Raw genomic sequence first — 60,948 nt, 5'->3', positions numbered from 1 at the left:
CTGCAGCGTTAATACTGTTTAGGATAAATTACTTTGGGCGTACAGGAAGTGACGTGTGCGTAAAGACATCTGCGTTTATCCAGTCCTCTTATTTTGTAACCGAGCGCACGTTCCGTCACGCACGCTTTCCCCGCGAGCTTGACGATCCATTTCGGGCACAAGAAGCACTTTGTCTCGGCGGAGGGGGTGTTGACAGGAGACCGCGGTGTAGGTGGAGGGGGCTCGCTTGTGTTGGCCCGGTTCAGCAGCGCGCGCTTCCACCGGGGCTGCAGCAGGCGCAAGGACACCACGGCACCGGCGCGAGGGAACGAACGGAGGCCCGAGGGGTTACCTTCGAGGGGGCATCCAGGTGGCACTCCTACCCGCAGACAGAGCACCGCGCACGGGGGAAGGGGTGCTGGGGGGGGAGATGCAGCAGCGAGAGGACGCCCACTTTTCTGAAATGATGGTGGTGATGAGCGCGTGCCAAAGCGCGAGGAAAAGACGCCAAATAATGTCCTCCTTTTGCGCGAATAACGGATTTCCCGAGCCGATTCGTGGTGGAAGCGCGAGGCTGACATCTCCCTGTCTCCATTCATTGGCTTCGGCTCTCCTCTTGGATGAGATGAGTGGCTGGATCTGACATTCTTTTCGTTGTTTTTGTTTTTTGTTTTTTTGTTTTTTTTGCGGAGTTTCAGCCCGTACCTCGCTGCGCACACGGCTCGTTTTGGACACGGCGCGAACCAAAAAACGGGGTGGAAGATGCTGCTGCGATGCTACCGGGGAAAGCTATCGGTTTGGGCCGCTTTGTGCTTGCTGGTGCTCTGCTGGTTCTACGTCTACCCCGTGTACAGAATGCCGCGCGATAAGGACGTAGCGGAGGAGGTGCTGAGGCAGGGAGACGCGTGGACCAAGAACCAGACGGGCATCGATCTGTTCAGGTTTGTGGCCGGGGAAAGTGCACTGCGGCGGGCTTCAACGATCTCCCCCTGTCCTTTTATGCGTGTCTATGTGGTGGTGGTGGTGGTGGATGGGGGGGCCCCCGCTATGCACCCTTTACACCCAATACCCATGACAAAGAGCTCGGGGGATTAAAAGCATCTCATTGCAACGCGTTTCCCCGAAGATTTACAACTTAAATTAAATTAAACACAGACAGGAACCACACTTACCCCCTCATTCGATACTGTCTGGTTTATTTTATGAGACACTAAGATAAGCTTTAAGGTAAAACAGTCGTGCATACTCTCAAAAATACATCAGTTATCCGGTTTGTAATAGGACATTCATTACTGGGAATAATATGAGATGATCGGATAAGGGGATGCTACTGCTGCACGTTAAATCCAAAAGAGGCTTATGTCAGGCTGTAACATAAGAATTGATAAGATTTAATGACCTATAGGTTCAGATTTCAGGTGGAATGGTGAAAAAAGTGGAGATTTTAATTAGAACTGGCTGATGTGGGAAAAGCTGGATAATCTACAGTCACCTACAGCAGCGGTGGAAGAAGTACTCAGTTTTGTTACTTCAGTAAAAGCGCAAAATTAAAAGTATCACATGCAAAATCGACTGAATTAAAAGTATAAACGTAGCGGCTTAAAAATGTACTTAAAGAGCGACAAGTAAAAGTATTTTGAGCTGATTTTGAGATCTAATAAAGCTTCAAATGTAGAGATTTTGACAAAGATTTGATCTGTATTTTGTTCAACAGAAACAACTGAACTGATAATTATTTTTAGCTGTTTTTTATTTTTTTGTATGTTTTTGTTTGGTCAAACTGCAAATGTGTCAATTTGTTTGTTTCAATCTAGTCCAAAAAGTGTAAAAAAGTAGAAAGTACAGACATCTGCTCTGAAATGTAATGAAGTAAATGTTAAAGTATGCTCTTTACTGCTTTTCTACTTCTTTACTACTTTTACTTTGTTGCAATCCATCACTGATGTATATAGTTAATCGAAAATACTTTTACTTTTCAGTTCAGTTCAAAAACGTAGTGGAGTAGAAAGTACAAACACCTGCTCTCAAATGTAGTGAAGTAAAAGTAGAAAATAGAAAGTATCTTCTTTAAAATGTACTAAAGTGCAGATATAGGAGCAAAAAAAAAAAAAAAAAAGAAAGAAAGAAGTATTACATGCAAAATTGACTGAAATAAAAGTATTATCCTACCTGCTTAAAAATTTACTTCAAGAGTGACAAGTAAAAGTATTTTGAGCTGATTTTGAGATCTAATAAAGCTTTGAATGCAGTGATTTTGACAAAGTTTTGATCTGTATTTTGTTCAACAGAAACAACTTCATCGATTATTATTTTCTAGCTGTTTTTATTTGTATATTTTGTTTGCTCAAAGTATAAATGTGTCAATTCGTTTGTTTCAATCCAGTCCAAAAATGTAAAAAAAAAAAAAATAGAGTAGAGTAGAAAGTACAGACATCTGCTCTGAAATGTAATGAAGTAAAAGTAGAAAGTATCTTCTTTACTACTTTTACTTTGTTGCAATCCATTACTGATCTATATAGTTAATCAAAAATACTTTTACTTTTCAGTCCAGTCCAAAAATGAAGTGGAGTAGAAAGTACAAACACTTAAGTAAAAGCGCAGATACTGGAGCAAAAATGTCCATATCACATGCAAAATCTACTGAAATAAAAGTATTAACGTACCTGCTTAAAAATGTACTTAAAGAGCGACAAGTAAAAGTATTTTAAAGCTTCAAATGTAGAGATTTTGACAAAGTTTTGATCTGTATTTTTTTTTTAAACAGAATTAACTGAATCGATAATTGTTTTTTAGCTGTTTTTATTTTTTGTATATTTTTGTTTGGTCAAACTGCAAATGTGTCAGTTTGTTTCAATCCAGTCCAAAAATGTAAAAAAAAAGTAGAGCAGAAAGCACAAAGTGAGTACATCTGCTCTGAAATGTAATGAAGTAAAAGTAGAAAGTAGAAAGTATCTTCTTTAAAATGTACTTCAATGTACCTAGTGGAGTAAAAAGTACAAACACCTGCTCTCAAATGTACTAAAGTAAAAGTAAACACTAGAAAGTATCTTCTGCTGTTCTGAAATGTAGTGAAGTAAAAGTAGAAAGTATCTTCTTTAAAATGTACATAAGTAAAGCACAGATACCATATTGTTCTTTACTACTTTTACTTCGTTGCAATCCATCACTGATCTATACAGTTAATCGAAAATACTTTTACTTTTCAGTCCAGTTCACAAATAAAGTGGAGTAGAAAGTACAAACACCTGCTCTCAAATGTAGTAAAATAAAAGTAGAAAGTAGAAAGTATCCTCTTTAAAATGTACTTCAGTAAAGCACAGATACCATATCGTTCTTTACTACTTTTACTTCGATAATTAATCAAAAATACTTTTACTTTTCAGTCCAGTTCAAAAATGAAGTGGAGTAGAAAGTACAAACACCTGCTCTCAAATGTAGTGAAGTAAAAGTAGAAAGTAGAAAGTATCGTATACCGTACCGTTCTTTACTACTTTTACTTTGTTGCAATCCATTACTGACCTATATAGTTAGTCAGAAATACTTTTACTTTTCAGTCCAGTTCAAAATGAAGTAGAGTAGAAAGTACAGATACCAGCTCTCAAATGTAATGAAGTAAAAGTAGAAAGTATCTTCTTTAAAATGTACTTAAGTAAAGCACAGATACTGTGCCGTTCTTTAATACTTTTACTTCGTGGCAATCCATTACTGATCTATGTAGTTAATCAGAAATACTTTTAGTTTTTAGTCCAGTTTAAAAATGAAGTAGAGTAGAAAGTACAAACATCTACTCTCAAATGTAATGAAGTAACAGTAGACAGTAAAAAGTATCTTTAAAACGTTCTTATGTAAACCACAGACACTGTATCGTTGTTTACTGCTTTTACTTCGTTGCAGTCCATCACTGACCTGTATGGTTAACTGAAAATACTTTTACTTTTCAGTCCAGTTAAAAAATGAAGTGGAGTAGAAAGTACAGATACCAGCTCTGAAATATAGTGTAGTAAAAGTAGAAAGTATCTTCTTTAAAATGTCCTTAAGTAAAGCACAGATACTGTACTGTTCTTTAATACTTTTACTTCGTTGCAGTCCATCACAGATCTAAATAGTATCGGTGCTTTTCTATGTTATTTGATTTGAATAGTCAAATAAACCTTTTCCTCTGAACTTTGCTCCAAACCACAGGCTTTTACTGACAGAAAAGTGACTGTCGAGCGTCTGATTAAAAAGCCTCAAAATGATCATTGATGATTTGTAATAAGTGCATGTCCATTCAGTTACAATTCTATTCACTGCGTAGCCTCAATTTTAGTTTATTTATGTTTCAAGTTTAGTTCTGATTCTTATTTTAGAGCCACAGTGTTGAAGTCATGAGCCGATATCACAAACAAGACTCGACTGAAACACATCCCATCCATTGTCTTTGCTTTAGGATCATAACAGCATTTCTTTAAATTGACGTCTGTCTTGTTTTATCATCACAAAACCAGACGCAGGAACAGAGCTGGAACAGTGGCTCAAAATGTACTTACTCAAGTGAAGTAAAGGTCTTATTTGGTAAAAGACTGAGGTGGCGTTTTTTCTATTTTCTTTTATAACACAATAACATCATGTAAATATGGACTTTCTAAATGTGCAGTAAATGACAGTTTACAGGTACAGTTTTTAAAAAATGATGGATTGATTTGTTTTTATTTTCAGTTTGTTCCAAGAGAGAAAAAATAATTATATACTGTACAAATCCATGTATGGTTCGTTCATTCGTTTTTCAAAATAAAACCAAAAATATAAAAAAGAAAAAGAAAAAAAACAGCAATTTTCTTCATTATTTGTCTCCAAAACGAAAATGAAAAAACAGTTAACAATTTGTTTTTTCAGTTTTCGATTTTGTGTTTAAATAAATAATGGAAAAAAACGGATAACGACCGTTTCCCTTTTTTATGTGACTTCCATGACTGCGATGCCGGACTGAACCAGGACTGAACCAGGACCAAACCAGGTCCGGGACCAGACCGGGACTGAGACCAAGACTTAGACCGGGACCGGGACCAGGACTGAGACCAGAACTGAGACCAGGATTGAGACCGGGACCAGAACAGGACCAGACTGTGATTGAAACCAGAACAAGAGCGGGACCAGACCAGAACTGAGACCAGTGTCCTGAGACCGGGATCAGACCAGGATTGAGACCGAGACCAGACCAGGACTGAAGCCGGGACCAGAGCAAGACTGAGGCTGGGACCAGACCAGGACTGAGGCCGGGACCAGACCAGGACTGAGGCCGGGACCAGACCAGGACTGAGGCCGGGACCAGACCAGGACTGAGGCCGGGACCAGACCAGGACTCAGGCCGAGACCAGACCAGGACTCAGGCCGAGACCAGACCAGGACTGAGGCCGGGACCAGACCAGGACTCAGGCCGAGACCAGACCAGGACTGAGGCCGGGACTAGACCAGGACTGAGGCTGGGACCAAACCAGGACTGAGGCCGGGAACAGACCAGAACCAGACTGTGATTGAAACCGGAACAAGACCGGGACCAGACCAGAACTGAGACCAGTATCCTGACACCGGGATCAGACCAGGACTGAGGCCGGGACCAGACCAGGACTGAGGTCGGGACCAGACCAGAACCAGAACCAGACCTTGATTGAAAGTGGAATGAGAAAGGGACCAGACCAGAACTGAGACCAGGACTGAGACTGGGACTAAACCAGGACTGAAAATGGTTCAGTCCTGGTTCAGTCCTGGTTCAGTCCTGGTTTAGTCCTGGTTCAGTCCTGGTTCAGTCCGACATCACAGTTTAAGTCACGTAAACGGGAAACGGCTGTTATCTGTTTTTTTTTTTTTTTTTTTCCCATTATTCATTTAAACACAAAATTGCAAACTGAAAAAACTAATCCTTATCCGTTTTTTCATTTTGGTTTTGGGGACAAATAATGAAGAAAATAGTTGTTTTTTTGTTTTCTAACTTTTGGTTTTATATTGAAAAACATATGAACGAATGACACACAGATTTGTACGTACTTCATAAATATAGTAAACAACAGAAAAGCACATTCAGCCCATAGTTTCAAAGATGATGTGGTTGCTTCTGTAAACTGATCACGAGACTTAACAAATATTTATATAAAACAAAATTACACACTATACATGCTAAATGTGTTATAGATATACACATTTTAACCCATTTACTGCTGTTTTTTGTATTGTATTATATTATGTTTTTGTTTGATTTAGATCATTCGCTGCTGTCTCTCGCCCTCATACCAGCAAAGAAAAACCTCTTTACAAAATCTGTGAATGTTTGGGCTCTGCAAAATGAACCACAGATGAACCTGGGGCCATCGAGGGCACATGTTTTTTTTTTTTTTTTCATTCTCAGTTTTTTGGACAGTCCATGCCTCATATAAAAGCTCAGAACTGCTGCACTAGGACCGACTCATGATTGGCTCTAGATTAAACTCATCTATTTCAAGAAAGGCTACATTACAGGTCAGATCTGTGGAGAATAACTGTATTTTTGAGTTGTTTCTGTTGAACAAAATACAAATCAAATCTTTGTCAAAATCACTACATTTGAAGCTATATTAGATCTCAAAATCAGCTCAAAATACTTTTAATTGTCACTCTTTAAGTACATTTTTAAGCAGGTACATTAATACTTTTATTTCACTAGATTTTGCATGTGATACTTTTAATTTTACTTTTTTTTTTGGCTCCAATATCTGTACTTCTTACCACCACTGCTGTAGGTTATTGTAGATTATCCAGGTTTATGGACAGTCTTCATGTGAAAGCTCAGAACCTCCAGAAGTCCTTCACTGAGCTGCAGAGGCTGCACTAGCGCTGACACACGACTGGCCATAGATTAAACCCATTACAGGTCAGATCTGTGGCGAGGCAAGCCTATTCACACACAGAATAATTGTATTTTGAGTTGTTTCTGTTGAACAAAATACTGATCAAACCTTTCTCAAAGTCTCTACATTTGAAGCTTTATTAGATCAGATTTCCGGTTTTAAATTGCTGGAATTGTGGAAAAAAAGTGGAGATTTTAATTAAAACTGGCTGATGTGGGAAAAGATGGATAATCTACAGTCACCTACAGCTGCGGTGGAAGAAGTACTCAGTTTTGTTACTCCAGTAAAAGCGCAAAATTAAAAGTATCACATGCAAAATCGACTGAATTAAAAGTATTAACGTACCTGCTTAAAAATGTACTTAAAGAGCGACAAGTAAAAGTATTTTGAGCTGATTTTGAGATCTAATAAAGCTTCAAATGTAGAGATTTTGACAAAGATTTGATCTGTATTTTGTTCAACAGAAACAACTGAATTGACTTTTTTTTTTTCTTGCTGTTTTTATTTGTATATTTTGTTTGCTGAAACTATGAATGTGTCAGTTTGTTTGTTTCAATCCAGTCCAAAAATATATTTTAAAAAAAGTAGAACAGAAAGTGCTCTGGGGCCATCGAGGGCACATGTTATTTTTTGTCATTCTCAGTTTTTTGGACAGTCCATGCCTCATATAAAAGCTCAGAACTGCTGCACTAGGACTGACTCATGATTGGCTCTAGATTAAACTCATCTATTTCAAGGAAGGCTACATTACAGGTCAGATCTATGGAGAGGCAACCCTATTCACAGACAGTATAATTGTATTTTTGAGTTGTTTCTTTTGTATAGATCAAATCTTTGTCAAAATCTTTACATTTGAAGCTTTATTAGATCTCAAAATCAGCTCAAAATACTTTTACTTGTCACTCTTTAAGTACATTTTTAAGCAGGTACGTTAATACTTTTACTTCAATAGATTTTGCAATGTGATACTTTTATTTTTACTTCTTTTTTTTTTGCTCCAGTATCTGTACTTTTACTTAAGTAACAAAACTGGGATCTCCAACCTGTAGCTTGGGAGCCACCAGTAGCTCTCCAACCCCTTCCAAATAGCTCGCCAAGAGATTTAACAAATTTTTGGTGAATTAAATGGCCATTGTAAATGTATCATTTTGATGCCAAACTTTGTGCAGTAATAATTTATGTTTTATAGGCATTTACCTGTACCCATCTAAGGCCATAACTCTTTTATACACTCAGTTTCTTGTGACCGCTAAAATGAGCAGCTCTCTGTTATTTTTGTTTTGTAAAAGTATCTCACTGGAGGAAAAAGGTTGGAGACTCCTGCTGTAGATTATCCAGCTTTATGGACAGTCTTCATGTGAAAACTCAGAACCTCCATTATTCCTTCACTGAGCTGCAGACGCTGCACTAGCACTGGCTCATGATTGAGTGCGTATACATGCACATCAATAACCCGGTTATTAGCCATATCCCGGTTATGTCAGTATTCGGGTTACTGCGTATACATGCGCACTGAGAAACCGGGATACTCATATCCGCGTATACATGCTGATGCGATCAGTTTCTTTTGGACTAAATGACACGACTCTGTGGATTATGTGTGTTATTTCTGTGACAGAAGAGGCGCTAATGATGATAAGTGTGTTTCGTGCGTATAGAGTATAGGAGATAGTTCATGTTTTAGCTTTTCAGCGTCACACGAGTGCAGGTCGTACGAGTGCAGATTGTACGTGTGCAGGTTTAGCGCAGCTCTTAATTTTACAGTAATTTCACTCGTTTGTCACTTTATTTATGGTCAATAACCCGATCATAACCGGGTGATGCTGCATGTATACGCACTCATTGTCTGCAGGTTCTGGAGGATTTAGAGTCCTATTGGGTTTATTTCCAACTGCATTTAGACTTTGGAATTGGCATCCCAAATGAGGGCGTCATGTGAGACTCATTCTGTTTTCTAATTCAGCAGAATGCTTTCTAAAAACAGCTACTTGACCATCATGTCCAATCTTTTGCACGGTAATTAGGGATAAATCAACATCACAAGTGTTATTAGTAAAAGATATATTTAAACATGTCTCTACCTCATATCTGGGAGCACAAGTAGGTCATGTTTATCTAATTTGAATAAAAAAAAAATTGGTAACACTTAACTATAATAACTACACCTTACTTAGCCTTAATAAAGCATGAACAAAGACTTAATTAATAATGAACAAAGATTTTATTAATAATGATTCACACTTAGTAAATGTTTACTAAAGCATAATTCGTCTTCACTTTAGAAAAGCTCTCAAAAAGACTTAACAGATAAACGCTGCCTGAATTATCATTGCATTGCATTATTAGTAAATCATTCTCTCGTAGTTTACTAATGAGTAATAAATGCTCAAATGGTTAGTCCATGAGTAATTAAGTATGAAATAATTATGAGTAACTATTTACAGCACAGGCAAATGAAGTGCAAGTGCTAATTAAGGTAGTAATTAAGTAGTTACTAAGCGTGAGTCATTATTAATTAAGTCTTTTTTCATTATTAATTAAGCCTTTGTTCATGCTTTATTAAGGCTAAATAAGGTGTAGTTATTATAAAGTGTTACCAAAAAATCGTATTAGATTAGATTAGATTTAGCTTTATTGTCAGTGTACGAAATACAACAAACCTTCGTCAAAGCAAATCTGTAGCAGTAAAAATGAATAAATACAGACACATTCTCACATTCATACTAATAAAAACATAAAATAAATAAATAGATTATAGCTCTGAGTCCCTTCTGGCCTTTTATTTGTGCTTATAACCACACTTTAAAGGTGTATTAATGTTATTACTTTGTTTAGAATGTTCCGCAGTGTAGATTAAACCCATCTGTCTCAAGGGAGGCTACATTACAGGTCAGATCTGTGGAGAGGCAACCCTATTCACAGACAGAATATTTGTATTTTTGAGCAATAAACTCACGTATAATGAATAAATGCTAGCGAGATGTGTTTCATGTCATGCTGTGGGACATTCCAGGCAAATCAATAACATCTCCATGGAGACAAGCACGTGACAGACCTTCCGCCAGAAAAGTTACGCAGTGCAGCTTTAAAATGTAAACTTCGAAACACAAAAATTCAAAATACAACAGAGCAAAAGCACAGAGGTATGATTTTAGACTTGCCATGTCAGATTCTGGCAACGAGATGTATAATTTTTATTCCATATTCCGTAAACATGACCTACTTGTGTTGCCAGATATGAGGTAGACAAGCTCAAATATATCTTTTACTTATAACAATTATGATTTTGACATGTTGTGATATTCTCAATTACAAAAACATTCTTATAAAATCAAATTATTTGCCATTTCAGTGCAAAATACACACAAATTCCTGCACTCAAAATGACTTGGTAACCAGCCCCGAAGCAGAAAAGATCCTACAGTATTGTCTTTTGTGGCTGACCTCACAATGTCCAGATGTCTCGAGACTCACTTCCTCTCCCGGTTGGTCCTAACAGGAAGTGGCTGTCCGAATGCTGTGATCCCGGCAGAATGTTCGCGGTAACCAAGGAGAACTCCCCGATGGGCAAAGTCCTGTGGTACGACGGAGAATTCTACCACTCCCACACCGTCAACAACGAGACGTACCAGCTGTTTGTGAAGGTAAGAACAGACCATCACTAACAATAACCGAAATATCATGATATCGTATCGTCAGAAGTCTCACAATATATCGAATTACCAGCCTGTTTGATTAAATTAATTGTTATGATGCAGCGATAATTAAAAAACAGAGGGAACTACATAGACCATGATCCTTTGCTCCATCTCAGTGCCGACTTGACATGATAAAATAACTATTAGAAGCAGTTTTAAATCTTAATTCTTTGGATTATGATGAATATTGGCTCATGCGCCGCCCTGGCTTGAAAGTCCCAGCTCGAGCGTCTCATTCTCTTGGTGGGAACGTCCCCCTCCTCCCTCAGGACGCCCCCTTTTTTTGGGCGGCACACGGGTGACTGCTGTGCCCGGGAGAGGGGGGATGTTCTCGCCGGCCTTTAGTGTGTGATGTATTGAGTTAGAAAATCAGCTTCTATATCATAATAAAATTAAATGTGAGTGTAGCGAGACCAAATGTCGGGCCTTGTTTATGTCATTTTACTGCTCTTCTCAAAGCGCCACACATTTTTTCAATCTGTAATATCAATATAATTCTTATTTGCTCACAAAAATTTACTATGATACTATTTTAAATAATTTGCTCTTGTTCACCATGTCCTATAACATCTGTAGTTGTTGATTTGGGTAGAAATATGAATTATTTCCTAACTTGCCATGAACATAATTTGTAAGCAGCGCAACACAACAAACCTAAAAAGCTGCAAAATTTGTTCAAAAATCATTAAGAATCACTTTTTGGAAGGTCTTAACTATGTATTTTATTGAAATATGTTTATAAAATCCTGAAATAGTTGTGGCACTCACTCCGAAATGTTTTTATATGCATATCTATTAACTAACTTTCATAAAGAGTACAATTCAGGGGGACTTTCCAGCTGATTTCCATTATAACAGAAACAACAGACGGTCAAGGCAGTTTTAAAATGGACTGGAGCATATTCACAATTTTGTAATAAATGTAAATTGTAATGTAAATAATCGCAATAAATATCGTACCGTAAGAAGCATATCGTGAAAATATCGTGTCGAGATTTGGAAATGTTTACATCCCTATAATGCACTGGCCAGTTATCACGGTAAGAATACTTGTAAATGAAAGCTGCAAAAAGCAATATCTAGGTTCGTTAAAATGTCGTAAATTAAGAAGCATCCCAAAGGGGAACCATAGTCTGTATATATAAATGGACATAACTAACCTTCTACCCGCTGCGTTAAAAATAGGAAGTGTCCTTGCGGATGCTTCCTGCTCCTCCTGACCCTGGCTCTAATTAACTTCCTCTAGATATTGTCTCTTTCTGTAACTGCTCCTGTGAGTCTCGTCATTTTGGTCTTAAAATGTTCGTATTAACCCGCTCTACATGATCCTGGGGTTTTATTTAGCTCCAAATTCGTCTCTATAACCTCAAGCATCGACAGCTTCATTTGAATGGAGCTAAATACTACGGGTGACTTCACACTCCCTTCGTCCACTTCTAATGCAAACAAAATGAAACAAAATGCAGCTCCAGGTCTGTTTGTGATGAGGAAACAACATTATAACTGAGATCAGAAGATAGAGGAATATAGGCCCCTTAATCTACTGCAGGGGTCTCCAAACTTTTTCCTCTGGTGAGCTTCCTTTACAAAACAAAAATGCTGTTTAGTTTAGATTAGTTTATTGTACTTATTTAGTGTCATGCACCATTTAATTGGTGCCCAGCCCGCATGGACTTATAAGACACATAAAACAATAAGCAGACAGATCACACATCAAACATAAAGTGTCCTTTTACGGAGGTCCCAGGCTTTCAGCACAAACTGCACAAACATTACATTTAAACAGATACTTTGGTCTCTCCTCATCAGACACAGCAAACCAACAGTAAGAGACACATTAGACAACAACTGACAGCACAGGTCATGATACAGAGGACAGTAAAACAGAAAATTTTCAATGTCCTTTAAGTCGCACAGAGCACAAGTGCGCACTTCCTCTGGGACTGAGTGGAAGTTCATGCTATAGATCGAGCCTTTGTGTAGAGTGAGACGCCTATAAAACATAAACCATTGTCCATTTATGAGTGCACAAATTTGGGCTTCAAAAGCATACATTTACAACAGTAATGGGCATGTAATTAACCAAATTTTTGTTGGTGGTGGTATAATTCCGAAATCCCTTGGAAGGGGGTGGAGAGCTACCGGTATCGCCCGAGCCACAGGTTGAAGACCCCTGATCTACTGTATATCAGATCTAGAATATGAGACCACATGGTACTGTTAAAGAAACAACAACTTCTTATGTTGAAAATGGCTTTATATTCTCTTCGTTCCAATATCAGCGTGTTGGAATGAGTATCAAGCCTCAGCCTCTTGATTTTAACATTGTGATAACACTAGCTGCTACATACTAGTATCTGTTTTCAGTTCTTTTGTTAATACCCGTCATAATATTTGAACATGTCTACCAGGGATGGGCATGATTAGTCGATTAATTGATAATTTATCATTAAGAATTTCGTCGATTATGTTCATTTATAATCAACAAACCGAATGTTGGTTGCTGTGCGTAGCGTAGGGTGACCAAACGTCCGTTTTTCCCCTGACATGTCCGTTTTCCACGTCCGGTCCTGGCCGTCTGGGTTATTTTTTATTTTTTTTATAAAGTGATGCAAATGTTCAGGTTTTCATTATCTTTCATTAGGTCATTAAACTGAGCGTCTCTCGTAGCTCTCTGTGACTCAGAAGGAGCGAGCAGACACAAACAGTCGGTCAGTCTGCAACGCGCCGAAGCACAAATGCGCATTTAACGATGAATTGTACAAGAAATTTGCCGCTTTCCGTCAGGGTCGAGACAAGTGGGAGGCCATGTGCACAGTGCACAAAGCAGCACATATGTTTCGGTGTCCAATGGCGGTGCCGGGAACCTCAAAGCACTAGGACATCGAAAAACATTAAAAAGTTTTGCCAGGTGAGAGTAGCTCAATGTCGATGACGAGGCCCCACCTCCCACCCCCCGTACGATGTCCTGGTTTTGACAAACACAAATATAGTCACACTAACCTGTATTCCACTGAGTCGTGTCCTTTAGTCTGACAGAAGTTGACCGCATCAGCGCACAAGAACAGTTTTTTTCTTTGCTTAGTTTATGCAAATTAGCCATGCAGTTTTAAGTTTTAAGACTTGCGCAAAGCTGCATTAAACACTTTATAATCCTAAACGGGCTGATGTGGCTCTACGGTTTATATGTCGTAAAGTTGAATTTATTTATGCAGATTAGTAGTGTAGATAGTAATAATAATGGTGATAATTTTAATATAAAAATGTTAATCGATTAAGAAAATTTAATCGAATGCCCATCCCTATTGTCTACCTCATGTCTGGGAACACAAGAGGCTCTATTCACGTTTACAGCACAAACCAGGAAGACGTTTGGAAACATGCGATGAGCTCTGGTGTAGTTCCAGATACTGGGCTCGCCGACCAACTGTGATTAAACCCGCTGAAGTAAATATGATCAGCACTAAAATGAAGACTGTGCTGTTTGGAATCATCTTGAATTTGGCGCCTCGTCTCTTCTAATCACATGAACCCAGTGCACTCGAAGTTGTGTGTCAGTGGGGAAATGATGAAAAGTGAAATCTGGTTGTAACGGTTGATTAGTCGAACATAACAGAACTCTTCAATGACATGTAGATGAAGAAAACTGGGTCATTTTCTCATTTTTCCTAGATTTTGTCAGACTTACTACCGTGAACAGAGCCCGCCGGAAGTTGTCATCGCATGTTTCCGAACGTCTTCCTGGTTTGTGACGTTAAAAATTACACAAACCAAACTTTTAAAGGGATAGTTCAGGATTTTTGACATAACTCTGTGTGGCATCCCCGTGAGCAGTGTCGTGCATCAACACTGACTTACCCCCGACAGCGTCCGGTGAGCCAAGATACTGGCCGTTTTCGGTGCTGACGAAAGTAGGCTGGCAAGTTGGCTGGGGACAGTACAATAAAGCGTGTTTCTTCTCAAAACAATGTCTGTTCAAAAGAGTGATACATTTGCATCACAAAACCATCGTCGTGTAAAAAGTCAAACCTCATATTCGCTCGGCGCTATTTTCTCTCCGTTCGTATCACTGCGTGCTGCCGCCAGGTGACAGCCGCGTCTGGTTCACTTTGTTTACTGCTCGGAATGTTAGCGACAACATGTCTGATTACGATACCGACAATAAAGACTTTGCCTTTACCACAAAGCCAAGGGGAGATCTTTATGAACCCGAATATACTGATGCCGAATTTTGCCAGATGGAGTTAGAACAGGCAGAGAGAGAAGAGAGACAGAGAAGTGGTACAAGTTGGAAACTGGAGCCACAGATGGAGCTGTGAGAGACCGAGTGAGCGACAATCACCATCACGTCATTTAGAAACTCGCATACAGCGAACATAGAGCCTACACTGTGACTGGAAGCATGGACGACTAATAGAAACATGGAATCATCCACACGTCCACGTAGCTGCTGCCAATAGTGTACGCGGCATTTACAATAGTAATAACAGTCGACTTATAAAGTTATGTTTTGTAGAAGTATCTCGGCTCACCGGACGCTGTCGGGGGTAAGTCGGTGTTGATGCACGACACTGCTCACGGGGATGCCATACAGATTCATGTCAAAAATCCCAAACTATCCCTTTAAGATGTAAAAAGCAAAACAGAGCAAGCTCTATTGTTAATATCCACTGTACACAGACTGGCCCAGTAAAACGGCTCACGTATACCCGCAGACAGCTGTGCCTGCATTAGCACTAACCAGGTCCAGATGAAGGAAATGATTTTGCTTCCCTCAGCACAATATGATACTCTCAGGATTTAAAGGCTTTCTGGATAGATCTTACAGAGCAGATGGGACAGTAGGATCCTGTAGTGAAGAAACGTCAATACTCAAACAGATGGGGACGTGGTTTCATGTAGCTCACGGTAATGCCACACCAGGGAACCTCCACTCACTCAGAGCAAGGCAGTCTAGATGCTTTCTGGATAATGGTGTCTTTTAGTTAAACACTAAAACGCTGAATCACTTTATCGTGAAGAGTCTTTGTGTTACCGTGAAAAGCTCTGTTATTATTATTAAATCTGAGTTCAGGGAAGTCATAAAACTAGTCAGGCTGGCTCCACTTAGTGCCTCCTCTCGATTTCATTTCTCTCCAGCAACTAGGTCAGGAATCGGAATACACTAGACGGTTTGCAAGAACCTTGGAAGTGCGAGTCCGGGCACCAGCCAATCAGCAAAGAGCCATTCTGTGTTGGCAACGATTCCCGAGATTGAGGATTTAAAGCCGGAACAAAGAGAATGTTTGATGAATTTTATCAAGGGGAAAGACGTTATTGCCCTTCTTTCTATGGGATTTGACGCATTACATACGTCACGACCAAATAACAGCGATTGGTTAAATTTAAAAAAGTACCCGCCGACCGTCAAGTGAATGAATCCTAATGCTGTGAGGTCAGACGGTTTCTACAAAATGAAACCGGCGAATGAATCAGTCTCATCATAAAACTGTCACCACACTGAATTTGAATTTATTTGTTTGGAGGAGAAGCCCCTTGAGATGTCTCGCCATCTCGTTTTCATACTTACAACAACAAAAGACAGATACAGTAGGGCAGACAGTCGGCTACACAAACTCAAATAAACAACAAAATGAACACAACCACACACACACTCACTCACACTTGACTGTTAGACACATAATAAATCAAATCTGAAAAAAAAACTAAGACAGAGTTCAAATATATGAACAACAAAATTCAACAAAATGATCAAAAACAATTAGGCAAGGGCAAGGCAAGTTTATTTGTATAGCACAATTCGTACACAAAGTAATTCAAAGTGCTTTACAGAATAAGAAATATATTAAAATCATAATAAAAACAAATCAAAACATAAATAATCATGAAGATTAAAATTAAAAAGAGAGACATAAATTAGAGAGAAGAGTGCGGAATGAAAACCTTTCAGTTATATGCACAGTTAAACAGAAATGTTTTGAGTCTGGATTTAAACAGCGTCACAGAAGAGTCTGTCTCACATGTTCAGGAAGACTGTTCCAGGTTTTAGCTGCATGAACCTGAAACGCTGACTCCCCTTGTTTAGTTCTGACTCTGGGCACCAGCAGGAGGCCGGTCCCTGAGCTCCTCAGAGTGCGAGATGGTTCATATGACACTAACATGTCACAGATGTACTTTGGTGCTCGGCCATGGAGAGACTTGTACACAAGCAGAGCTGCTTTAAAGTCTATTCTCTGAGGCACAGGAAGCCAGTGCAGAGACCTGAGCACAGGACTTATGTGCTCGTACTTCCTAGTTCGAGTAAGGACCCGAGCTGCAGCGTTCTGGATGTTCTGTTCTGGATGTTCTGCAGCGTCTCACAGCTCGTTTGGAGAGACCAGTGAGCAGACCATTACAGTAGTCTAACCTACTGGAGACAAACGCATGGATAAGTTTCTCCAAGTCTGCTTTAGACAGTAAACCTTTGATTTTTGCTATGTTTTTTAGATGGTAAAAGGCTGCAGATGTTATTGATTTGATGTGGCTGTTAAAGTTCAAGTCTGAGTCCATTATTACCCCTAGATTTCTTGCCTGATTTGAAGGTTTTAGAGAGAGAGACTGGAGGTGACTGCTGACACTGTCCCTTTGTTTCTGTGGACCAAACACTATGACTTCAGTCTTGTCAGAGTTTAGCTGGAGAAAGTTGTTTTGCATCCACACACTGATCTGTTGGATGCAATGACCAAGTGACTCCACTGGTCCATAGTCTCCTGCTGCCAGAGAGACGTAGATCTGAGTGTCATCTGCATAATTGTGGTAGGACACGTTATTGCTGCTTATTAACTGGCCTAATGGCAGCATGTAGAGATTGAACAACATGGGGCCCAGGATTGACCCCTGAGGCACCCCACAGGTCAGGGCCATGTGATCTGAGACACAGTTTCCAATTTCAACAAAATACTTCCTGTCTTCTAGATAGGACTTGAACCAGTTTAGTACAGTACCAGAGATGCCCACCCAGTCCTCTAGTCTCTGTAAGAGGATCCCATGATCGACAGTGTCAAAAGCAGCACTCAGATCTAACAGGATCAAGACTGAGACTTTGCCTGCATCAGTGTTCAGGCGGATGTCATTTGTCACCTTGATAAGAGCAGTCTCAGTGCTGTGGTGGCTCTAAAACCTGACTGGAAAACATCAAAGGAGTTGTTCATTTGGAGAAAGTTCGTAAGCTGTTGGTAAACAGCTTTTTCAAGGACTTTGCCAAAAAACGGCAGATTTGAGATGGGTCGGAAATTGTTCAGTACTGTGGCATCAAGACTGCTCTTCTTTAGGAGAGGCTTAATGACCGCAGTTTTCAATGCATTTGGGAATGTTCCAGATTGAAGTGACATGTTAACTATGTGAGTGAGTGGTGAAAGTAAACTGTTGAGGATGGACTTTAGAAATCTAGTGGGTAACATGTCCAGGCAGCAAGTAGATGAACTCAGACTGGTAACGATCTCTAAAACAGTTTTGTCAGTTACAGGTGCAAAGTGATTCAGCTCTAAGTGTCTCTGTGGCTGCATGCTTGTTATTTGTGTTGTGGAATTGATGGCATTTTTGATACCCTGAACTTTGTCATTAAAGAAAACTGCAAACTCATTACATTTAGATGTGGAAATTAGTTCTAGTGGCAGTGGAGCTGGAGGGTTTGTTAATCTGTTCACTGTTGCAAACAGGACACGAGAGTTGTTACTGCAATTACCAATAATGTCCGAAAAATACTTCTCTCTTGTTTTACTGAAAGTGTAGTTGTACATATGCATTGTTCCTCTGTAAATCTCATAATGAACCTGGAGGTTTGACTTGCGCCAGTTCCGCTCAGCCTTCCGGCACTTCCTTTTCTGTGCTCTGACTGAGTCATCATTCCTCCACGGAGCTTTTTGCCTATCTTTAACCATTTTAACCTTTATCGGAGCGATGGCATCCAGAACATTCAAAACACTCAAAGTCACAGAGTTCAACACATCATCAACATTAGAACATGAGGCAATTTCAAAATGTATCATTTCCATGAACAGTGCACCTGTGTTATCATTTATGTGTCTCCTTCGAACAACTGTAGGAGCAGCCGGTGGTTTGGGAATAACAGACAGGTCAAAGAAGACACAGAAATGATCAGACAGAGCAACATCAACCACATTGACATTTGAAATATTTACACCCTTTGTAATGAGCAGGTCCAGAGTGTGCCCTCTGTTGTGAGTGGGCTCACTGACATGCTGAGTCAGACCAAAAGTTTCAAGGACAACACTAAGCTCTTTGGCACTTTTGTCACACACATTATCCACATGTACATTAAAATCACCTGTAATGACTAAACCATCAAAGTCTGTGCAAACAACTGAAAGCATCTCAGTAAAATCATCAATAAAACTTTGACAGTGCTGAGGAGGTTTGTATATGACTATGTAGAGTCTGGACGGTGATTGTTTTAGCTCCATTTTGAAGGAAACATACTCAAATGATGAAAACACCCCAAATGACAACCTGTGTGTAACCAAATGATCTCTAAAAAATGCACACACTCCTCCACCCTTTTTATTTGCTCGTGTTTCAGATTCAAATTTGAAGTTAGGAGGGGTTGATTCCACTAGCACTGCATGACCTGTGTTTTTGTCAAGCCATGTTTCAGTTAAAAACATAAAGTCAAGAAAGAAGAAATAAAATCATGAATTAGAAATGATTTGTTACATAAAGATCTGACATTGAGCACAGCAAGTTTCTGATTAGTTTCAGTAGGACTGGATGTTATCTTCTTACAGGGAATGTGAACTAAATTTCTCTGATTAGACAGTCTAACTGTCCTTCTTTTAATCCTGTCTACGTGTTGTAACTGGAGCTATAGCTCCATCGCAGGGCCCCAGCCTGATATTACCTTTATCATGACTGTATGTCCTGGGACAGCAGAGGCCCTGTGCGTCCTAGCTCTTGGTGATAACAGCTCTGGGGAAAGGCGGGGGAGGGCGAGCAGGGGAGAGTTTGGGTGAGGGCCGAGGAGGTGGCCGAGGAGGTGGAATACAGGAAGGTTTGGGTGAGGGGCAAGGTAAGGACCGAGTAGGTGGAGTAGGGGGAGGTTTGGGTGAGGGGAGAGCTGAGAGAGTCTCTGGTGGTGAAACAGGCACAGTTTTGTATGGGGGAGAGTTCAGCATAGTTGATGTCAGAACCCTTGACCGTGCTATGTTAGGTGTGAGAGGAACCATCTTGATTCCCGATCTGATGAGGCTTTCTAGATGGTTGGGCAGTGCCATGGGTGAAGGTGGGGAGGAGAAGGAGAGTGAAGAGTCCGTTGATGGAGTAGATGTAGCAATGGGGACTCCAGGCTGGTCTGTGGGCAGCGGAGGTGATGGGTGTGCTGGTGGCGCTGGGGAAGGTGGTGGTGGTGTTGCTGACTCATTCTCTGGGGGAGGTGGTGCTGCTGACTTATTCTCTGGGGGAGGGGAAGGTGGTGATGCTGACTTGTTCTCTGGGGGAGGGGAGGTGATTCTGCTGACTTGTTCTCTGGGGGAGCGGGAGGTGGTGATGCTGAGTTGTTGTCTGGGGGAGCGGGGTGATGCTGCTGAGTTGTTGGGGAGGGTGATGCTGGGGGAGCGGGAGGTGGTGATGCTGCTGAGTTGTTGTCTGGGGGAGGGGGAAGTGGTTGTGGTTGTGGCAGTGGTGGTGCTGTCAATGGTGCTGACTCGTTGGCTGGTTTACACGGGTTATGTAAATATTGAACCAGAGCATTTTTAAATGAAGGGACAGAAGTTAATGCGCGAATCGATGAGGGAAAATCGTTCCAATCGGACGGAGCTTTACATTTAAATGAGTGTTTTCCAATTTGTTTTTTGACTCTTGGGACAACATAAAATATCTGATCTGCATGACGTAAATGGTGAGAGGATCTGAATGAAATTAAATACTGTTTGAGATCTTCAGGATAACTCAGATTAACGCATTTAAAGAGAAATATCTACACAGACTCTTATAGAAAACATTGAATGGTTGGAGAATAGAAGTTTTAGTATTTTGATAAATGATATCACAGTAATCTAAAATGGGAACAATCAATTGTAATATCATCTTTTTCTTGACAAAAAAGCTGAAACAATTGATGGACTGATAAAGTAATTTTAAGCCGTATGACATTTTGTTTGTAATTGTTTGTATATGGGGTGAGAGGTCAAGCCATAAACCAAGATATTTACACTTTTCAACAGCTATAATTGGTAATGAATCAGTAAATTTCAGAATTGTTTTACTTAGCTGACAAAAATTAACTTCCTATTGTTCAGTTGTGACCTTTTCGTGGGTTTTGAATGGCAGATGAAGCACAGGATGAGCTCTTAAATCCTTTTGAACTGAAGTATTGTTTTGTGTTTGTATTTCTGATTACTACATGTTTGTCATTAGTAACTGGAGCAGGCAAGTCAAAAGAGATAAAGCAGGGGGCTGTTTGAGGGGCTTTGACTGAGCCACCAGACCTTTATTCACGATCCTCAGCAGGACTCACTAAATATTTAATATTGCCTTCATCGATTTACAAAAACTTGTAGTAAAAAGTACTATTTATGGTTATATCCTGGCTATTTACTACAAGTTTCTGAAATATTTGTATGCTTCGCTGTATTGACCAGCAGTCTTTCAGTTATCTCTCTGCTTCATCTGTGCTTTCACATGTGGCCTGTGATGAAGAAATGTTGGACACCCTTGAATAATATTTGAGTAATATTTGAAATCACAATTTATTTGGGATGGGACAAGATCTCATGCCACAAGATCTCCGAGACAAACTTGCCACAGGAGTACCGGCAAGTTAAATTTTTTGAGAAACTGTGGTCCCAAAAAGTAGAGCTACAATGACAACAGAAATATTAAATATTAAATAAAGTAAATCAAAAATGGTGAGGCTGAAATTGGGAACTGAATTGCACAGTGTATTATTCCCCTTTAATTGTGCACTATTCTTATGTCTTTCCTTCTTTGTTATTACCATATTCATTTAGCAGATGTTATATTCTTTGCATTTTTGCCAGCATACTATATATTCATGGGTTTCAGCTTCCTGTTATAGGTGACATTTTGAGGACTTTTTATCATGGAAATGATAGAATATTTCCATTTGAATTGTTAATTGCTATGGCAACTGTTCATTCTCATTGTGAAACCCTTGGACAGCGTCCATGGGCGAGGGCGGCTGTTCTCTTTATTAATGGACAGAGTTGCGAGTCGTGTTTCTGAGCGGCGTTGCCATGGCGTTTGCATCGACACAGAATCTCCTCAATAATCCAGATCCTTTATGATGTTCTGATGCTGCAGATAGTGGCTCTGGCTCTTGTCCTGCTTGTGCAAATGGGATGCATATCTGACCCTAATTTGCAGGCTTGAGTGGGGTATGTTCATCCAGGATGAGTGGGGGAGGAGTGGAGTGCATAAAAGAAGAGAAGAATAGAAAGCACTGGACTGTACATGGGCTCTATAGCACACAGCTGAGCTGCTGGGGCAGTGGAGTTCAGTAAATGATTGGAACTGTAATATTCAGGGTGAATATTTATCATGGTAGAGCTGCAAGATTAATCGCACTCCAATTGAAATCTAAATTTCAGTGGACGCAATTAGCAAATCGCAAAGGCTGCACTTTTTGCAGTACCATAATTTTCTCCACAAACAACAAAATATCTCGGCCTATTCTGCATAAAACGACTTCTCCTGCAGTTTAGACCTAGAAATACACGATCCAGGTTTTTCTGTTCTGATATTGATATCGATACTTTAGTTTTAAGTATCTGCTGATATCAACTGATACCAGGGCAGAGACAGAAAATATCATGCATTTCCTTTAAACACTAACCATGTATCATAAAGCTAAACAGCTTTGTAAAAATACAAGTTTAATATAATAATAGACTTCGGCCAACATGGCCAGTAAATCCTCTTACTACAGTTTATAGACTAAAGTGGGATTTTGGCTGAACCAATGTCTTGGAATCCAATATTCAACCCACCTTTATATTTAATAGTGGCGCCGATATCGGTACCATCCTCCATGCATCCATTTAGAACTGTACAGTCATTTTTAAACTGTAATTCATGTATTAGTTTGTCAGTATAACTGAATAAATGTGAGCTACATAAGATAAATGCTGTACTGTGGATTATTTTGGTTGTATGTCTGATGATGTACAAAATTCCTGCCTTTGTTGTGATAAAATTCCATATTTCCGCCATCCTCCATCTGGACCAGACTTCATGTTCCCATTCCCCACAGATACTATCTTCATTTACTGGGAAAAAAAACATATTTTTTTCTTTCACTATGAGTAAATTTCCGCTGTAGTGACGGCATATTGTGGTCTGTCTGGGCAGAGGCCATAGTTATGAGGCAAAGTACTGCTTAACTTCAATGATACACACACACACACACACACACACACACACACACACAGACACATGGGTACACACACAAAGACACACACGGACACATGCGCATGCACACACAGACAAAGACACACATATACACTCACACACACACACAACACTCACAGTCACACACACAACACAAAACACAACTCTGGGTATGTTTCTGAAGAGGTCACATGATAACATGTCTTAAAACGGCGTAAAGCTCACAGAGTCAGTGTGGTGTTGTATAGGCCCTTTAAGTCCGCACTTGAGTAGACAAACAGTCTCACACACTCATGTCTTCTCTGTGACACTGGTGTGATTGTGGGTTTGGGCACAGGCGGCACCCGGCTGGCAGCAGCAGCTCTGGGCATTGGCCTCCTATCTGCCAATTAAGGCTTTGACTTTTAATTGGTGGTTTGCCCAAATTCAGACAGAGCTGCTATACATAGACCTCAGTGAGCGCACACTATGTCCTTTCCTGCTCTGAATGTGTGAGGAAAGTGTCAGACACTTATATTCAAGTGCTGTTGTCACGATGTTTAAATTACAAACTTGATTTTAAAGAATAAACTTGATATTCAACACAGATTCTGATGACACAATGATAATAAAAACACTTATTTACACAATAGATAGATTTTATATTACACAAAATTGATTGTTGTGAGCTTATATCCATGTTATAAAGTCATTAGCTCCTCAGAAACATACCTGGAGTTGTGTTTTGCCAATCTACATCTCCAAAGCTCAAAATGTTCTTTTCCACGCAATAGTTTTCAAGTTAAAAAATCCTTTTACCTTTAGTTCAGTCGAGACAGGCAATTTCTGCTCTGAAATCATCGAAATGATTCTAGTGAAGGTGTATGGAGTTTAAAAACACAGTGGAGAACACAAAACATAACTCTAGGTATGTTTTTGACGTTTCAAATGTAGGTGTCAAAATGGACCCTGATCTAAAATTTGATCAGCAAATTAGAGCTGTTATAAAATCAAGTTTTTTCCAGCCAAGACAACTGGCCAAAATTAAGCCTATTTTGTCAACAGAACACTTGTCATGCATGCATTTGTGACGACTACACTGCACTATTGTAATGCACTTTAAGTTGGTGTCAGCTAAAATGCACTTTGCCGTTTGCATCGGGTCCAAAACTCAGCGGCTAGACTTTTAACAGGCACCTGGAAACACGAGAGCATCTCATCTATTTTAGCCTCTCTCCATTGGCTCCCAGTGTGTTTTAGAGTCGATTTTAAAATAGTTTTACAGTGGTCCCTAGTTTATCGCAGGGGTTACTTTTCTAAAAATAATGAACCAAAGATTAATTTATTCTCTAATGGAGCTCAACAGTGCAGATTCCTACACGGGTCCATTTTTTGAGACCCGCACCTGCACAGTACAGCACCACACCTGCACATTAACCCAAGATTATATCAAACTTTTGTGCTGCATACGCCACGGACTGAGCCGAGACTAAACCAGGACTAACCCAGGACTGATTCCAGGACTGAAGAGGAGGACTAAACCAGGACTGAACTAGGACTGAAACAGGACTAAACCAGAACTCACTGTCGGGACGGACTCGGAGATGATCACAGGAGAAAGGACCGGCTCAGAGCTCCGCACCTCACGGAACTAATCACGGCAAATGCCCGATTGTGCTTTGTGGACACCCTGCTCGGGGTTCTCTCTCTTAAATCCAAGATTAGACCTTATTTAGACCTGGTGTAGTCCTTATGTAATCACTACCCGCCCGCATACCCGCCTGTAATCAGGACGCAGGGGGAGGGACATAATACGTGTTCATACACTGTAAAAAAAAAAAAAAAAAAAGCATGCAAAATTGCACTAAAAAAATCAGTGGAACAGCGAGACTGTGAAAAGTGAACCATGATATAGCGAGGGACAACTGTATTTGAAGTGTTTGCATGGTCTAGCGCCCTCCTGCCTCGCTGACTTGATCCACCCTTACGCCCCCTTATTTATTTATTCATTTATTTATTTATTTATTTATTTAATGAGACAGGGACAGTGCACAATTTACATGAACCTTAAGAGGAGAGATGCATTGGGCACCAGTGCTAATTTCCACCTGTCGTCCCTGGGCAGGTTCATTGATTGATTGATCAGGTCAGCAGACCAGCTCCAGCTTGCAGTCACAAAGACTAAACGCAGCATCGTGGGGACCGTGTGTTTTCTGTTGCTGCCCCTCGGCTCTAGAACCAGTTGCCATTAGAGATTAGACGAGTGGAGCCTGTACTTGTTTTTAAATCACTTCTAAAAACGCACCTTTTCTCACTGGCTTTTAACAAGTGACATGTATATTTTTTGTTTTCTATGTTTTGTTTTCTATTGTTTTCTATGTTTTGTTTTCTATTGTTTTCTATGTTTTGTAGTAGTTGTATTGTGTTTGTATTGTGTTTGTATTGTGTTTGTATTGTGTTTGTATTGTGTTGTACAGTGATTGCCCTTGTCTGTTCGATGTTTGTGTACAGCACTTTGGTCAGCTGTAAGTGCTTTATAAATAAAGCTGGTATCGTATGGTAGGAAACATTATAGCCGAGATGAGAAAATAGCCTACTATGGGTCCTTTAAATCATTGTTCTTTCTTTTATATCTCTATATCTGTGTAATCCCTCAGTGGTCCAGGTAGGTTCCACAGTGATCCATGGGCATGTACTAGTCTTTGTGCTCTTATACTTGTTCGGATGCAGCTCAAGATCATTCTAAAGTGATTCAGGAAAGGTTCACTAACTCAGTATAACAGGACTTGCCTCTACAAATGGCAAATAAACTAACCGAACCGCACATCTGTGAGTGCAGCTCTCAGTACTCAAACAAAAACTTTAATTTCATCTGACGTGAATCGAAGCCTGTTTAAAGTGGAACTAAACACTAAAGTTACTCTGTTTTAACGTCTAAATCTGTTTGTGCTGGCTTCAGGGGCCTCTGCAGGTTCAAGTAGTGGGTGACATCACACAGAACTGCCCTGATCACAGACAACAGACAGGTGTTTCTGATCACAAACACGAGGCTGCAGCGGCGAGTTTGACATGGAGATGCCTGTTCCACCGATCACGCCTGTTCCTTATACGTGAAGACACTCCCCCTCTGTCCCTGTGTGAGATGAACTAGTGGACGCTCCAAGTACTGCATCTCCCAGGAGCTCCAGCCCAGACAGAATTCTCTCATAGAGCACAATGCATTTATTGTGAAATCAAACTGCCCATGCTCGGCTGACAGGGCATTGAGAACTTTCACAGAGGTTTGGTTTTGTGTGGATCCTTCTGTGTTTTCAAAATTTATCCATCCATTTTCTTCCACTTAACCGGGGCCGGGTTGTGGGGGCAGCAGTCTAAACAGGGACTTCCTTCACTCCGGACACTTCCTCCAGCTACTCTGGGGGGACGCAGATAGAGGTTTGTGCAGAACAGAATTTTCAGTCTCGCTCCCGCCTGGACCTGCAAAGAATTGTAATTTTCAGTCCCGCACCCACCCGCAAGTTCAGCAGGATGGGGATGTTCACTTTCTTAAGCTCTATCAAACACGGAGAGGCGGAAAGGAATTGTTTAAAATGTGCACAAGATTAGACCACATCTGCAAGTTTAGGCTGCTTAAAATGTTTTTATTAATGCCAAATAAAATATCCAGCACGAATGATGTATAATAGGCTTACATTAATCATTTGTATATTTTACTTTACACTCATATTTAGTTTGCGTAACTGCAATTTATCATCCCACCCGCCCTGCTCCCGCCCGCTCCCGCAATGAGCTTTCAAAATGTGTCCCGTGCCACACTGTTTTGCATTGGTGCAGGGCTCTAGACCCCAAAGCGTTCCCAGGCCGGCTGAGAGACATAGTTCTTCCAGTGTGTCCTGGGTCTTCCCTGGGGGCTCCTTCTGGTGGGACATGCCCGGAACACCTCTCAAGAGAGGCGCTCAGGAGGCATCCGGAACAGATGCCTAAGCCACCTCAGCTGGCTCCTCTTGACGTAGAGGAGCAGTGGCTCTACTCCGAACTCCTCCCATGTGACTGAGCTCCTCACTCTATCTCTAAGGGAGCACCCAGACACCCTGCAAAGTAAACTCATTTCGGCTGCTTGTATTTGCGATCTCATCCTTTCAGTCATGACCCAGAGCTCATGACCATAGGTGAGGGGAGGAACATAGATTGACCGGTAAATTGAGAGCTTCACCTTTCGGCTCAGCTCCCTCTTCACCAATACAGCGACCGCATCACTGTCGACGCTGCAACGATCCGCCTGTCAATCTCACGCTCCGTCCTCCCCTCACTTGTGAACAAGACCCCGAGATACTTGAACTCCTCCACTTGAAGCAGGGACTCTCTTCAAATATATATTTTTTAAATTCCTCAAAGTGCTTTAAAATTAGCTTTGGAAGAGCCTGTAGCCTATAGCCCGACTCTGGACCCACAGCTAGTGCTCTGATTGGTTAGAACGGGTCACATGGTGCACATTTATGTCAACACACGGTGGAAGACGCGAGCCTGTGTAGAGGAAGTTATATAGAAGAAAAAAAAAAAGGCATTTGGTTATGAGCACAGGCCATTTAAATCAGTATGACTTGTTTTGTCCATCTTTTCCGATCTTATCTTCTCTGCTCTCTTCTTGAGTCTTCCAGGTACTTCCCAGTGTCACAGCTCTATTTAAAATGTGCTGGTGTTTAGTCCCACTTTATTGTCCAATGGAAAATTTAAGCAACGCATTTACAACTCCAGAAATGTTACACACTGCACTTTTTTTGTGTGTGTGTTTTTGTTTTGTTCTTGTGATTTCACTGCACGCACCTGTTGAGCCCACACACTGTGTCGGTTGGAAGATCTGATGATTAAGAGTTTAGTTTCGTCAGCTTCAGAGAAAGAGAGAGATGGAGAGATAGAGGGATAGAGATGGATGGAGAGAGAGAGAGAGAGGTGGGCCCTGGGGCGATGAAGGTGCGCACTCTCCCAGGCAAATAATGAGAACATTGGTTTCCTGCGTGTGGCGGTGATCCGTGTTTGTGCATTTGTGTTTTTTTTTCAGACTGACACAAAAGAGTCTGTAGCGGTGAGCGTGTGTAACAGGCTCCTGTTTGCATAAAGTACAACAGGTGCATGTGAACAAAGATGGAGACATGGTTTATGTAATGTGTATATTTAGGCCTGTCACGATAAATACTGCCACTAAATACGTGTATCATTCGTTCATTTGTTTTTCAAAATAAAAGATGTTTAAATGAATAATGGAAAAAAGGACGGACTTTGGCACCGCATACGGACTGAACCAGGACTGAACTAGAACTGAGCCAAGACTGATCCCAGGACTGAACCAGGATTAAAACAAGACTAAACAAAGACTAAAACAGAAGTCAAGTTCAAGATTAGTCCTGGTTTAGTCCTGGTTCAGTCCTGGTTTAGTCCTGGTTCAGTCCTTGTTCAGGCCTGGTTCAGTCCTGGTTTAGACCTGGTTTAGTGCTGTTTTAGTCCTAAATTAGTCCTAGTTCAGTCCTGGTTCAATCCTAGTTCAGTCCTGGTTTAGTCCTGGTTTAGTCCTAGTTCAGTCCTGTTTAGTCCTATTTCAGTCCTGGTTCAGTCCTAGTTCAGTCCTGGTTCAGTCCTAGTTCAGTCCTGGTTTAGTCCTGTTTTAGTCCTGGTTCAGTCCTGGTTTAGTCCAAGTTCAGTCCTGGTTGAGTCCTGGTTTAGTCCTGTTTTAGTCCTGGATTAGTCCTAGTACAGTTCTGGTTTAGTTCTTGTTTAGTCCTGTTTTAGTCCTAGTTCAGTCCTGGTTTAGTCCTAGTTCAGTCCTGGTTTAGTCCTGGTTTAGTCCTGGTTCAGTTCTGTTTAGTCCTAGTTTAGTCCTGTTTAGTCCTGGTTCAGTCCTGTTTAGTCCTGGTTCAGTCCTAGTTCAGTCCTGGTTTAGTCCTGTTTTAGTCCTGGTTTAGTCCTGTTTTAGTCCTGGTTTAGTCCTAGTTCAGTCCTGGTTCAGTCCTAGTTCAGTCCTGGTTTAGTCCTGTTTTAGTCCTGGTTCAGTCCTGGTTTAATCCTGGTTCAGTCCTGGTTTAGTCCTGGTTCAGTCCTGGTTTAGACCTGGTTCAGATTTGATTTAGACCTGGTTCAGATTTGGTTTGGAGATAAATAATGAATAAAATTGTTGTTTTTTCATTTTCTCATTTTCGGTTTTATTTTGAAAAACAAATAAATGAATAAACTTATCATTCAATATATGTATAGATGGAACAATATACAAACAGTACTAAAGTGTATCATTCAGCTGCTTATTTATTCCACCTCATGATTTTTTTTTTTAACAGTATTGTAGATTTAGAAATGTGTTATTGTGATTTCATTGGCAAAAATTAGTTTCAGTATTATCATTTTTCCTCTATAGTTTCTTCATTAATCTACTTACTGCATTTTGGGTGCAGAGGCCAAACCTTAAAGAACAAATATGCATAATTGTTGCTTTAATTCCCTTTTAAACATGAATGAGAAAGCATGAAATAAACAAATGAACTCCCCCGTGAATGCTCTGCTAACAGAGCGACGAGTTTGCCCTGAATGAGTCCAGAGATGGTTTGTGGGGTTAAAGAAGTGCGTGGGAAAATTTGTCTATGACGTAACTAAATGGGCAAAATGCGAACGGAGCATTTTTGAGATAATTTAGATTTTTTTTTTAGGTTTCCAACAAGGGCGTAGGTTTTGGTTTCTCTATAATATTGTTTACTTTTCCTATGATGCACACTGCAAAAACCAAACAGCACATCTTTATAAGAAAGGGTAAAATAGGATAAGAAATTGCATTTATGTTTTATGAATTATTTCCAAAAACACACAGAGTCTGGGTAGGTCCAAAATAAGTGAGAGGTGGTTTCATTTTTCAGTTCAAAATGTACAGTTTGTGTCCATTGTCCTTCTAAGATGATTCTTTACTGGATAATAGCGATGTAGAAGTTTGTAGCAGATTTCCCTTTGCTTGTTGGTGACGAGATATTTGTGAGGTAATGTCCAAACATTTTTCCATGGAATATTGTCAGTAGAGTCGAGCTGCTCACAGTGCATGAGTAGGGCTCCGTTTGGGAGGTGCACTTGTGGTGATAGTCGCTCTTTTTCTGCGGTGACTCATTATAAGGCGAGTTTAACTGAAGGTGTGTAAAATTTTTCTAAATTTGGTGCACAGCGTCTTCACTCACGCCCGCTCAAGCCGCCATTTTCAGGTGCGGCCCTGTCCTGCTGCAGTTTAGACTCCTGGCTCCACTCATGACATCACTCTGTTGCAGCCAATATAACAGCGGCAGGTGTAACCCTGTCGTCATATCACTGAATACATCTCAGAACGTCTAATAAACAAAATGTGAACTAAAACATGTTAAATTAATACTATTGAGCTTGGAAAAATATCGGAATAAATTTATACTTTTGTTTATCAAAATAAAATGGAAAATATTGGTCGGGACTATTTTGTCTTCCCCAAATATTGGTTGTGACATGTCCCCACCGTCCCTATGCAAACCTACACCCTTGATTTCTTACATTGTTCCCTCATCAAAAACAGACCTGACGAGGTTTTAGATTTCATCCATGCATGTTTGAGTAATTTAACGATCTTTCTAGGGCCGTATCCAAACCTCCTTATGGTTAGCAGTTAAGATCTGTCCAATGTTCAGCCCACAAGCCTAAGTGATCCACGCTCCCAAATGACAATTCTCCATAAATATACAAAAACATGATACGAAACTGTACGCACCAACTTGACAAACCCGGTGCCGCGTGCAGTAGTTTCATTAGCGGGATAAACAGAGCAAATGGACAGAAGTTACATCTTAAAATAAAACATGTTATTAGGTTATTTTCAGCGAGTATAATACTTTCAAAACAATATGCCCAGTTCACAATTACAGGAAAACATCTGGGAACATGCAGATGGCAACTTCCGGTGTAGTTACCGACACTGGGCATGTAATAAAACCAGATTCAGCAGCAACGCTCTTCACAAACTGCCAAAGCTTTCCACGGAGGACATCACTAATCACATATTCCATGTCACTTACAGGCAGCTGAGTCTAACTGTTGATCTGGCGAACACTACAGAACGCTATCTTTTCGTTCTTTTTTTGCAAATTATAATGCACAAATTAATAGGACATTTATAAAAGGAAAAAAGAAAGAATACAATGACATCTAGATGAAGAAAACTGGATCATTTGATCAGTTTTCCCAGATTTGGCAGAGTTACTCTGGCCAACAGAGCCCAAAGGAAGTCGTTATCCACATGTTTCCAAATGTCTTCCGGTTTTGTGACATACGTGTGAATAGAGACCACCGGAGATAACATGGTGATCTAAATATGTTATGTGTTAGCAGTTAATACCCCGAGTGACACATTTCTTTTGCCACTTACAGCTCTACTCTCAATCAAGGCTCTAAATCCTGCCCTAAATTGATACTTTGCAGCCCATTCCCTGGGCATTGCTCTGTTAGAAACTCTATTAGACTTTACATCTCTTCCACACAGAGGCGGTGCTACCATTGGGCAAAAGTAGGCAGCTGCTTAGGGCCCGCAAAACCTGGAGGGGCCCCCAACCAATTTCTCTCAGTGTCCCTAATCGCTGAGACCTCAGAGTGATTAGATTTTCTCTCAATATGACATTAAATGAGAGTATTTTACTTTTAAACAGTAATCATAAGAAAAATTATAATAATAATGTAAACATTTTATTGTAGTAGCAAAAAACTCTAACTAATTTCAGCTCTGTTTATCTAGTAGGCTACCGAACTAATAAGACAAGTTTCCAATCCACCATAATTCACATAAATAGAGATGCGCATGTCTCAAGAACAATGAAGAAAAACAGACTATATCTATATATCTATATATATATATAGATATATATATATTATCTCTCTCTCTCTCTCTCTCTCTCTCTCTCTCTCTCTCTCTCTATATATATATATATATATATATATATATATATATATATATATATATATATATATATAAAAAACTTGCATTATAGCGAGGGCCCCAAACTCAAGTTCCCCCAAGGCCCCCAAATGACAGATTCTGCTACTGCTATTTGATCTGATTTGTGCTTTTTTGTCAAGTCTCACACATAAAATTACAATGGCAAGTTAGTTTATCATTAGCCGGCAGTTTTTCAATTAATCACTCTCACTTTTTTGTTGAAAATCTAACTCCTAAACAGGACCACGAACGCTCGTATGGATCACACGCACCTGAATTTGTGTTGTTTAAATCCGTTTTTTGTTTTTTTTTCTTGAGTTTTCAGGCAGTCATTGTATTGCCATGGTAACTGCTGAATACTCCATTTTAGAGATGCATGTAGAACACCCCCAGCATGATATCACTGCATAGTATCAATAATCTAACCCATACCTGTTTGTTTCCCCCAGGACAACCCTCTGCAGCTGCCCCTGAAGAAGTGCGCGGTGGTGGGGAACGGAGGGATCCTTCGTCACAGTAAATGTGGCCGGGACATCGATCAGGCCGACTTCATCATGAGGTGAGAAACCGTATAAAGAAGGTTAGATATGTCCATTTATATATACAGTATACAGTCTGTGGGTGAGTACAAGTTTGTGTAAGAGCGTGGAGAATGTCATGTGAACACTGTGACTAAGAGAGGCCAGCACAGGAATCATACTTAGATATGGGGAGAAAGATGCAAGGGCTCATGGGAAATTGTTTATGTTTTATGTAAAATCACAGAAAACTGTGATTACTTACTGCTGCTCTCCAAGGTTGTATGGCTTTTTCCAGAATGTTTCACAGTATTACATTCGACATATTCCTGTTTACACGAGAACGCTTGCAGGTAAAAGCGACAAAATATTTTGTCAGAAGTGCCTTTCGTTTAGACAGTGACGGCGTTTTTGGGGCTTAAAAACGCAAAAATCTGAAACCACCCTCCAGAGTGGAAAAGCTGACGACGCTCTGCTGTAGCATTTTCGTCTACACTGCCCAAGATGCAAAACTCTGGTCAGATCTGCTCATGTCACGTATGCGTTTACGTCACATACATACAGTACACAGAAACCTGGCATGCATACTTAATCGAATTCCACACACTTTTGCGTCACTGTATGCACGCAGATTTCTTTCTGAAAATGCTCGTCTAAACGCGGAATAAAAACGATGCAAAGCCACTTTTGCATCTTCTGCTCAGACCGTCATATAAATGTAGCCTAATATATATACTACATTTATTACTGTATAAGATTACTGGGAATGTAATGTGGCGAAAACTGTTGTAGGTAAGACACTTCACCCACTTCACCCACATTGCCTAGTTTGAAAGTGGTGTGTGTGTGAGTGATGGTGGTGGCCGGAGCGCTCGATGTTGCAGATTGGCAGCCTCGATTCCGTCAGTCTGCCCCAGGACAGCTGTGGCTACAATAATAGCTTACCACCACTGAGTGTCGAGTGAATGAATAATGAACTGTTAAGTGCTTTGGGTGTCTTGAAAGGCGTTATATAAATGCAATGATTAAGTAAATAATGCTGTGGAATAACATTTTCATAGTGATGGAACCTCTCTTAAAAGTGCACTATGTCACTTTTATGGTGGAACATATGCCACCTGCTCATTTCTATAAAAATGCCTAGAATGTAACAAAGTCTGGCATTACACTTAAATATTTCACAGTTATTCAGTTACAGAACTACAGACACACACAATAACATGTCTTTGTACTGTGAGCACGGTCGCCTCCACAGATTGAACCCACAAACCCACAAGCTACTATCTAGAGAAATACATTTTATGCAGCACCGTGGAACATTCTGAGTAAAGCAAAACATCTCCATGGAGTCAAGCGGGTGACAGACTCTCCAAAATTACTTAAAAATAACAACCAGACTGTGAAGGGCAAATGCTAACCTAATTTTTACACTAGACAAATAAAATATATGACAGCATGTTTATTTCCTGAAGATAATGTTAAAACTGTTTGAAAATGGTGTTCCTTGTGCATAATTTGCATTTTGGATGTGCATTGATGTCTAGAGGGATTTCTGTGGCGAGAAACGTCTAAAGTGTAGTGGAGGTTAGATCTGTGCCTGGGTTAGTGCTGGCTCCGTCCTCGATATGGTATAAAGTGGAATCCATGACCAAATGCAAAACTATTTCTGTATCAATTGCAATTAAAATTTCTTGTGGAAGTATTATATAAGAAGGGAATAAGAAAAAAAAACATGACTGACAACGAATGAAGCGGTGAGTCATAAGATCATAGCAGTTATATTTTCAAAAATATATATTTTTTGTTGCTGAAATCTTCAAGTTATATTTGTATGTTTAAAGGGCTCATTGTGCCATGTTCTGATCGATGTTATAATGTTTCCTCATCACAAACACACCTGGAGTTTTGTTTTGTTTCATTCACACATGTTCAACACACAAACCCTGCATATTTACACTGAGTTCTTCTCTCAAACTGAAAAAAACTGCTCCACCTTATGATGTCATGTGGTAATACAGGAAGTGCTCCACTGTGTTTTTAAACTCCATACACCTTCACTAGACTCATTTAGATCATTTCAGCCCTGGAACTGCCACTCTCTACTGATCTAAAGGTAAAAGGTGCTGTTAACATGAAAAGCACCACTTCATGACATCACAACACGTCACATAAAAACAACAGCAACCCCAGCCCATGTTTCACCCATATATACAACAATTTATTTAAAAAACTTGCAGCGGACCTCAGATCCTCAGTCAGACTGTTTCACAAATGGGGGCTGCAAAAACTGAATGATGCTTCATCCGTGAGTTTTAGTTTGGACTCTTGGGACCGTTAAAAGATGAGACCTGAGGGCCTGAGAGTCCCAGAGGCTCAAATGATAAAAGCAGATCAGATAAATAAATAGAACTAAGACTCGTTAAGGGCTTTATAAACCAATAAAAGAACTTTAAAATCTATCCTGAACCTCACAGGAAACCAGTGCAGAGACTTCAGTACTGGGGTGATGTGTTTCTCTTTCTGGTCCTTATCAGCAGCCGTCCTGCAGAGTTTCGAAGTAGCTGCAGTACTCAAACATGTGTGAATGAAACAAAACATTACTCCAGGTGTGTTTTTGAGGAGATAACAGTATTATAACATGGCTCAAAGCTCACAAGCATCTATTATGTGTAATATAGGACAATAAATATGAAACATTTTACTCCCACTTTCATTTACTGTGCACATTGTGTAGTATAGATTATATTGTCTTAAAAAGTCAAATGATTTAGGCTGAAGCAGTTTTAGAGCAATTTCAAGCCTGATCAACAATAATTAAAGATGCACTATGACATTTTTGTGAGGGGGAGGGTTTTACCACTTACTGTCTCCATGGAGATGCTATTGCTTTGCCTGGAATCTTCAGCAATTATGCGGAGAGACAATCTCACTCACAGTAACTCACATGCATTTTTTTAAAGGTATTTTAAACCACAAAGACACATGTAATTTGATAAAGGACAGATAAATATAATGCCAAACTGTGGAACATATAATTCAGTTTATTCTTTGTTATAATATATTGTGTATAAATCTAACGCAATAACATCTCCACACAAGAAAGTGTCACAAGGAAGTGTCAAAGCTCCATCAAAGAGTCACACATTGCACCTTCAGCTTTAGAAATAGCAAGAGTTGGTGATCGTCCTTTGGCTGGGATGGGCTGCTGACAAAACCATATATGGTGCTAATCATTGTGTCGCATAGGTTTTGTTGTTGCAACTGTTGACAATCTAAACCGCAGGAAACCGTCTGCACAGACAGGAGCTATAGAGTCGGAGCACTTCCTTTGGCGCAGAACCAGAAAAATCTGCTCTAAGTGTAATCTGAGTTCCTCTGAATGACACTAGTGATACTCTGCAGAAACCCTCACTCTAAACGGGAATACAGCGGGAGAGGGAGCGTGTACTTTTATACTTAAATTAATGTGCGTGCGTGTGTGTGTCTCAGTGACCTGCTTTTAGACTCCACTGTAATTCATGTAACTTTGTCTACAATACATATACTTGACTGGGATCTAGGGGTGGGCGATATCTCGATATATTTAAAATATCAAGATCTTTTTTAAACTTGATATGAATTCTGACATATCGTATATATCAATATAAGGCAAGGGCAAGGCAAGTTTATTTGTAAAGCACAATTCATACACAAAGTAATTCAAAGTGCTTTACAGAATAAGAAATACATAAAAATAATCAAGAAGATTAAAATTAAAAAAGAGAGAAGAGTGTGGAATGAAAACCTTTCAGTTATATGCACAGTCAAACAGAAATGTTTTGAGCCTGGATTTAAACAGCGTCACAGAAGAGTCTGTCTCACATGTTCAGACTGTTCCAGGTTTTAGCTGCATGAACCTGAAACGCTGACTCCCCTTGTTTAGTTCTGACTCTGGGCACCAGCAGGAGGCCGGTCCCTGAGGTCCTCAGAGTGCGAGATGGTTCATATGACACTAACATGTCACAGATGGACTTTGGTGCTCGGCCATGGAGAGACTTGTACACAAGCAGAGCTGCTTTAAAGTCTATTCTCTGAGGCACAGGAAGCCAGTGCAGAGACCTGAGCACAGGACTTATGTGCTCGTACTTCCTAGTTCGAGTAAGGACCCGAGCTGCAGCGTTCTGGATGTTCTGCAGCGTCTCACAGCTCGTTTGGAGAGACCAGTGAGCAGAACATTACAGTAGTCTAACCTACTGGAGACAAACGCATGGATAAGTTTCTCCAAGTCTGATTTAGACAGTAAACCTTTGATTTTTGCTATGTTTTTTAGATGGTAAAAGGCTGCAGATGTTATTGATTTGATGTGGCTGTTAAAGTTCAAGTCTGAGTCCATTATTACCCCTAGATTTCTTGCCTGATTTGAAGGTTTTAGAGAGAGAGACTGGAGGTGACTGCTGACACTGTCCCTTTGTTTCTGTGGACCAAACACTATGACTTCAGTCTTGTCAGAGTTTAGCTGGAGAAAGTTGTTTTGCATCCACACACTGATCTGTTGGATGCAGTGACCAAGTGAGTCCACTGGTCCATAGTCTCCTGGTCCAATGCTTATATTCAATTTTGATTCTGTCGTCGCCCCCGCCTCCCTGATTTTGCTGTTTGTGTCTCATTCACTACTGCCATGAATGCAGAAAGTTGCTGCCAGTGCAAAGTTTCTAGCGCCACAAACCTTTTCCACCATTTACAGACAAAACCATCAGCAGCACATCCTCATATTCCACTGAGTCGTGTCCTTTAGTCCGAAAGAAGCTAAACTGCATTAGCGGCACAAGGGGAGCGCTGTTTATGCAAATTAGCAATGTGCTTTTAAGTTTTGTTTCTGTAAAATGTAAACAAATCTGCGCTAAACTGCATTAAACACATTATAACCTCAAACGGGCTGATGTGGCTCTAGAGTCGTTATGCTTTATATGTTGTAAAGTTTATTTATGCAGAAGATTTTAATGAATAATCTGCTGCAGTGTCACTTGTACAATAGTGTTGGAAACATTGGGTTTGATCTGCAGTGGATTGTGGGATTAAACCTCACAGCTCCTTCTGCTGGATAATAACATGGATCTATTAAAATAAGGAACATCCTGAGCTTCTTCTGCTAAATGAGCTCATGGTTCTGGTTATGGTACAGTTAACAGAGTTAATGCAAAGATGAGCTTGTGTTGAGTTGTTTTATTTATGAATGAAAAGAAGGAAATATATATTATTTCTTTTATTTTACTGTTAAATTATTATTTGTGTAATAAGGGTTTTTTGTAATCTTAAATGTTCCTATATGAACTGCCGACCTCTTACACTTCAGTAAAAAAAAGACCTTGGGGAATTTGGCAGATTTGTGTTTGCAGTTTTCACTTTTAGGGGGTTATTTTTTCCTGTACAGATATCGATGGCTTATAAATTATAACTATATATTTTTTGATCCATATCGGCCAGCCCTACTGGGATCTAAATAGACACTTCTTGAATACTTTGTGAAAATGTAAATCTGGATATCTTTGAATCTCCCAGAGTTCAAATGTGCGCGATTGAGGTCTCTTATTTTATAAAATAAATTTCCCCCAATAAGTGCGACTTATAGTCTGGTGTGACTTATATAGATTTTTTTCTTCTTCATTATGCATTTTTTGGCTGATGCGATTTATAGTCCAAAAAATAAGTTCAGAGTTTTCTTCCCATCCATCACTGCAAATAGACTACCACAGCATGTAAGAAAATCAAATGGAAATATGATTCAAACCATATTTAAATGCAGTTTGAGTGTAAGTGTGCAGGCTTTGTCTCACCGTCTGTGTTCACTGTAGTAGCCTTGCACCAGTGACTTGTGTAAATCTTTTACGATCAAAACAAACTCAGGCCTTTGCATCCAACATTCATTACAGTAGAAATGTTTGATACAGAACTACGCTTCACCACAGTTGTAGGTCTACACGCATCGAGGAAGGAAAAATTTAAAAAATATTTTCTACAATTCTTATTCAATTCTTATCTCTTATACTCTTATAACTATTCATATATACTGTAAATATACTTTGATTTTTAAAGTATTTTTTTAAGTATATGCCTGTATTTGACTTGGGACTTGACTCAGACTTGAGGTTAAAGACTTGAGGCTTACTTGATAGACTTGGTCCCACCTCTGTAGTTTGGTATTAAACTGAACTATCTCCCTGGAAACAAAGGATCTGTGCAAAGGACGTCCCGCTGACTGTAGCTGTGCATGTTTTTTGAGCAATAAAAACACCCACAGCTGAATAAATATTTACATGGATAACTTTAATGCTGCACTTTAAGCTGTGCAATTAATCGAATTTTGATCACGATTTCGATTTTTGTGTCAAACGATTTCCAAACTCATAATTGAGCTGAAACTATTTAAGCTTAAGAAAGTTTATTTATGCTGAATAAATGCATCGTGTAACTAAAAAATAATAGTTTGAATAATCGTGATTTTAATATTGACCAAAATAATCGTGTTAATGATTTTTTCCATAATCAAGTAGCCCTAATGCCACACTGTGAAACATTTCAGAAAAAGGAATACTATCTCCGTGGAGACAAGCAAATAACAGAACCTCCACCTGAAAAGTTACACAATGCACCATTACAGAGGGTTTTTTACACTTCTATGGGGTATTACCAGTGTTGGGGAGTAACAGATTACATGTACCGGAGTTACATAATCAGAGTACAAATTATGAGTAACTGTATTCAGTTACAGTTACTGTTTCATTGAGTGGTAATTAGATTACAGTTACTTTGTTGAAATAAATGAGATTACACGGCGGGATTTTCCTGTTTTCACATTTTGTTCTATATCCCTTTCTTTTTTATTTATTTATTTTTTTTTAACCAAGTCTAAACCAGGACTAATTCAGGATTGAACCAGGACTGAACCCAGGACTAAAACCAGGTCTAAACTAGATCTAAACCAGGGTTAAAACCAGGTCTAAACCAGGGCTAAAACCAGGTCTAAACCAGATCTAAACCAGAACTAAAACCAGGTTTAAACTAGATCTAAACCAGGTCTAAACTAGATCTAAACCAGGGCTAAAACCAGGTCTAAACCAGATCTAAACCAGAACTAAAACCAGGTTTAAACTAGATCGAAACCAGAACTAAAACCAGGTCTAAACTAGATCTAAACCAGGTCTAAACTAGATCTAAACCGGGACTAAAACCAGGTCTAAACTAGATCTAAACCAGGTCTAAACTAGATCTAAACCAGGTCTAAACTAGATCTAAACCGGGACTAAAACCAGGTCTAAACTAGATCTAAACCAGGTCTAAACTAGATCTAAACCAGGTCTAAACTAGATCTAAACCAGGTCTAAACTAGATCTAAACCAGTCTAAAAGTCTAAACCAGTCTAAACTAGATCTAAACCGGGACTAAAACCAGGTCTAAACTAGATCTAAACCAGGTCTAAACTAGATCTAAAACAGGACTAAAACAGGATTTAACAGGACGAAACCATGCCGTGTGGACCGGGTCTCCTCCTCTTCTATCAATAATATTTTTAATTTGGTTTAGTAAAGTCTGGGCTTTTTATTTTCCTTTAGCAGAAAAAACATCTTATGTGAAGATATCCGAGTCTTTGCTTCTCTGCAGAAAATCAAGTAATCCAAAGTATTCAGATTACGTTACTCACTTTAAGTAATTTAATGGATTCCGTTACAAACTACATTTTGGGGTCTGTAATCTGTAATCTGTAGGGGAATACATTTTAAAAGTAACCTTCCCAACACTGGGTATTAATTTGTTAACACAGTACATATTTAGATCGCTAGATTACTCAAACATGCATGGATGATTTATAAAACTATAAATGGTAGAAAGCTCCAAAAACTCATAACTGTGTAAAAGCCTCTCGTTCTTGTTTGTGGTGGGTCTCAACTGTATTTTCACATTATTCTTTTAGTTTTTGATTTTCAGGGCTCCAGACACTATATTAATTAGTACATTGGCGGACAATTCTACCCCTCGGGCCTAATTAAAAAGATATTTTTTTTTTTTTAACATGTTTTATTTTTGTGTTTATAGGTGTAATCTGCCTCCGCTCTCAAAGGAGTACACAGAAGACGTGGGAACCAGAACACACCTGGTCACGGCCAACCCCAGCATCATCGAGAAGAGGTGAGCGTCATTTTAACAACTTGGATAAATAAATAAATAATCAGATATTCAAGAACTTTAAAGAGCCCATATTAACCTATTTTCTGATCTATGTTATAACGTTGTTTCCTCATCACAAACAGACCTGGAGTTGTGTTTTATTTCATTCACACACACACACGTTTAACACACAAACCCTGCATATTTAGGCTGAGTTCTTCTTCTCTCAAACGAAAAACACTCTGTTCCACCTTGTGATGTCATGTGGTAATACAGGAAGTGCTCCACTGTGTTTTTAAACTCCATACATTTTCTTTAGAATCACTTGGATAATTTCAGAGATGGATTTGAGAATCTCGACTGAACTAAAAGTAAAAGGACCTGTTAAGTTTAAAACTACCGCTTCATGACATCACAAGGTGGAACAGAGCATTCTGAGCTTTGGAGATGTAGACAGACTAATAATAAAGAACATGTAAACATTTTTTGATGAGGTATAACATGATTAGAAGCTCTCATGATGCTATGTTGCTTAATATAGGCACCTTTATTTTTAAAAGCAGAGACATTTCCCTTCATTTGTTCCCACCTTTTACACGCAAACGGCGAATTCGTCTCTGAAAATGAATCTTTCTAAAAATTCTGGCTAGAGTGGAGATTCTGGAAAACTACTAAAGTTTGGCGTTTGCGTGTAAATTGAGATAAATGAAGTTTTAGGAGCTGAAAGTGCAAACAGTGTTTCCCTGTTGCTCTGATGATGATGATGAAGCGTTCAGAGCAGCAGTTGCATTTCTTCAGGTGCAAACACTTTTCATGTGTTTATATTTACACACAACTGATGTTTTATATCCATGACCAGAGACGAATGAGGCTCGGAAGTCAGCAAATTTTACCACTTCTTTAACAGATCTGTGGAGAGGCGAGCCCGCTCAGTAATGCACGTTTTTCGAGGTATTTTTGAGTAATACTTACAACTGTAATGAAATAAATTCTACAGGTTTTAATCTAATCCAGGTGCTGCCCAGAGGCTTGGTGTAGTTATGACGGCGCTCAATGGTGTATTTATTAGGGTTGATGTAAACGAAAACTTTTTGAAAAATGCTGTGTGCACGATGTTATTTTGGAAAACAGAGGGAGGGAAATATTTGTTTCTCAACAAACCCGGCTTCATTCAGGCACTTCCTCAGTATATTTTCAAGTTGGACGACTCATTTTACTAAAACTCTGCTAACATCATTATATTTAAGATTTTTGCAAAAACATTCACACTCCTTTCCCAATTTTTGACAATTTTTTAAGATTAAAATTTTTACTTCTGTAGCATCACACTACGGAATTTCATAACTCTTACCTGGCCAAACTCCTCTAATGTACATAAGGAAACACTTTTAGAACCTGATATTTTATGTTATTAGGTTCTTTTTTCAGACCAAGAGGTTTTTATACCTGACAGTTTCGACTATTTCCTCAGAGTGGTCACGTGATGTTGCAGTAACGTGTCCGGTCAGTTGATTTATACAGGTTTTGGCGCTGTCTTCCTACTGGTGAAGGCAGGATGACAGCGCCACCTGCAGTCCGACTTCCTCAGGACACGGAAACGAATACTGTCCTGAGGAAGTTGTAAACCTTGTTGGACTATTGTTGAAATCATGTTTAAAGTATCAGGGGGAAAAAAAAACACTCCCTGTTATTTTCAACATATTTTTCAACTTTTCTTAAGAAATTTGTGTAAAAGTATTATTTATATGTACAGTAGTTATAATCCTACCAAAATAAGTCAGAATTTGAGAATCATAAAAATCTGTCAGACGCTTTTGAAGGTTCAGCAAAAGTAGCAGCAGCTAGGGATGGGCATGATTAGTCGATTAATCGATAATTGATCATTAAGAATTTCATCGATTACGTAAATTTTAATCGACAAACCGAATGTAGGTTGCTGTGCGTAGCGTGACCAAACAGGTCTGTACATGTGTCTCTCTGCACTCAGAAGGAGCGAGCAAACACAGTCAGTCCACCTGCAACGTACCGAAGTGCAAATGCGTATTTAACGATGACTTGTATAAGAAATTCCACGCTTTCCGTTGCGATCGGGACAAGTGTGAGTCCATGTGCACAGTGTACAAAGCAGCACATATGTTTCGGTGTCCAGTGGGAAAAAGCTTTACCAGGTGAGAGTCGCGCAATGTCGATGACGAGTCTCCACATCCCTCCCCCCCGTACGGTGTCCTGGTTTTGACAAACGCAAATATGGTCACACTAACCTGTATTCCACTGAATCATGTCTTTTAATCCGACAGAAGTTGACCGCATCAGCGACACAAGAGCTGTATTTTTTATCTTCGCTTAGTTTATGCAAATTAGCGATGCGGTTTAAGTTTTGTTTCTGTGAGAGTTGCGCTAAACTGAATTAAACACATTATAATGTCAAACGGGCTGATGTGGCTCTAGAGTCGTTACGGTTTATTTGTCGTAAAGTTGAATTTATTTATGCAGATTAGTAGTGCAGATAGTAATAATAATTGATGATCAATTTAATATAAAAACGTTAATGATTAATCGATAATCGATCGTTAATTCTCTCGACGATCGATTAAGAAAATTTCATCGAATGCCCATCCCTAGCAGCAGCAAAAGTAGTAGTAGTGGTAGTATTGGCGAAAGCAGTTGGTAGTACTATCATAGTAGCAGTCAAATTATAAAAGCAGAAGTTTTAGTTGTATTCTTAGTAGCGTGCCAGTATTTAATTGGATTTGATTACATTGTGGAGCAGCAAAAGAACACTGAATTCTGTCAACTGGACAAAAGTTTTGAGGCTGACCAGTGTCTTTTTCTGTTCTCGTTCCTGTTCTTGTTCCTCGTGTCTGAGGAGGAAAAGGAGGAAACTACACTGAAACTACAGTACCTATTTCCGGTAACTAGGCTGATAATAGATATTTAAAGCATTCACTTACTGGAACCTAGTCAAAACTGAAGATGCTGTTTGAATGAATGGCGAAATGTATTCACTCTAAAAAAACAGAACAAAAAAACACAGACACACACACGGGGTTACACAGACAAGACAGTATAGATGAGTAGTTTTTGTGATAGCTACTTTCATGTATTAATTTATTTATTTATGCGACTTCAGATAACTTACATACTAAAAGACGAATATTTCATTTAAAGTGCTTTGTGTACATTTTCTGGTGGAGGATCTCTCACCTGCTTGTCTCTGTGGAGATGTTATGGCGTTGTCTAAGATGATTAAACCTGTCTATCTAAAGGGAGACAACTACAGGCTACATTACAGGTCAGATCTGTGGAGAGGCAACCATATGCACAGAGAGAATTATTGTATATTTGAGCCATAGATACTAGACTGATTCATCTGATTCGCAGCATTAGGATTCGTTCGCTCGACAGTAGGCGGGTACTTTTTTTATTTAACCAATCGCTGCTGTTTGGTCGTGAAGTAAGTGAGTGAGTGAGTGAGTGAGTGAGCGAGCTTTTATTTATATATCACCTTTCACAGAGTGCTTTACAGAGTGCAATAAACAACACATACAAGAAGAGAGGAATTACAGACACAGTCAACTAAAAGCCTGTCTAAAAGCAGTGCCTTGAGCTGCTTTTTAAAAGAGTCTTGAATCTGCCTCATGAAGGGTTAGAGGAAGGGCGCTAACAGGGCTAACTGATATATTAAGCTTTTCCCAAATCCTGTAGGAAGAAGGGCAATAACGTCTTTCCCCTTGATAAAATTCACCAAACATTCTCTTTGTTCCAGCTTTAAATCCTCGATCTTGGGAATCGTTGCCAACACAGGATGTATGGCTCTCCGCTGGTGCCCAGACTCGCACTTCTGTTTTTTTGTTTTGTGAACCGTCTAGTGTATTCCAATAGGCGAGTTTCATTGTTGACAAAAGCGCGCGTTGCATGCTGGGAATTATTTTGGTCGCCGGCAAGAAACACTAATTCAACATGACGGACGGAGCGAGAAAGCATGTAAAGGGTATTGATCCCGGTTATTTATCCACTCTAACGGCAGAGAACCCAAGACCATTTGACCAGAAATTCGGTCATAAGCATCAATGGACGACAAATCACCCTTTTCAACCCCTACAAAAGGTGGACCAAACCAAATTTCTGGTCGGAATCACCAACTACCTGGCCAAATATTCATTTCGGCGATATCCACAATGACTTGGTGGAAACTCCTGGGCCATTCACAGCAGAAAAGATGAAAACCTCCAAGAGTCTCGATGTGTTGTTGAACTTGTTGGAGTCCACGGTTTGTTAGGATCTTCTACGTTTGCTCTGCGAATGTTTGAAAGCCGTTTAATTCACCGTTAGCGGTTCTTTTCACTCAGAATACGAAAAAGACATTTTCCTTCTTCCGTGCTTCTATTTGTGCATCCGATAACGCAGCAGGAATTTACCATTATCGGGGATAAATACGCAAGGTTACGCACTGTGTTTGACCGCTATCGTGTTTCTTGCCTCCGACCAAAATATTTCCCAGCATGCAACGCGGGCTTTTAATAACAATGACGTTAGCTGAAACTCACCTATTCCTGACCTAGTCGCTGGAGGGAAATGAAATTGAGTGGAACCTGGCTAAATAGACTCATAATGGATAAATGCTAGATAGATGTGTTTAATGTCATACTATGGACAGGAGCGGACAGTGACCAAAAAAATACCCCTGGACTCAGAATTGGCCCATGGTGGAATTGAAATTGAGGACCGGGGGGAGGTTTTGGTGCACTCAAATCAACCCACAGACCATGAAACATTCTAGGCAAAGCAATAACATTTCCATGGAGACAAATAGGTGACAGAAAGGTTGCTCAATGCACCTTTAAAGCTGCATTTTGTAACTTTCTGGTTGAGGTTCTGAAAATTACAGGTGTTTTTATTGCTCAAAATTCTTTCAAACACATCTGTATAGTTTAATGCCATATTGTGGAACTTTACAGGCAGAGCAATAACATCTCCATGGAGACAAATAGGTGACAGAAAAGTTGCTCAGTGCCCCTTTAAAGCTGCATTTTGGAACTAATAAAAATGGGTGTTTTTATCACTCAAAATACCTTGCAAAACATCTATGTAGTTTAATGCCACACTGTGGAACTTTACAGGCAAAGCAATAACATCTCCATGGAGACGAGCAGGTGACAGAAAAGCTGCTCGCTGCATCTTTAAAGCTGAATTCTGTAACTTTCTGGTGGAGGTTCCGAAAATTACAGGTGTTTTTATTGCTCAAAATTCCTTCGAAAACATCTGTATAGTTTAATGTCATATTGTGGAACTGTTGTGAACATCCCCATGGCGACAAAAGGTGGCGAACGATCTCCCACCTAACAATTTACAATGTCACCAAAATAAATATATAGCAGGAAGTAGCTCTCTAACAAACGAAGTGACATGAATTGTTAACCACAATACTGTATATTGTTTTGCATCTTTAACATTCTGGTGTTTAACCTCAGATGCCCTCTCATGTAACCTTCATTTATTGATGTCTAAACTCAGGAAGCCCTGTTCCTGTGTGAGAGGAAGTACGGGTGGCAGCTGTGTGTAAATTGAGACTCTCAGTTTGACTAAAAACAAAAACTACAATGCTTAAGACAAGACAATCCAGAAAAAGATTTGAGTGCTTTTGGTTTGATGGATGCTCAGTATTTGTTTTAAAAAGCCCATATTACACAGTCAGATCTTTTATCTTGTTTCCTCATCACAAACAAACCCAGAGTTGTGTTTTGTTTCATTCACACATGTTTAATTCACAAATCCTGCTTATTTAGACTGAGCTCTTCTCTCAAACTTAAAACACTTTGTCCTGCCTCATGATGTCATGTGGTGATACAGGGAAGAGGGATCATTTCAGCCTGACAGTTGCATTGGTAAAATTTAAAGGTGCATTGTGTAACTTTTGTGGTGGAGGATCTGTCACCTGCTTGTTTCTATGGATATGTCATTGCTCTGCCTGGATTGTTCCACAGTATGACTTTAAACAGCTCTACCTCACAGGTCTAACACATTTTCAACCTGAAATAATAGCTGCATTTTTTGTACTTTAGTTGCTCCAGAGTAGGAGTCGCACCAGCCAAAAAATGCTTCATGAAGAAGAAAAAAACATATATAAGTCGCACTGCACTATAAGTCACACTTTTTTGGGGAAATGTATTTTATAAAATCAGAGACCAAGAACTGACAATTCACCTTGAAAGGCAAGTTATAGTAATAAGAATAGAACAGAGAACAGACTGTGCACGTCACATATGAAGAGTTCTTCAGATAACTAAACATATGAACAGAAAATAACAAGTTTAGCTGCTGCTTCCTGTTCAGTGTAGCTGTTGTCAGACTCGGCATCAGTTCCAGTTAGAATTATTTTGGCCTTTCTGACTTCACTGAAGTCAAGTTTAAATTGTCAGTGGTACAGAAGTAATGGTGCGATTGATTGACAGAGGCTCTTTCTGCAGGAGACATGTGCAGTAGAGCGCACAGTGACAGTGGTACAGGAGTAACAGGAGCAGCAGATACTGACACACAAGCCTAGAGCCTCTCGCAGCTGTCAGTGTGAAAATTTTAATATATAAGTCGCAGGAAACACCCAAACCATGAAAAAAAGTGTGACTTATCGTCCCAAAAATATGGTAAGTTTTACCATGTGGTGTGATTCTAGTTCTGATATAACTCAAAACCATTCTAAAATAATATTGTTGCAAAAACATATTTGGAGTTGTGTTTTGTTTTATTCACACATGTTTGAGTATTCCTTTATGATTAGTCTGTCTACATCTCCAAAGCTCAGAATACTCTGTTCCACCTAGTGATGTCATGAAGTAATAGAAAGCAAGTAAACTGCTCCTTTTACCTTTTGTTTAATAAAGATTGTCAATTCCAGGGCTGAAACTATCCGAATGATTCTTGTGAAGGTGTGTGGAGTTTAAAAACACAGTGGAGCACTTCCTGTTTTACCACTTGACATCACAAGGTGGAACAGAGAGAAGAACTCAGCTGAAATATGCAGGGTTTGTGTGTTAAACATGAGTGAATGAAGCAACTCTGGGTATGTTTTTAATAGAGAAACAACATTATAACAGATCAGAAAATAGCGTATCATGGACCCTTTAAAAAAAAATCTCAATTTGTCTATTTTTGTACCTATTTATATCTTTTGTTTTTAGATTTCAGAACCTGCTGTGGTCGAGGAAGGCGTTCGTGGACAGCATGAAGGCCTACGGCTCCAGCTACATCTACATGCCCGCCTTCTCCATGAAACCGGGCACGGATCTGTCTTTACGGGCACACTACGCCCTCTCCGACACCTCCTCCGACATCACCATGCTCTTCGCCAACCCCGAATTCCTCCGCACCGTCGGAAAGTTCTGGAAATCTCGCGGGGTGCACGCCAAGAGACTCTCCACGGGTTTATTTCTGGTCAGCTTAGCGTTAGGTCTGTGCGAAGAAGTGACTGCGTACGGGTTCTGGCCTTTTTCCATGGGCCTGGACGGGCAGCCGATCAGCCATCACTACTACGACAACATCCTTCCTGATAAGTGGTTTCACGCCATGCCCGAGGAGTTTGTGCAGCTTTGGCATTTGCACAAAAGCGGCACACTAAGGATGCGGGTTGGACACTGCCCCCTACAGGAAGGAGGGTCATAGACAGCTGATAAGATTGGACTACGTGTCATAGGAAGCAGATGTCTCTCTACCGATTCAGCAAACTCACAAAAAACTGCTGCGTAAGTGTGGATATGATCTGCTCCGTGTTTATTTACATTACAATGAACTACTCCAGAATAGGGGGGGTAGATGAAGTAGGATAGACAGTCTCAAAAGCAGAATTTTCCCCCGTGTGAAAACTATAAAATGCATGAATGTGGTTTTGCAAATGGGGACCAACCTGGTGCAAAGTAACATCTGAATCTGAACAGTCGGGGGCTGCTTTTTGTCTTCTGTGTCTCACTATGGACCCGCGTGACCAAGCTCCCCCAGTGGGTTTTTGTTGAATACAGAAGGAGAAGAAGAAGAGAAGGACCCGGGGGGGATTATAAATGCACTGAATAGACCAAGTGAATCCAAGGAGCGAGGAGAGGAGAGGTAATGGTGTCCTAACTTGAAAAACAAAGGAAACTGCAAACGCTAAAATGACTTGAATTGAAAATATTAACCAAAATTTGAAAACTTTTGCCAATTATAACTTATTCACTTGTTATAACTACACAATTTGACCTGTTTCAAGATATTTATGGTTTGAATCTAGTAGTATTGTTTGTGAGTGCTTTATTAATACACCAGCTTAAAAATAATGTACTGTATTTTTCGGACTGTAAGTCATTCCGGAGCATAAGTCGCACCAGCCAAAAAATGCGTAATGAAAAAAAAAAAACATATATAAGTCGCACCAGTCAATAAGTTGCACTTTTTTGGGGAAAATTATTTATAAAATCAGACCAGGGACCGACATTTCATCTGGAAAGGGAAGTGTTAGGTTTATCTAGACATTTAAAAACAAGAAGAAAGACAAGAGATTAATTCAGTTTTACTCATGAGGAGAACGGGCAGAGAGTGGGCATCAGGCCAACAGTCTCCACACGTTCTGATGACTCAAGGCCGTTCTCCTCTTTTTATTTCATTAGGAGGCCCTAGTTACAGAATGATAATTCTCAAGGGGAAGGGGAAACAGCAAAGACATAATAAGAAACTGGTGCAGCTATGCATAGTACAAACACATAAAACATGATTAACAATCAGGAGGTGCCTTAGGTTTGGTCAGACACCATCATAACTCTTGCATGTGTGACAGTGGAAGTTGGCTTCATGTGAGGAATCATCTCGAGGTTCACTAGAGCGATAGGACACTGCACACAGTTGTCAAACACAAAGAGGTTATTCATTTTCATACAAGTGATTGGTACATTATAAATCAAAGAATTGTAGTACATAAATGGTTAACTCATAGGCCTAGAATATCACACAAGTATTTAGCAAATATGGGATAATACAATTATTCTGACAGAAAGTTACAGTAATAATAACAGAACAGAGAGCAACAAACTGAATAGGCGTCTAGTATATAACGTAACATATTTAGTCTTTTTTTGAACTTTTTCAAGTTATTCAGATAATTATAGCAGAAACAATATAACATAACAAGTTTACTAGTCTCTCCATCTCACTCCAAATCACTAAATCCATTAAATTCTTCATCCTCTGTGTCATTTCTGAACAACTTTGCGACCTCCAGAGGTAAACAGAGCGCCGCTTCCTCTTCTGCGTAGTTGTCGTCAGACTCAGCGTCAGTTCCAGTCAGAATTATTCCGTCCTTTCTGAATCCCGACAGGATGGTTTCGGTGTCACTGAAGTCCAGGCTTTGTCGATCCATCCAGTGACTTCCAGGAAAGTTGGATGGTGCACCCTCCCAGTTGCCGTGAAGTTGTGTTCTCCATCCCCGCTTTCCACCAGTCCCTCACAAGTTTCTCGCTCACTCCAACCTTTCTTTCTGCGACTCGATTACCGTTTTCGGCTGAATATTTCACTATTTGCAGCAGGACAGCGGCTTTTTCTGCAAGAAACATGCGCAGTAGAGCGAAGTGACAGTGGTACAGGAGTAACAGGAGCAGCAGATACTGACGCACAAGCCTAGAGCCTCTCGCTGCTGTCAGTGTGAAAATTTTAATATGTAAGTAACAGTGTTGTGCATGAACGAGTCAAAAGAAGTTCATTGAACACGCATTTTTCAGTGAACTTTGAACTGAACGCAACACTTTTGTAAATCAGAACTTGAACGTGAATTTGTTCATGTGTGATGAACGACGTACGTCACTGTTGGGGTTCAGTTAAACGTCGGTTGACGAGTGACGATCTGCTCGCACTTCACCTCGCGAAACCACAGCCCCGTTCAACGCGAAGGCGACTCCACCGGCAGCTTTAACGGAACATACGGGCTCTTGTGTCTCTCAATGGGAAAGTCAATCAAACTTCACTGGCGCGTTTAGCTGCTGTATTTACCTTCTGTACAGGCTGACCACGGCAAACCAAGGATTTCAAAAGTAAATTTCAAAGCACTAATTAACAGTTTGTGTGGATCTGGGCTCTTTCACATGATACCAACTGCCCAGGGAGCACATGTCTGATGGTAAATGCACAAATACAACAATAGATACATGCTCTCTGTGGATTTTGACGGGGATACGCGCCTACGCTCGTGTAGAGCGTCAAAAATAGGATGGATCCTATTTTCTGAAATCTACACGCACAGGACGTTTCCGCGCGCGTATTATTTTACTTGACATATTCAGTAACGCGCGTCACAATGCTTTTTCTGGATTGAAATGGTGGTTTTTCGTTTTTCTTCATACAAATTTGCTAAAATCACCGCGATTCAGCAGCGGTGAAAACACCGGAGTGCGCCCGCGTAAACCGTGATCCTGAGCAAAGGACAATAGCTCCACCGAGCACGCAGCTGACGCCCGATCGCACTCGGGTTCTCTCAGGGGCGGTCCTAGATTCCAAGTTCTAGTCTAGGATTAGTCCTGGTTTGGTTGGTTCAGTCCTGGTTCAGAGCAGTCCTGTTTAGTAGTAGTCAGTCCTGGTTTAGATTCCTGGTTTAGTCCTGGTCACAGTCCTGGTCAGTTCTGGTAGAGGAGTCCTGGTTCAGAGTTATTCCTGGTTTAGAGCACTGGCAGAGTTCACTGACCTGGTTCACTGAAGACCTGGTTTAGTCTAAAATAAAAGCAGCCTTTCATTTACAGATCTCACCTAAATATAAAATGTACTGAACTTTGCTAGTTAAAAATTAAATTGTGAACTATGAAAGTGAACTATTCACTTTGAACAAGTGTGAACTGAACTTTGAACTAGTTCATGAAAAGTGTGAACTTGCACAACACTGGTAAGTAAGTATAAGTCGCAGGAAACACCCAAACCATGAAAAAAGTGTGACTTATAGTCTGAAGAATACAGTATTTAATGTTGCTCTGTATAGTATTTCTGCCGGAAGGTTCCACTACCTGCTTGTCTCTATGCAGATGTGTTTGCTTTGCTGGAAATGTTCTGCAGATGGGATTAAACATACTGCCATTTTTAAATTATAGATGAAAAAATACGTGACCTTCCTGTCTTGTTTCCAGACATGTTTAATGCCATACTGTGGGACAAAGCAAAGCAACAATTACATCTCCGTGGTAATAAACAGGTGGCAGACCTTCCAGAAGAAAAGTGCACCTTTAAGTTTAAGAATATCTTGAAACGATGCTGTAAAATATCCCTGAACAGGTCAAATCAGCTGATAATTACGGAAATTGGTTAAGTGAATTCTACTCAGTTATGAAGTCATTTTAACTACGGTGAATATTTGAAGTGAAAAAATGAAAAAAAGAAGAAAAAACAGGGGGCATCAAGGAGAGTGAATGAGCTCCTGCTTCATGCTTAGTTGGCATTTTTCGCCGTGCCAATCAGAAAAGAGCAAAAAGAACAGGGCCTATTAAAAGTCTTAAGTTTTATGTCTCTTCGAATGTCTGGCCAAGTTGCAATTTCACCCCTCAGTGAAAAAGGGAACGCGCGCTGCCTACTGATGTGAGAGAAGCATTTTATTTGCCAAAACTTTTCTAAATGGCTCGTGAAAAGAGGAGAGAGCAAAGATACAGTACTGTGCAAAAAAGTCTCTGATTTAATCAACTAAAACTCATTGTCTGTCCCTTTATTGACCCCTAGTGGATGGAGTTGGTATTACTGGACGTTTTATCTCGTGGTGGTACAATGGTTAGCAAATTTACCTCGCAGCAAGAGGGTCTTTGGTTTAATTCCGGGAATAAAGGGGTCTGATCTGTGTGGTGTTTGCATGTTCTCCCTGTGTCTGGGTGGTTTTCAATCTTTTACAGTTTTTTTACCCTAAAACAGGAGCCCAGCACTCCCCCGAGTCCCGCAAACTAAAAATGAGAGTAAAGTAAAATATACAAATGATTAATGTAAGCCTATCACGCATAATTTGTGCTTGATATTTTATTTGGCATTAACAAAAACATTTTAAGCAGCCTAAATTTGCGGACACGGTCTAATCTCGCGCACATTTTAGACAATTCCTTTCCACTTCTCCGTGTTTGATAGAGCTTAAGAAAATGAACATCCCCATCTTACAGGATTTGCAGGCGTGGTCTAGCCAGGCTGGCACCATCTAGTGCCTTCGCTCAATTTCATTTCTCTCCAGCGACTAAATCAGGAATCGAATACACTAGACGGTTTGCAAGAACCCCAGAAGTGCAAGTTCGGGCACCAGCCAATCAGCAAAGAGCCATACATTCTGTGTTGGCAACGATTCCCGAGATTGAAGATTTAAAGCTGGAACAAAGAGAATGTTTTGTGAATTTGATCAAGAGGAAAGACGTTATTGCCCTTCGTCCTACGAGATTTGCGCATTACATACGTTAGGACAAAATAGCAGTGATTGGTTAAATTAAAAAAAGTACCCGCCTACTGTCGAGTGAAAGAATCCAAATGCTGCGAGGTCAGACGGTTTCAATGAAGTGAAACTGGCTGATGAATCAGATTAGGCACGGGCGGGAGCGTGACTGAAAATTCTGTCAAGCGCAGACCTCTAATCTGAAATGGTTCCTCAGGTGCTGCACTGTGGTCAGTTAGTGCTCCAAGTTACCATCAAGATTCAATAATATTTCATTTAGGAAATCAATTTAAATCTATCTTAATGCTTCACTCTGTAACTTTTCTAGTGGAGATCTGTCACCTACTTGTCTCTATTCATTTTAGAGTGCTAAAAACTACCTTGAACGACACACATTCTAACTCAGACCAGCCTGGTTATACAGTATCACCTGCATCTCTCCATGGTAAGAACAGATAAATGAGTTTAATGCCAAACCAGGGTTTCACATTTCAGGCAAAGCAATAACATCTCCATGGAGACAAGTAGCTGGCAAACCCTCCTCCTTCTCCTGAGTTTTATTATTGATATTTAGAAATGTTCATCTTGGTTTGGTTTCAGTGTTATTTCAGACTTTTGTGAATTTTCAATAGACCAAAAAACCTTCAGCTTTCCTAGAATCGGTAAAACTAACCACAACTAGCATGCTAACGGCGCACTTTTCCTGATTCTCGGACAATAAACTGCTTTATAATTAGATGTAGACAGCGCACGGTGGTCTCGTTTTAACCCTAAGAGCTGCTTTTACACTATATCTGTACTAAGGAAATAGAAAAACAAGGTACTGCTTCTTTAAGATTACGCATAGGCCAAGACTTGATAAGCTTAATAAGATTTTTGCACAGTACTGTATGATTAAAAAAAACATTTTAAGCACCCAAACCTGAAGGTGCATCATGTAACTTTTCCGGTAGATGATCTATCACTTGCTTGTTTCTACGGATACCTCATTGCTCTGCCTGGAATGTTCCGTAGTGTGACATTAAACAGCTCTACTTTACATTTATTCCAATACAAGTGGTTTTACAGCTCAAAAACATCTAAAAAAATCAGTGAGCGGGGTCGCCTCTCCACAGATCTGACTTATAACTTGTTCTGGTTCGGCCTCCATGACGACAGAATAGAAAGCTTTAATGCCGTACTGTGAAACATTCCAGACAAAGCAATAATAACAATTCCACGGAGAAAAGCATTCGACGGACGCTCCGCCGGAAAAGTTACGCGATCCACCTTTAGGCGGGCTCACACACGGGACTATTGTTATAAGTATCTATGTCCTTGTTGTTACCGGGGGCAACCAATAGCCTTCTCTTGGTACCTGTAATTTACCAAGTGCCAAGCCAAGAGAACAGAGACTTCATTGATGGGAGTCTTGTACTGTCACTGCTGTACACTCGCTAAATACGGAAAAAGAAACCGACTAACCACTCAAAATGTCCCAACATGGCATTTCAGAGACTGTGAATACTTTTTTCATTTTAATGTTATTATAAGGTAAATAGTGATATTATTATTATTATTATTATTATTATTTATTCCATTGCCGTCTTTTGCGATGGGAAAAACTGGTAGAACTGAGCCTCTGTTGTGATTCTGACTTAATGTGTGACGTATTTTGTTTTATAGTTGTATTTTATTTTTGTACAAGGGAAAAATGTAAAAATTTAAAGCCAAGATACTGACAGATTTTTTGCATGTTTTTTGTACTTGCAGGCCTTGGAAACAATTGTACATTTTGTGATTTTTATTATGACCACGCCATATTAAAGGGGCTGTATTACGCTGTTTTCTGAACTTATAATGTTGTTTTCTCATCAAAAACACGCCCGGAGTTGTGTTTTGTCTCATTCACACATGTTTAACATGCCTCTATCAAAACGAAAACACTCTGTTCCACCTTGTGATGTCATGTGGTAATACAGGAAGTGCTCCAAAGTGTTTTTAAACTCACCTTTACCAGAATCATTTGGATAATTTCAGCCCTGGAATTGCGAATCTCTACTAAATTAATGACAAATTGTAGCTGTTAACTTGAAAACTACCACTACAACGGTGTAACAAAGCATATATTTGAGCTCCAAAAAACCAAAACACAACTCCAGGTATGTTTTTCACGAGGTAAAAACATTATAACATAGTTTAAAGCTCACAGGAGTCGGCGTAATCCAGAACCTTTAACACGACAGCAAAACACAAGGATGTCTCTGCATGGGAAGTGCATGGGGGCTCGTGAATCAAGTCTTTCATTCACTGTTCAAAAACTAACCACAAACGTCTATGTTAAATAAGGTCCAGTGCCTTTGAAAAAACATGAAAATACAACTAACATAACATTAAAGGTGCAGTATGTAACTTTTCTGGTGAAGGATTTGCCATGGTGATTATTCCTTTGCTGGGATTGTTTTGCCAAAGTTTGGCATTTAACGTGTCCAGATTGTGCATTTTTTTATTTACTTAGGTGTTTCTACTCAAAAATGCTCAAAAATATATTGAAAAACAGAGTCGCCTTTCCGTAGATGTGACTTGTAATTGTAATTTGACCTGGTGGAGCTACCTTCTCATCTACATGGAAATTGATAAGTTAGATGCCACACATTCCAGGCAATGCGCCAACATCGCCGTGGAGACAAGCAGATAATGGACGCTCCAGCTGAAAAGTTACATAATGCACCTTTAATTTCTCCCCATTGAATTGAATCTAATGGCATCCTGTTGTTGTTCCTCACGTGTAGTAAAAGTGATCCAAGATAAAATGGACTGAACTCATCCACTGTTTCCAGAAAGAGTCTTACTGTAAAAATAATTATAAGGAGCAGGTCAAACATTTTATAACTGTGGATTTTTTATTTATTTATTTTTTTAAATCTGCACTGTGTAGTGTCTCTTGTGGAGGGTCCGCCATCTTTTTGTCCTCCTGGAGATATTGTTACTTTGCTGAGGTGGGGACATGACTCGAGTCAGACTTGAATCACTATTTTTAGGACTTGGGACATGACTTGATAAAATGGACTGAGACTTGGGACTTGACTTGGACTTGAAGGTCAATGACTTGGGACTTGACTTGGACTTGAAGGTCAATGACTTGGGACTTGACTTGGACTTGAAGGTCAATGACTTGGGACTTGACTTGGATTTGTAGGTCAATGACTTGGGACTCGACTCGGACTTGAGGTCAGTGACTTCGGAAGACTTGAGAAGAACTTATAAATCTGAATTCTTTTTATTCAGACCGTAATGATTCACACACAAGATCTTGTCAAGACATTTAAAAAGGAAAAATTTACATTTCTACAACACTTATATACTCTATAAATACTCATATATAAATATACTATGATTTTTTAAAAGTACAATTTAGTTTAAAATTTATATAAATTGCAAAAATCTAAGCTATATTTGGTACTTTGGTTTAAAGACTTGAAGCGACTTAAAGCTTAAAGCAGATGACTTGGACTAACCTTGGACTTATGAGCCAGTGACTCCAGACTCGACTTGGACTTGCCTGTATTCGACTTGGGACTTGACTCGGACTTGAGGTCAAAGACTTGAGACTTACTTGCAAAACATCGGCTTGGTCCCACCTCTGTTGCTTTGTCTGGAATGTCCCGCGTGGCATTAAACACATCCATCTTGCATTTACTCAATAACATGGATTTTTATTGACTTAAATACTTGCATTCTTACTGTGAGTGAGTTCGCCTCTCCACAGATCTGACATGTAACTTGGCCCTATGGCGTCCCCCGCTGCCTCCGTAGAGATAAATAAGTGCAATCCCAAACCGTGGAACATTCCAGACAAGACTTTCATGGAGAGAAGCTGCCGATGGGCCATTTACCAGAAAAGTTACACAGTGCACCTTTAAAGAAAAACACAATTAACACTCCTGGTTGGTGAGCTGCAGTTGCCGTGGCGCAGGCAGAGATGTGGCTTCTATTCTGTTTTTGTCTCTGCTTAAATTCTACATACAACAGGTGAACAAAGAGGAGGGTGACCAGGCAGATTTATCCAAAACCACTCATTTGTCTCAGTTTTATACAAGAAACGTGCCTATTTTTGATAAATTTGACACCAGCCAATTAGGGATGTAACAATATCCAAATCTCTCGGTACGATATTTTCACGATATACATCTTACAGTTTGATATTTATTGCGATATTTTGTGGAGACTAACAAAATTGTGAATGTTACTTTTTACCTTTAAAATGCAAGACTTTGGTTGGTTTGGTCATAATCCAAACAATTAAGATTTAAAAGTGCTTGTAACAATTATTTCTTCATTTAACTGGCACTGAAACGGAGCAAAGGATCATGGTCTATGTAGTTCCCTTTGTTTGTACCTATATTGCTGCACTATACCTTAAGAGACTTGTAATTCGATATATTGTGACGGTTCGTGATATTATTGTGAAACTTTTGACGATACGATATCACAGTATTTTGGTTATTGTTACATCCCTACAACCAACAGTAAAGAGAGGCATAAATTGTGAAATCTGTTTAGGTAAAATACAGAAAAACTGCTTAAAAATGACCAAAACGCAAAGAAAATGTGAATATACAGATTCACATTAGTCGTAAATAAATCATGAACGGGCCGAGTGCAGAACAATTTTCCTTAATCACGCACTCGTTTCACAATTTTATTATTACCAAGCACCACAAACCTAGCCAGGCTGGTGCCCACCTATATTCCGCCCAATTTCATTTCTCTCCAGCGATTAGGTCAGGAATCAGAATACACGGTTTGCAAGAAGCCCAGAATTTGTAGACCACACACCGGCCAATCAGCGAAAAGTTGTGAAGCCATGACATCAAACTCAAGCGCCTCAAGCGATCGAGATGGATGTAGATGAAGCCATACATTCTGTGTTGGCAACGATTCACGAAATCAAAGATTAAAATCCGGTGCAAAGAGAATGTTTGGTGAATTTTATCAAGGGGAAAGAGGTTATTGCCCTTCTTCCTACGAGATTTGGCGCATTACATACATCACAACTACATGAAATAGCAGCGACTGGTTGAATAAAAAAAGTACCACCTACCGTTGAGAGAACGAATCCTAACGCTGCGAGGTCAGACGGTTTCCACAAAGTGAAACCGGCCGACGAATCAGGCTACCACAACCAATCCCAGTTTTGAATTTGAAAATCTGGTCACCCTAACAAAGTATCTCGCCGAAAGTCACCAACCAGTCCCTCTACATTCTGTTTGAACCCAGAAGGGGCCAGAACCGGACCACAGAACGAGTGATAAGTGTGATAAGCTACCTCGCATCAGCCAACAGTTTTACACTTTTTATGTTGAAAATCAAACTCCTAAACAGGACCAGGAACGCTTGGCTCCTGAAAATGTGTTGCTTAACTCCATTTTGCTTTTTTCGTGTGCTTTGTGCCACCATAGCGACCGCCGAACATTCCGCCATAGACATACACGCAGACGTCATTGCAAAGTATCAGTACGTGACAGTTTAACAATACGATACCTCCCTTGCTGGTAACACTTTATTATAAACTATTACTGACTGAACGTATCCACAGTTATTTAAGTGTTGACCTGCTTCTGTGGCTCTAATGTTTAAGTTGTGTAGGATTTTGGTTTGTGTTTTGCACCTTTTCTGCCCAATATTGTGAATGAGTGAGTTAAAAGTGTGTGGAGAGGACGCATGGTGATTTTTAGTACGTGCTTTTTATAGATCATTTTAAACATGCACATTTGAAGCTTGACATTTATTACAGTTGTTTTTATGCTGTTCCAAGTGAAGTCGTATTTTGAGTTAAATGGGTCCAAATAAAACGCTGACTGAACCAGATAATTTGTCTGTTTGTGTGTTTGTGTGTGGCCTTTTCTGAGATCTAATTAATTAAAAGCCTAATTTAAATACTGTTATGTTAACGGTTTGGCTTAAAGGGACTGATGTTATAATGTTGTTTCCTCATCACAAACAGACCTGGAGTTGTGTTTTGTTTCACTCACATATGTTTAACTCACAAACCCTGCAGATTTAGGCTGAGTTCTTCTCTCAAAACAAAAAACAAACCCCAGTGAACTTCATACAGCTTCACAGAATAATAATAATGGATTACTCAAACGTGTGAATGAAGCAAAACACAACTCCAGGTCTGTTTTTGCTGAGGTAACAACATTATAACATGGCTTAAAGCTTAAAACCTTTAATAACTGTAACTTTCTTGATGGAGGGTCTGCCACGTGCTTGTGTCCATGAATGCCAGGCCAAGTTACAGGTTACAGATCTGTGGAGAGGCAAGTTCGCTCAAAGTAATAATGCATGTTTTTAGGAGCAGCATCTTCAAGGAGACGAGCAGGTGGCAGGTAGTTGGGCTGGCGTCACCTAGTGCCTCCGCTCAATTTCACTTCTCTCCAGCGACTAGGTCAGGAATCAGAATACACTAGACGGTTTGCAAGAACCCCGGGAGTTGTAGACCACGCACCGGCCAGTCAGCGAAGATCTGTGAAACCATGACGTCAAACTCAAGCACCTGTTTGGATCCCCTTTGTGGTACAGCACAACAGTAAACAAAGCGATCGAGATGGATGTAGACGAAGACATACATTCTGTGTTGGCCATGATTCCCGAGATCGAGGATTTAAAGCTGGAACAAAGAGAATGTTTGGTGAATTTTATCAAGGGGAAAGACGTTATTGCCCTTCTTCTTACGGGATTTGGGAAAAGCTTAACAGTTAGCCCCGTAAGTGGTGCATTTACATACGTCACAGCCAAATAGCAGCGATTGGTTGAATAAAAAAAGTACCCATCTACCATCAAGCGAATGAATCCTAATGCTGCGAGGTCAGACGGTTTCCACGAAGTGAAACCGGCTGATGAATCAGGCTGGTGGAAGAGCCTCTTCTAGAAAAGTTGCATAGTACACCTTTAAATATTAAATAAAGTGCTTTACATTAAGGAACCATTCACCCTTTCAAACACAGATTCAAACACTAGTGTTCCCAGACATTAGAGGTAAGTAGGGTTAAGTGTCTTGCCCAAAGATACAACAGCAGTGAGCACCTATGGGAGCAGGAATCAGGCCAGCAGCCTTTACGTCACTGAACCGACTGCACTTTCACTCCTTTTATTACTGCTTATCTGTATTTTAATAATAATAATTTGTATATTTTCTTTGTTATGATGTGAAACTTTGACTGTAATGATCAGAAAAAAGTTCTATTTGCAGTTCTTATTTTACAAGTTACACTAGACAACGTCACTGGCAGCAGAGCTAATGGGACGTGGTCTTAACACAGTGGTGGAGTTGTTTTCTCCCTTCACAGAGTTAGCTGCTGTGTGGTCATGCAGGTCACATGTTCGACCGATCCTTAGGCCAAAATATTTTCCATTTTCTTGAAAATCTTAACCCTTATATACTATTTCAATGGTCAACAATGGTCCGGATTGTTTCTGAGAACATTAATATCTTTTGTGATCTCAAAGGAATGTGTGATGTGGGCCAGGCTGGGGTCAAAATGAAAATACTTCTCTATTAAAGGTGCATTGTGTAACTTTTCAGGTGGAGCTCAGGGGAGTAAAAACTAGTAGTAAAGTAGTAAAAACCAAGGTGGAGAGTGGAATAAATTAAGTAATATTTAATTAACAGGAATGTAAAAGGGTAACTTAACTAAACTAAAATATGTACAGAAAATAACCTAAACTAATCTAAACTTGAACAGGATTACCTAAGGGACACACAACAAAACTACATCACAACTGCCCCAAAGTAAAACCACATAAACTCACAAACAGAATCAAGTGACAAAACAAAAGGCAGAAAACAGAACTAAACTAAACCAAGTGTCTCACCACAAACAAAGTCAGACATGTGTTAGTACAGAAACAAGTGACTCACACGAGAGAGACACACTGAAACACACAAACTGGCAGACAGGCCACAAAGACCATCGCCCCGAACAGGAGTGGAGAATCATCTTAAATGAAAAAAAAT

The 60,948-nt window shown here is 39.9% G+C and overlaps 1 protein-coding gene across 1 annotated transcript; it reads left to right on the top strand.

The window, feature by feature from the left end:
• Window positions 1-398: 398 nt before the first annotated feature.
• Window positions 399-50,233, top strand: st8sia1 (ST8 alpha-N-acetyl-neuraminide alpha-2,8-sialyltransferase 1). The gene is made up of 5 exons (XM_020935967.2): window positions 399-920; window positions 10,339-10,483; window positions 32,345-32,454; window positions 40,484-40,576; window positions 47,731-50,233. The coding sequence occupies exons 1-5, from the start codon at window positions 742-744 to the stop codon at window positions 48,209-48,211; spliced, it is 1,008 nt and encodes a 335-aa protein (XP_020791626.1). The 5' UTR covers window positions 399-741; the 3' UTR covers window positions 48,212-50,233.
• The last annotated feature ends 10,715 nt before the right edge of the window (window positions 50,234-60,948 follow it).

This window comes from Boleophthalmus pectinirostris, unplaced genomic scaffold, assembly GCF_026225935.1.
Source record: "Boleophthalmus pectinirostris isolate CB_2022bp ecotype Guang Dong unplaced genomic scaffold, ASM2622593v1 HiC_scaffold_18, whole genome shotgun sequence".
Classification (NCBI taxonomy): domain Eukaryota; kingdom Metazoa; phylum Chordata; class Actinopteri; order Gobiiformes; family Gobiidae; genus Boleophthalmus; species Boleophthalmus pectinirostris.
This window is presented reverse-complemented; position numbering and strand designations above follow the sequence as displayed.

Coding starts and splice junctions, on each gene's coding strand:
- st8sia1 (XM_020935967.2), top strand. CDS start 742: ATGCTGCTGCGATGCTACCGGGGAAAGCTATCGGTTTGGGCCGCTTTG. Junction 921..10,338: donor ACGGGCATCGATCTGTTCAG/GTTTGTGGCCGG, acceptor TGGTCCTAACAG/GAAGTGGCTGTCCGAATGCT. Junction 10,484..32,344: donor CGTACCAGCTGTTTGTGAAG/GTAAGAACAGAC, acceptor TGTTTCCCCCAG/GACAACCCTCTGCAGCTGCC.